Source organism: Mytilus trossulus, chromosome 10 (genome assembly GCF_036588685.1).
Source record: "Mytilus trossulus isolate FHL-02 chromosome 10, PNRI_Mtr1.1.1.hap1, whole genome shotgun sequence".
Lineage (NCBI taxonomy): Eukaryota > Metazoa > Mollusca > Bivalvia > Mytilida > Mytilidae > Mytilus > Mytilus trossulus.
Genome location: NC_086382.1, coordinates 10279152 through 10351240, shown reverse-complemented (window position 1 = coordinate 10351240; position 72089 = coordinate 10279152). Strand labels below are relative to the sequence as shown.

The 72089-nt window shown below is 32.6% G+C and overlaps 2 protein-coding genes across 2 annotated transcripts; both read right to left on the bottom strand.

Moving 5' to 3' along the window:
* Positions 1–19513: 19513 nt before the first annotated feature.
* On the bottom strand, positions 19514–21323 carry LOC134686026 (neuropeptide CCHamide-2 receptor-like). Its single transcript, XM_063545728.1, has one exon. It carries the CDS (start codon positions 21311–21313, stop codon positions 20321–20323), a length of 993 nt encoding a protein of 330 aa, XP_063401798.1. The 5' UTR covers positions 21314–21323; the 3' UTR covers positions 19514–20320.
* A 34103-nt stretch (positions 21324–55426) lies between these two features.
* On the bottom strand, positions 55427–66339 carry LOC134686835 (zinc finger protein 568-like). Its single transcript, XM_063546640.1, has 5 exons — positions 66228–66339; positions 60267–60448; positions 58983–59130; positions 58059–58229; positions 55427–57378 (listed from the first exon to the last, which is right to left on the bottom strand). The coding sequence occupies exons 1-5, from the start codon at positions 66250–66252 to the stop codon at positions 55781–55783; spliced, it is 2124 nt and encodes a 707-aa protein (XP_063402710.1). The 5' UTR covers positions 66253–66339; the 3' UTR covers positions 55427–55780.
* Between the last annotated feature and the right edge of the window lie 5750 nt (positions 66340–72089).

The window sequence follows — 72089 nt, the reverse complement described above, 5'->3', positions numbered from 1 at the left end:
TTAAAGTGTTCAAAAAGTGTCCAAAATCTTTTCGTCAGATGAACCTGAAATTTGAGGCCAAAATCGGCCCTTACCGGACCCCTACTCCTTTCATTAAAAGGTTTTGCGTTGTGAAAAAACTCATCAAAGATACCAGGACTAAATTTTATATATATACGCCAGACGCGTGTTTCGTCTACAAAAGACTCATCAGTGACGCTCGAGTCCAAAAAAGTTAAAAAGGCCAGATAAAGTACGAAGTTGAGGAGAATGTACGTACCATACGTTTATATAACAAAACTTTGCACGTAGTAAAGGGATTGGTGAATTCAATATAATTTGTTTAACAATAAGCAAGCATCTACTGATCGACAATAACACTTAACCATCCTTAAAACTTTTCACAATAACGGTCCCGGGAAAAACCTTACAAAACATAACCCATTTTACTTAATAATTATAATCGACAACAAATGGTTAACTTTGTCTAAATAAATGAATATTGTTACAGTATTAAATTAGAATATGTATTTATAACTATCAATTTAGTTATGTTTTCTTTTATACAAATATGAAAATATGGTAGCCTTGCCTACGACATAACTATACATGAGTTGAAATGACGAAGACGAAGATAAAAGCAACTACTGGTTCCGTATGACCTTCAGTGAGAAAAACCGAAACCGTATAGTCAGCTGTACACGGAAAATGTGAAAAATTCGAGCGAGAAAACTAAGTAAACGTCCTAATTTATACAATACAATATACCAAGAAAATATATATGATATACATGAACTTACACAATACACCAAACTCCTACATGTTTTAAGACTCCATATTTTAACTTGAGTCACTCTGATTAACATAGGTTTTTCTCTAACAAAAATGAATATCTTTTTTGTTACTACGAGCAAAATCATAATCAATGATAAAATCAACATGCCTTGCCTTCATCATAATTATTTAACTTGAAGTATTTCATTGACCGAACTCTACATCATTGACTTCATCGCGATCGCACCTTGTGCAACACATCTGAAACATATGCATTCGTTCGTAAACACATTTGCGAAGGAGTAAATCTTGTAAAATAATTAAAAAATACTTGCTAAACCTGTCACGATTACATTATTCTGCATGTCTAACAAATCATGAACAGACTAATAACCAAATCAGAAATTAATATACCAATCCAATCATTAGTTCGAAACTATCCTTTTTTACGTTTATCAAATATTTATTTTATTTGAAAAATATGATAATTAAAATGAATAAGGATTTTAAGATACAAGTTACAAACATAGGAATTATGTAAATGGGATAAATATTTTATAAATAAAAGATCAACGATAAAAATGGTTTATCGCTTTATTAAACTACATGTTCGTATTACCACTCCAAATGAGTTCAAAGTTTTTTTTAATTTGCTTGCTTCAAAATGTTGGTAGCATTTTTTGTGCAATTTCGTGAACTTTTCCGAATCATTCATCCATGATAAAGAAATCAATGAATTTATTTTAAATGGTATTACTTGCCTCTCAATTCAATGATAAAATGTTTTTTGTTGAAGTGAAAGAAATATTTCTCGCTCCTTAAAACAGAAACTTTGTAGATCGAATGAAATTAAATATACATCTTTTTCTCACCAATTTTAAGGTATTGCTAAGCATTCATAACTTCCTGGAAGATTCATTAGGGGGAGGGGCAGGGGAATACACAGAAAATATTTCGCTGACTCGCTTCATCTGTCTTTCTTTACATTAATTGGTTCTACAACAATGACAACAATTATTCACAGTTCTTCGTTTGTAGGAATAGAACACATGTGTTATTTTGAAATGTATAAATAACAGGAATAAAGTCACCCTTTGAAAAATATCGAACATAAAATCAAAAGCACCTTTTATAGGCTGAACGCTTTTCTTTGGGAAACGAATTAAGGGGAAGATGTAAAACTGAATGTTCTTAAAATCTCCAACATGTCTCACTTAGTTGTTGGGTTGATGTCAATGTCGTATACTCGGTTTTTGCTCGTTGCGCACTTTATTTAGAAATTTAGTTTAAACATATTTTACTTGCAAAAGTAGCAAAATGGATTTGACACAAGTTATAACAATATAAGTGACGTCCTCTCCCTATATAAATATAAACAAAAGTACATTAGATAATGGCGAAAAAAATGTAGGAATGCACGTAACAGCATTTAGAAATGAATTGTTTTACAAGACAACAGGATGATGATGATGGCTGGCTGCAAGACGTCCAGAGGCAAACTAATATGACGAGGACTTGTTAATGCAATATGAATGTTAACCATGCATGGTACCGACACGCTGACCTGGATTTTTAAGCCCCACCTACGATAGTAGAGGGGCAATATGTTTTCTGATCTGTGGCTTCGTTTGTTCGTCCGTTCGTCCGTCGTACCGTTCGTCCGTCCGTCCGTCCGTCCGTTCGTTCGTCCCGCTTCAGGTTAAAGTTTTTTGTCAAGTTAGTTTTTGATGAAGCTGATCATGAAGTCCAATCAACTTGAAACTTAGTACACATGTTGCTTATGATATGATCTTTTTAATTTTAAAGCCAAATTAGATTTCTGACCCCAATTTCACAGTCCACTGAACATAGAAATTGAAAATGGGAGTTTCAGGTTAAAGTTTTTGGTCAAGGTAGTTTTTGATGAAATTGAAGTTCAATCAACTTAAAACTTAGTACACATGTTCCCTATAGTATAATCTTTATAATTTTAATGCCAATTAGATTTTTACCCAATTTCACGGTCCATGGAACATGGAAAATGATAGTGCGAGTTGGGCATCCGTGTACTTTGGACACATTATTTTGACTACGACACAACCAGTATTTGCTCTTATTACTTATTTTTCCCGTGATTAGTGAAAAGCAGCTTACTGAGAGCCATTTTTTTAAGTCTTTCGTCATGGAGAAAAAGGGATAGCTACTTACTATTTAAACAAAACATGCGAGTATCACTTGTAACACTGACAAAATACTTAGTTGTTTAATGCATGACAACCTGCCTCATCCCAAAATAGTATTACAAATATTATCATCAAAAAAATAAAGTTAAACAACAAATGGTGGTTTCTGCATCAGTGCTGTAAATTATTCTTTTTGTAAAAAGTGCAATAAGGATGTACGCACATGAAGTTCTTCTTTGTTGGAGATCAACAGCGTTATCGTTTTTCTGGTAATTAAGGTGCTGTTTGAGTAATTAGTTTCAGTCTTATAAATACTTACAGATGTAAAATCATACCTGATGTACATTTCACTAACCTACAGGTGTTAATTAGAGGATTCTTACCTCTTGGCAGTTACTATTCATTAAGCCTGCTGATAGATGTCGTTTTATATAGATCTCTGAGAAACTAGACATTATGCAGGATCTACCATTCATTTGCACTCTTTAATCAGTCATGAGTGATTTTTTTAACTGACGGGATGTAGTTATTGAACTTAACATAAAACGAAAATGTTTTCGATTGAACTTAGAAGAATGGATTCATATTTGGTGGCCCGTAATTATGAACAAATTGAGTTGTTGTGTATTCGGTCACGAAAAAAATTAAAAACAGAACTATATAGGTCAGCAAACGGGTTTATTCTAAAGACTTGTGTCTAAAACAGATGCCAAGCACTAAATGAATATCGCTCAGAGTTGTAAATAAATAAAATAAATATCATACTTTCAAAATTGTGTCACCATCAGCAGTCCAATTCCTTTATGATAAAAATCATAGAAAACTATAACGACCTTTCTCCATCCCCACCCCTCCAAAAAGGCCTCTGGTAAGGAACAATAGCATATGTAAAGATGGTTGCTGGGATAAGTCAGCACTGCATAATGCAAGGTTAAAGAATGGTCATGTTTATTGAAAGTAATTGAAGCTCAATCATTGAATTTCTACTGAATGAGGCATTATTCAATAATCACTATTATGGGCCTTCTACTAAATTTTAGTTAGTTAGGTTTTTGAGTAATGTCATGTCCAGTGCAGTAATACAAGATCGTGTGCGAAGGCAAACATTTTCTACAGAAAGAAATTAACAAACAATTGCACGAAAAGATGCTGTTGAAAAGGATACCCTAAAAGGTTCTGTTTTTTTATGAAATTCAAAGAGGCCAGTATTATGAGTTATAATCTGAAGCTACATGCATGTGTAAATTAGCATTTTGTCCGACACCATAATCATGCAGAATCATACGGCCACTATAACCTATGTGTTTACTAAAAGTTTGATACGGATCATGATATCCGTGTCTTTGTTGCAAGAGTCTGAAAGCTTAAACAAACCAATCGGACTTTCGATCATCGAAAGAAGAATATAGCACAAATAATGATCTGTGTATATTATTTGTATTGGTATAAAAATTGTAATCAATAAATTCTAGCACAACTAAATATTGCTGCTTCACTCATATACATGTACATTTACGATCCTACTACAGTCTGCCGATATCTATTATATTTTAACAGTGCACAAGGTCTGTTTTCTTCTGACTATTACCAGACGTTTTTACAATAAATCCAATGGGCGTGTACTGAAAGATATTTAAGTCATGGTACATGATTTTTTGATAGGTGTCGTTTGCTTTGAGTGAATGAGAGTACTCTCAAGTCTGTACTATGTAGGTATTGATTGTGTTGTTGTAAGCCTTTTTGTGTGTGCGTGTGCTTTGTTTCGATCTTTTCGACTGATAATTATTGGTTGTTCTTATATTGTGTTGTTGCAATACTTCCCAAGATGGGATTAAGGTTGAAGGCAACTAATATGTTCAAACCCACCATCACCTCATTATGTATGTGCCTGTCCAAAGCCAGGAACCTTTAATTCATAGGATGTCGTTTGTTGCTGTACAATGTACATCATATTTGTTTTTCGTATGTTTGTATTGTTAATATATCATGCCGCTAGCTTTCTTGTTTGAAGGCTTTTCGTGTGTCATCTCGGAGCCTATTGTAGCTGTAGGTTTGTTCAAGCCTAAGTTGCTTACCTTTGACGTCATTTAGTCTCTAGTGGGTATTTATCTCATTAGCAGTCATACCACATCTTCCTGTCTTTTTATTTTATTTCGTAGTATACACGTCATTGAGGTAATTAGAAAATGAAACTTAAACACTCATACTTAATAAATTCCAATTCCGTGCACTGGCGTAGAATCAACTGATTTTATTCAATTTGGTTCTTGAAATGACTGCTTTAATAGAATTAATGTTGTTTTGGTATTTGTGTGGAATTTTTATTACTTTTTTCATTTCAGAATATTTGCTCTTTTCAAACTTTAGTTCATTTATTATTGCAACTTCTTTCGTTTGTATTAACAATTAATTTATCTAATTAGTTGTAAAATTATGATAATCGCAACTGAAAATGTCATATAAAATATCTACAGTAGTATAAAAATTACCTAACTGTTCACGTTTATGAGTAGCTTTGCCATTCTTCAAACATTTTAAAGAATGAAAAATATTGTGCCTTTACTCTAACCATTCCGGCCCTCGTCGAATGCGATGTTAGTGTAGCCATAGTACAGCAACATGATGACAATACTAACGGGTGCCACATCTGGAGTAGGATCTGCTTATATTTTCTGGACATAGTCCTAAGTTTTGGGTGGGGTTCGTGTTGCTCAATCTTTAGTTTTTTGTGTTGTGTTTGGTGTATATAGTCTTTTGACCTTTTTTTTTTGGCATGGGTTGTCAGTTTACTTTCGACTTATGACCATGACTGTTCAGGTAAGGATAGGTTGGTACTTATGAAATGTTTAACCTGCTGCATTTCTTGCACCTGTCCTTAGTCAGGAACTTGATGTTCAATAGTTGTCGTTTGTTGATGTGGTTCATACGTTTTCGTTTTTTTTTTATATAGATTCCACATTTGAATTTTCTTTTTTGAATGGTTTTACAGTTGTCATTTTTGGCGTCCTTCATAGTTCGGTATGAGTTAAGGCTACATCTTGAAGACCCTAATCTTGGACTTGGAGTGTGAGTTGATTCATTGGCATTCATACCACATCTTCTTATATCTATTTTAACAAATAAAAAGTTATAAAATTATTTCCTAATTCTTAGTACCTAAATATTATGAATTTGGAAATTTTATTTTAAACTTTACATAATTTTAACACATCTAAACTGTTCATCTTTACTTCTTAATTATATGTATATGTTACAGTAAATAGGCGAAATTGGGAATTACATGTACATGGAGTTACTAAAATTTAGGAATTACATGTAATCCCCACTGTACTCAGTAAATAAAAGTAATTCCTGAAACGGTCCAGTTATTACCAGTAATTACTAAATTCAAAATGAATTGTTACACCTATTTACTAACTGTTAAAACAATGTTTTAATATGGTTAGCTGATCAAAAGTTATGGTAATTCTAGCTATAGAAGATCAGTGAGTACTCTTGTGATCATCCTTAAATGTACCTTTTTGTTATGAGAGCATATAATTTAGCTACGAGATATGAAATAAATTAAATAAGATTTTTATGTTTGTTAAATCATTAATGAAAATTATATAGTGAAATTATAATTCACTTTTAGCAGTAAATCTGGTTCTATTTCACTAAAATAAGCTGAGAAACATGGTTGATGAGTTGTGCCCTTCCAAGTGAATAATTGGACCTCATTGACTACATATTCATGTGACCTTCAAATCAACCCCTAGCTGGAGATAGGATACCGATGTTTTCAGGTTTGAAATTGTGAGCGTTTCGCGGAACTTAGTTTCCGGCCTAATTTATCTGCTAGTTGCAGGCTCAACAAAAATGGGAAAAAAATATTAAAATTTTCCTCCAGATACTAGTTTTTTATCTGTGCTGTAAGAAGCTTCTGTTCAAATTTGGTTAAGATCCAGGATGGTTTATGAAATCTAATAAATGTTTAACAAGAATGTGTTCATAATACACGGATGCCCCATCTGCACTATCATTTTCTATGTTCAATGGACCGTGAAAATGAGGAAAAAAAACCTGATGTTTGGGATTAAAAATAAGAATGACCATCTCATAAGGAACATGTGTACTAAGTTTCAAGTGGATTGGACTTCAACTTCACCAAAAACTACCTCGACGGAAAACTTTAACCTGAAGCGGGACGATCTGACGTACGAACGGACGAACAAAGAAACGGACGGACGGATGGATGGACTGACCCTCAGACCAGAAAACATAAAGCCCATAAATGGGGCATAAAAATATAACTTTCACCGCGGAGTGTATGTAATGTTAACTGGGGAAAAGACGATGTACATTTTTAAAGAATATACGAAAAGGGATTTTTTTAACAGACTTTACTTCTGGATATTATCTTATGATCATAAACAAGCTTCTGCCCAAGTTTGGTAGAAATCCAGGATATTTTGAGAAAGTTATCAAACTTCTAAAAACTTTAACCACAGTGTGAATGCAATGTTAACTGGAATAAAAACAAAGTCCATTTATAAGTTAAATACGGAAAAACTTGATTTTTTTTTACAAAAATTAACTTCTTGAATATTATCTTATGATCATAAACTAGCTTCTATTCACGTTTGGTAGAAATACAGGATATTTTTAAAAAAGATATCAACATTTAAAGAACTTTAAACACAGAGTGAATATTTGTGGACGATGCTGACGACAGAATTGATACTAAATTTTGTCGTTTAAAGTTTGAGTTTGGAAGTCTTGAAAAACTCTTTAAAGAGAGAAACGCAAACATATGAAATGTGATTCTTATCACCTTCAAATTGTAAAACAAAAAAATTGTGAAAATATCAGCTTCATCGCAACAGTCTGACAAAAGAAGTCGTAAATAAACCTATTATATAAAGAGAATTTGACATATGTCATTGGGCAAGTTTATATGCAAAGAATGCTTGATGAAGGTTTCAATATAAAGAAATTATAAGATTTTAAAAAACATCAAGATTATTAAACCAAATTTGGCATTATCGAATGTTTATTATCAAAAAGAGCTGGCAAAGTTGCTTATAAACTTCTCAATCATAAATGTATTTCACAATTTTGGATTGATATTATTGTCTTGCATGCTGCAAATGATTTTTAGGGAGATTCAAAACTAAAGATGTGCCTTATAATCATTAATCCTTAATTAAGTAAGCCCTAAAATACCTGCACTTTTACTTTCTTATTTGGTATCTTGAATTATATCTTTAATTTTGAAACAAAAATATCAAGTTAGTAAAAAGCTGTAAAAATGACCAAAAAAATCAGTGAATACCAGTAATCACTGAAACAACTAGTAAATACATGTAATTACTAAATCGGCTAGTAATTACATGTATTTAGTGAAATGTTTAGTAATTACGTGTAATTCCTAATTTCACCTACTAGTATTTACTGTAACATTAAAAACGCAAAACAATTCAAAAAATGAAAACTAACGGTCTAACTTATAGCATATAGTTTACGCAAAACAAGTGCAACCTGTGTCAAAGCAAGTATTTAGGGAAATGGTCTAAGCTTATAAACAAATAGCTATAAGAAACAATCCGTATGTGAAAAAAATAATAGTTTATGAACAAATATCTCGCCAAGATTTTCATACAATATAGATATTTGTGTTCATCTTAGAATCTAATAGTAGACTAGATAATTTTATCATTGTTTTAACCAAATAAGAAGTGGTATGAGTGCCAGTTAGACAACTCTTCATCCAAGTCACAATTATGGGTGAAAGTATGGCCGTTGGCTCGCACCGAAATTACAAGATATAAAGGGCCCAAAATGACTAGTATAAAACAATTCAAACGGGAAACCAACTGTCTAATACGTGCATTTGGCTTGCAACTTTTCTCTGAAAAAGAGATTACTTCTAAGTCATTGATTTTGCAATACTGCAGTTTGATGCGTCTTCTAATTTTTCTGTTACTAGTTTGCGATTGGTCAGGTTTATAATTGTTTTTCTGATCCTTATGTGACGCTTTCAATTTCAATAGAAATTGTTATTAAAATTTTGTAAAAAATAATGTTGAGTGTCCCTTGGCTAATATTTTAATGAAGCTCAACCAACAACTTAGAGTAATTATTTTCCATTGCAATCATTTCTTTAATTGTTATCATGAGCATTTCCATAGAAACAGCCTTATTTGTTGCATTTTGGTACATTTTGTGCATGCGGTACTGATATTTGATTTTGTTATGGAAATTTTAAGTCATGATAAAATACAAAGAACGTAATTATTTAAACAGTTTATTTGTCCACCAAACAGTAAATTTAAACAACATTACGCTAATTAAGTATATCATTTAAACATTTATTCATTTCAAACACATCTATGGAACATTACTTTTTAATCTGGAACCCTGTTCTATGTCATCAGTGTTCTTATGGTCTTCCTTGATAACATGGACTCATATAAGAGCACATTTTTTTCACCAAAGACCACCGTATTTGTCTTGACTTTGAACGAACATTTTGAAACAAATAAATATTTTTGATTTTTGATTTTTGAGATTTTATTTTAACTAAGTACACATAACGCGAACAGAGCATGTTTTTACACTAGTAATTTTGTGGCCCTTTATAGATAATTGCTGTTCGGTGTGTGCCAAGACTACGTGTTGAAGCCCGTACTTTGACCTACAATGGTTTACTTTTATAAATTGTGACTTGGATGGAGAGTTGTCTCATTGGCACTCATACCACATCTTATCTTATATCTTTGTAGACCAAGGGGAAATACAAAAACACTTTGTGTTAATTAAGGGAAAACGGTCAACACCACGGCTTAAACAACAGACCAGGACACACAGCACACAAAATCTAAGGATTGAGCAACTTGAACTCTTCATAGTCACGTGGTTGAATTCTCGGAATCAGTTCCTTGTCCAGTAGTGACACCCATCATGTTGATTCTTTTATATACAACTTGAGCACACCCTTGATATCGCGGGTCCGTGACTGAATTATATAACTATATGCGCAAGTCTTATTTTAGTATTAGTATTGTCATCTGATAAAGTCATGCCGATTTTAAGATACACAGTTTTCTCTGCTTTCAAATCTTTCTATTTGAACCCGTCGAACTGGAACTTATCAATTATTGGTGATATTAATTATTTGGAAACGTGACAAAATGTCCTTGAATGGGGTATATTTTAATCAACAGATTTGTCCTATATTAGTTATAAATAAAGTTGAATTCCTTGATTCGCTGTTTAACGTCATACCCGCTGACAAATTGAAAACTGTACCTATACGCCTTATTTTTAGTCCAGATTTTTAGCATTCGTATTGTTAACCTCTTAGAAAGTCTTACTGATTAAAATACTACAATAGGTAAGAATTTGACAATTTAGTAGTGTAAACCCTGTGATTATGACCCGTGTATATAGCATATTAATCCTGAATACACCGTTTGGTGGTGCGCCTGTCAGATGCGGAACGTACAGATAAGGTAATAGGTAACAGGTGAATATACTATTGGTATCGGTATCGGACTCGACCCGGAACTTCTTAATTATTGGCAATATTAATTACGTGGAAAACAAAAGAACCTGGAGTGATGTAATTTTTAATCTACACCTTTGTACTATATTAGTTGTATATAAAGTTGAATTCTTTGATTCGTCGATTTTACGTGATGACGGCTGACAAATTGGACCTCGTCTTTTTAGTATTATAGATGAGTTGTAAGGTGCCCAAGACATACTCCTATTATGCCATATGAGAAGAAACTGTTTAAAATAAACTCATATTCCAAGAATGTTTGTTTCATGACAACAAAGTCATTATTGTAGCTTTACCATTTAAAGCGTGTTTATATGATTGTTCTGCTAAGCCTGTCTAAGTTGTGTTCTCTCGAATGTGTATAAAACGTTATGCCTTCCAACCTTTTGATTCTTAGCGTTTCCGGATAAAGGTTATTCCAGAAACACATATTGTCTGTACGGATTACATTTCATTAGTAACAGGCAAAGCCGCTATGTTGATAAAACTGCATATAGTACACTAAAGTGAAATGTGAAATGTAAAAAAAAAATGTTACTTAAGTTTAAATTCATTTTTTTAGATTTTTAGCATATGTGATCATTTGTTTTGAAGTCTGATTGAATATTTATCCTTCCAATATTTAGATTTCAAAATTGCGCATATGATGACTCTTTAGCAGGGAAACCTCTTTGCTAATAGAAGTCAACAGCAGCGAACGTTTTTTCCGAGAAAAAAACAAGTTAATTAAAAAAATATATAGTTTTACCCACAAAATTGTATACTACAAGTTTCAGGTTTGAGTGGGCTTGTTTTAATTAAAGATTTGAATTAAAACTTCAGATATACATTTTGTTAATCGTGCATTTCTATAAACTTACGTGTGCTTCTTGTAATTGAAAAAGTTTGGCATACACTTCAAAAATGTGTTATGTAGGAGGCCGTGTTATACGAAAATAAAATCAATTTTATTGTCATTAAAGTTAAACTTACAGTGTGTTTGTGGCAATACAAATTAAAAACAAACAATAAACAACAAAAATAGCAAATACCATACATTTTTAATTTATAGTTGCACGTAACAGCTGTATTTTTTTTTCTTCTAAAAACTGTCGGTGATTTACATACATGTTAAAATAGATTGATTTGTCCTCACTAAAAAGATGGTGTTGTTTTTTGTTGTTTTTTTTTGGTTATTTTGCATTTATTAAGCAGTTTTCAATTATTTGTATTTTGTATATTTTCTCATTTCATTTTATTTGCAATGTCAGTGTTAAAATTTGTACTTATTGTTTACTGAAGAATATATAAATAGAGTTATGTGTACTATTTGGTACATTATAATACACCAACGTCAACGTTGTACTTGCCATGAGTAAACAACAGGCTCCCGGTTATGGAGCACTTGATGCGGTGCGTGTTGCTCAGTCTTAGTTTTTCTATTCATTTTTTTCTCCATTTTTGTTAAGGATGTTTGCTCCTCCATTGTTTTATTTTTTGCCAGATTTTCGTAATCCTCTGGTTTTATCCATTTATTGTCATTAAAAATATTTGCCTACTAACCCTTACTTTTCTTTTCATAATTATATTACATACATTTTAACAAGCCTTATTTCAAAATTTTATAAAATTCTTGTTATTTTTTCATAGGTTTTGAAACAAATAGGTGCCAATGTTAAATGTATGAAAAATCTAGAGAGAACTATTTCCCGCCAAATTTTCAATGGCTTATAATTTGAAAACGAGCACATGGACCCTCCATTTTTTTCTACCTTTATCAATTCATAATAGTCTTTTTAAAAGCTTGTTATTTTTTAACAGAGTAGCGAACATCCTTAATATGTCTATATGTTGTTTTTTATCATTAATATGTGTATGGATTTTATTTTTCATTTCCATTTTTTGTTTTATTTCCAACTACGGTATCGTTTCAACCTTAAAGGTTCTTCTGTAGAAAAGAAAAGGAAATGAAACAAAGATTCTATTTAAAGGTAAAACGGTGTTAAATGCCACTAAAATTTGCTAAAAGTTTACAGTGTGAATACGGTATTAACATCAGCCGTGGTTACTTGTTACAGATTAAATGAGAATTTGGCCATTAAATGAGAATTTGGCCATTAAATGAGAAATTGGCCCATTCGCATATGGTCCGAGTAATTCACATCAGTTACTAGTATTTATTGAAAATAGGTTTTCTAATAAAAAAAAATCTAGAATTTATTAATATATGAGTTAATCGACAGAATTGGATTTGCTTAACGTCCGTGGCAAATAGTTCATGCATATCGTTGGATTGCCTATTTGAATGCTTTTACATATTAAGGCATTTTGGGGACCCTTTTAGCTTGTTGTTCGGTGTGAACACAGTCTTCGTGTTGAAGGCCGTACTGTGACCTATAAGGCTTTACTTTTTTATAAATTGTGACTTGAATGGATAGTTGTTTCATTGGCACTCATGTCACAGCTTCTTATATCTATATCCCCAGTTATTAAAATTATGTATAGCAAATGCAAATAGCACGTCGAATGCTTAGGGCATTAACTAAAAGTGAAGATTTTAAAAGTATGCCAGGCAATATTCTGGAGGTTCTCTTCCTGTTTTGGAAATTAGAAATTTCAAAAGTATTCAACAACATAAAGGCCTAAGAACCATTCAAGGAAAGGGGAAGATTGTGCAAACTAAATACTTCAGTTAGATGTGACAAACGTAATGTTAAATGATGCGCGTTTTAAAAATGCCTGGGCCCGTACGCATAAAGCTACTTAAGTTAAGATTTTCCTTAGTAAACACTTAAGTTAAGGAAACTCCGCCCTTTTTATCTAAGTGGTATGCATAAAAAATCTTAAACTAAGTATTCCCTAAGTAAAATCTTATTTCTTTTAAGCCACGCCCACAAAACTTAAGTGGTATGCATAAAACTCCTTATACTAAGGAAACGCATAAGATAACACTTAGGTCTAAGGTACCTATAGAGCTACCTTAAATTTTCAAAAATAGTTAAAAATCAGTCGAAAGTAAGCATTTTTGACAGAACATTAATAGGTTACCTACAATCTAATTGATTAATAACTATATCAGTAATAAAATACTAATTATTCGTTTATTTATTGCTAAATATTAACGATCATCGTGATTTCAGTCTTCAAATCACGTATAATCAACAAATCAAGAGATAACAGTGGGTAGTTGTATATTCTATTTCCCAATCTCGTTGTATCCCAAAAGTACTCAGTTTTTACACTCATGTAATTCATGGTACTATTTTTCTTTTGTTTGCATTGTACGTGCACGGTTTTTTTTAATTGTTAAAATACACCGCGCGGTATCAAATGTAATAACCCTTAGTTAAAACCGAATTAAGGAATGAAGAGAAAGCATGCAAAACCACATTTTATATATGTGCGTGTGTTTTTTTGGTGGTTTTTTTTTCGGGGGGAAGGGGGGGGGGGGGGGGGTCATTTGAATTTTCAATTTAGTTTTATGATAAAAAGATGTAGGGCAAAGCCTATTTTTTTAACTTACAGGGACAAAATCGATAAGTTTTAAAACCTACACAGCGTTGGATTTCTCAGTTATCAAAGCGGTGAAAAGGTGGGGATATGGGCCTCCATTTTGTTGAAACAATTATGTTGATTGTTTAAAATCACTGTTACGGCAGCTAAAAGTCCCCACTGCTACACCCCATGAAATTCGACGTTTACATTGTATATAAGGAATGCATGTATGATACCTTACTCGTATCAAATTGTTTTTTCATATTTCTTTATATTCAGTGAGATATATTGCGGTTTCGAAAATATTGCTAAGTACGTTAAGATGTGGAGAATAAAGTTACTGTAATAATTTGCCAAGTTATAGTAAAGATTGTAGGACTTTTGAAAAATGCCCTAGTTTGTATATGGATTTCTGGAGAAAAAAAATCTACCCTCCCCCTTTTTTTTGTTGTAAAAGGGAAGTGATAAAAATGTTAATTTCACATCAAAATAGATTTTTAAACCATAAGCTAATGTAAGCAAGGGGTCTTGAAAGAGAGATGGCAGCGCATAATAAGCTGGACGATCAGTAAACATCTTATTGAAAAAAGTGTTTTGTAAAATTATTTGTTAGCACATGCTTACAATGCTACACTCAGTCTTGTGCTACGCCACTGACACGTTGATCGTGTTTTGTTACAGTTCAAAACATATTGGTGTCTCCAGAAAATATTACACCCATGAAAGATAATTAAAGATTAAGTAGAGGAAAGTTTTGGATTACCGAAATATTTTTCTTCCAATGCTCATCCGTCAAAACATCAACCTTAAAAGGCGTTTTCTTATTTTCGCCAATTGTGGCGGGAACACTGCGTTATATTGCATTGTTTTACATACCAATATCAATTTAACCCCAGCTCTTTAAAATAAAAGCATGCATTGATCATTAAATTAAAATAATCATAACAAACTTTTACACGGATGAGTACATTTGATGAGCTAATATATCATACGGTAACTAGAGAAAGGTTCCGATTTAAGTATTAGTTAAGTGAAGACTTAAGTAAATTCATGCATACCACTTAAAAATTTTACTTAACTAAGGAAATTCTTAGTGAAATCTAAGTTTAAGGAATAATTAAGTTAAGAAGTTTTATGCATACGGCCCCAGCTGGTGTCCTAAATACAAGTAGAATTTTTGCTGTGATAAAAAAAAATGTAGAGGGAACCTTAAATATTAAATTAAATTAGTGTTGACGTTTTAAATGTCATTTCCAATTAAACCACCAATATCATAAATATCTTAATTCATTATTAGTATAGTCTATAATTGTATTTTGAAAATCAAGTCAAACTATTAGTTTTAAACTTAATTCAAACGCAGAAATTATACCGAATGTCATTTGTCTTACTGAAAATACTTTAAATGAGAAAGTTATAACATAAAGCAAAAACAAATTCAATGAATCCAATTAGAGGAAAATATTTCAACTTGATCAAATAAAGAAAGTATAATAACGAACTGAGCCACGTTTTGCATGCACCTGTCCAAAGTCGGGAGCATATCGTTTAGTGGTTGTCTTTGGTTTAGGTCTGTCATTTTTTTTTTTTTTGTAAATGTTCTGTTACAAATGAGGCCGTTAGTTTTCTCAATTGAATTGTTTCGTATTTTACAAGACAGGTCCTTTTATAGCCGACTATACGGTATGGTTTTGTCTCATTGTTAATAGCCGTATTGCTGCCAACAAATTTTCGCGTTCACTTCATTTGAACTTTGGAGGAAATATATACTTGTCTCATTGGCAACCCTAACACGTCTCCTTATTTTTATATTGATCTTTTAAGTATTTTTAATATATAACTGTCATGCGTGCCCTTGCATAAGCTTAGATGTTTGGGTAGCCATGAAATCAGGTCCAATCCACATTTTTCATAAAATGTCCTGTACCAAGTCAGAAATATGGCAGTTGTTATCTAATAGTCCGTTGCTATGTATGTTTGTGTTAGTTTTTGTAGAAGTTCAGTTTTTCCGTTGTTCCGGATTTTTTTTCTCTTAAAGTTAATGTGTTTCACTCAGTTTTGGTTTGTTAGGACACAGGGCCGCTCTAAGTTTTAAAGTTTGACTCGGACGGTTTTGAAATGTTCTCTTTAAAGCCATTTACTTTTTTTAGTTTCATTATGAAAAATATAAGAGGCAAACTATAACAACTGAACGTTCAAACTCATAAGTCGAAAACAAACTGACAACATCATGGCTAAAAAAAAGACCAACAGACAAACACCAGCATACAGAACACAAAATAGAACAATAAATACTGAGCAACATGTTCTCCGGAAGGGTAAGCAGTTCCTGCTCCATATATTTCAACCGTCACATATTTGAGGCATTTTCAAATTTTGATATCGATAGTACCAAGTGAAGGTTATTCGATAAAACACGTACTATATTGTCCGCCCGGATATGATTTTAAAGTCATAAGAAACGAGTGACCGGTGAAAAATTATGATCTTCCAATTCTTGAACCAATGCATACACTAATCATAAACTTAGTCTTCTGTGCACGAATTTGTCATTTTTTTCTTGTAAATTTCGTATAATCGTCAATTTTTTTTTCAATCGGTCAGTGTTGTTGTGAAAATATGGCAGGTAATTAAAGTTCGTGTTTTGAAGCCGAAGTTTAACGATGGTCACCTGTTTGTCAACAATCGACAAAAAATAAACAAAAAAGCATGGAAAGAGAGCACGTGTTTACCATGTGTATTCAGATAATAGTTTATTTTAAGGACATCCATGCGTATTGTGATCACCGGAGTTTTACGAGATGTGTTACACTGAGGTCACTTTGCATACGGAAAATATGTCGGGGGAATTGGTTGCTGGAAGCAAGCAATTAAAATAAAGTCAACTTCTTCTAAAAATTAATAAATTATAGAATTTTCTTCAGAAAAAAGTATATGTACATAAGTTTTATAATGAAAACTATCCATTGAGTCATAAAAAACATATGCATTATTTTTTTTGATTTGAGGTTTCTTATGACTTTAACATATTGAAGTTTGTTTCCCTCGATTATAGGAAAGAATGCTGTTACATGTATATTATTCCGATAGCAAATATATGCGCACATGTATATTACTCCGATAGCAAATATATGCGCACAGTTATTTCAAGTTTATTCTTATGTAGAAGAGAGACGGATATAATACCAAAGGAATAAAAACCCATAAGTAAAAACAAACTGACAATACCTTCAAGTTGGCAAAGCGCAAAGAAAAAAAATGTACCAATTTAAAGAAAAACAAAAATATTCAAAACACAACATACATCTACAAAACTCAAGACTGAGCAATAAGAACCCTGCCAAAAACCAGTGTGATCTCAGGTTCTCCGTTCGGTTAAGTAAATCCTGCCCCACGTTTGACACTCATCGTGTTAACCATGTATGCGTAAGTACCAATTATAAATTTACAAGATGTAGACGAATATTGTTTAAAGTAATCAATTGAATTACTTGGTATAATTTGAACAGTTTAATAAATCAATCATATTGAATTATTTTTATTGTTTTCTGTGTTTTTTTCTTGTTTTTTTTACGGTGGCAGAATGCGGCCATGAAAGATTTTTTTTTATGTCGTTCCCTCAAGGTACTATGTCGTTCCCTCAAGATGCTATGTCGTTCCCACAAGATAGCTATCTCGTTCCCTCAAGATACTATGTCGTTCCCACAAAGTAGTTATCTCGTTCCCTCAACATAGCAATATCAATACAAAGATGATATGTCGTTCCCTCAAGATACTATGTCGTTCCCTCAAGATATTATGTTGTTCCCTCAAGATCCTATGTCGTTCCCACAAGATAGTTATCTCGTTCCCTCAAGATGATATGTCGTTCCCTCAAGATATCATATCGTTCCCTCAAGATATTATGTCGTTCCCTCAAGATACTATGTTTTCCCCTCAAGATGATATGTCGTTCCCTCAAGATGCTATGTTGTTCCCTCAAGATAGTTATCTCCTTCTCTCAACATAGCAATAGCAATACAATTTTAAAACTTTGTTGAGGGAACCACATAGTATCTTGAGGGAACGACATAACATCTTGAGGGAACAACGTAGTATCTTGCGGGAACGACATATCATCTTGAGGGAACGACAAAGTATCTTGAGGGAACGACATATTATCTTGAGGGAACGACATAGTATCTTGAGGGAACGACATATCATCTTGAGGGAACGTGATAACTATCTTGAGGGAACGAGATAACTATCTTGTGGGAACGACATAGTATCTTGAGGGAATGAGATAACTATCTTGAGGGAACGACATTTCATCTTGAGGGACCGACAAAGTATCTTGAGGGAACGACATATTATCTTGATGGAACGACATAGTATCTTGAGGGAACGACATATCATCTTGAGGGAACGTGATAACTATCTTGAGGGAACGAGATAACTATCTTGTGGGAACGACATAGTATCTTGAGGGCATGAGATAACTATCTTGTGGGAACGACATAGTATCTTGAGGGAACGACATAGCATCTTGAGGGAACGAGATAGCTATCTTGTGGGAACGACATAGTATCTTGAGGGAACGACATAGTACCTTGAGGGAACGACATAATTTTTTTTTCTTTCATGGCCGCATTCTGCCACCGTATTTTTTCTCATTTTTACAGTTCGCAAAATTTCAATCTTATATCAGATAACTTTTGTTTTTCCGATTCCACAAAACGCAATATACTGTAACAGTTATTTATGTGACTGTATTTGTGTGGTTTTCTTTAGGGGGAATGTACGTGTGTATAATTCCAGTTACCAGTTACCTCTTTATTTTGTGTTCCTTTGATTCCTTGTGCATTTTTGTGTTTTTGTTTGTCGTTGTGAATCTGTCGCCTGATACAAATAAGACTTCAACAACTATTATTTAATTTAGATATGTGATGCCAATTTTCTTTTACACCATTTCCTAAGTCAGCTATATGTTTACATCCCATCTCCTTTGTTCCACCAGGGGTGACCTGAGCCGGATCATCCCTACCAGATCACCCCAGCTTGAGTTTTTTGTTTTGCATGCTTTCTTTTGTTTTGTAACATTTTGGTGGGAATGCCTAATCAACAATAAAACTTAGAAATATTTATTAAGAAAAGACACTTTTAAAATTACGATAGAAAACAATCCATTGTCTATATGGTGATTCGAATTCAAGACATTTAGCATATCAACACACGATACCAGGTCGACTGGATACAAACTCTCAATAATTAAACCATATTTACCAGAAGAACATATGTTCATAAATGGGGCGAGTAAGCAAATTTCCTAATGAATTAAGCATTGCAAATTCACTGATGAACAAACGTGTTTTATTTTTTTTTTTCGCATTAAAATTAAATGAACACGGTACGTCCATTGAGCTATGTGCACAAGTAACAAGTTGAATGTACAATAATTGGCTACAAAGCAAACTGATACCCTTTTTCCGAATTGAAAACTAACAAATATTTGGCGTTGCTCTCTAATACTGTAATTCTAGGTCTGTAATGGTAAATTCAAATTTAGAAGAATAAAAAAACCACACTAAATTATTGCTTGCTTTTAATCACAGAAATACACTCGAAATGTTACATAATGATTCAAAATAACTGTCAATTACCAACTTAGTTACACAATCTTCTTACTTGTGTAACGTCTTCAAAACGGTGGATAATTGAAAGTTGTAAAAACATACAATTTTTAACGTAACTTTTAATAATCGGTATCATTTCTGCCAATAAAGATAGTTTCCAATTACTTTGATCGCTTTCACGGACATCAGAGATTTCAACTTAATTAGATAACATGTTCATTTGATGAAGGAAATCAATTTCACAAGTCCAATGTATTTGACGTGTTTCCAAAACTACGGCAAATGTTTTCTGTAAATTTAAGTTAAATTAATTTATTTTTCAAATTGGGTTTTATATTTCTAATTGGTTCTTATCAACATCAATTTTATGCACAGCAGCTCATAAAATTCTACAGTTAATTTATCACTCTATAATGTAAGGCATTCTAGGTTCTGCAAGGTGTATTACACAAAATGTTGCAATAGGCTGGCCCAGACCATAAAAAACCCATCCAATGACGTGAGTTTCATATTAAGTTACAAACAATGAAATTGTCCAAACATTTAAAGATTACACCCAAAAGAAGCCTTTATTTATTAATTGGATCTTTCTTTACTAGTTTTAACAGTGACAATTCGATTTATTCGAACAATTTTGTGTCCAGCAACGAATCAGAATGTTATTTAGGTTTTATCCTTTGGTTCAATCGTACTTTTTACGAACCATAGAACGAAAAAATAAATAATTCACTATCTTTCTACTTGGTTGATCCAACTTTTGTGTTCCGTTTTTTTCATATATTATCTGAATTCGATTTGACAATGGTCATAGACGCGCTCCCGCGCCGGAACTCGTTCGTTCGATACCGAGTTCTTCTACAACAGCGGAATAAGTAGAACGTGTAGTACTTCCGGAACTGTCTACTTAGGCAAAAGAGGGCGTACGGGTTTACACATGAATATGCATACATCAAACATATACTCATAATCTTGAATATCATCCAAAAGTCAGTTATGCCACCGTCATCCCAAGCAAACCACATGACGTAAATATGCCTTGGCAACCAACAAAACACAAACATAGCAACTAAAGAAAGAACGAATTTAGCAACTTTAATTCTGTCTCTGACTTGGCGCTGTTGTTGTCGATTCATAGACGATCCGACTGTTGTCTCACAAGGCATCTCCCGACTACTTTTCACCAAGATCTTTGCCATGGAAACATAAAAACATCCTATAACTAATAATGGAATGACGAAAAGTAGAAGAAATCTCGATATGCCTCGAGCTTGTAAATACTTCCTTCCATGAATGCTCGGTGGCACTTCAAAACAAATTGCCACGCCGGGTCCTTCTATTAAAGTGTAACTCCAAGCATCTGATATAGCAATAAGTGCCGAAGTAATCCAAATGACTGCAACTATAATGGCGATTTTCAAACTCGGTTTCCCTTTGTGTTTATTCATAGGATGCACTATTGCAACGTATCTGTCCCAACTGAGGGCAGTGAGTGTAAATATAGAAACTCCTAGACACAATGATTGTAGATAAGCGTTCATTTTACATACGAACTCATTAAACGGGTACTTCTGACTTCCAAAAACAATCGTGAAGAAAGGTGCCGAAAATATCAGTAACAATAAATCTCCAACTGAAAGATTTACTATCAAAGCATTCGGAACAGTTCGCAATGCCTTTTCCCGTAAGACGATGTAGACCAGCGATCCATTCCCTGCAACACCAATCAACATGATCCATATAAAAACAATAGGAACAATTACTGTCATGAGCTGTTGGTCAACGACAGTGTCCATTGGCTGGTAGTAAGAAAAGTTTGTAGAATTGTGATAATAATAGTCAAATTGAGTACTTACTTGGTATAGCGCGTTTGAATTGTTATTCAGTTTCATTTTAATGTCATCAACTTTTTTTTTATAGATTTATTCAAAGTGTCACAACATTTTCTATTTCAAATACATATATAACAATGAAGAACGAATTGTCACTTTTTCTTAAATTATTCTCCGAGACTAAATTATTGAAAAGACTTTTCCTTTGCGATCTGGATAACAGCATGTACTTCCAAACAGCAGAAGAAATTTGTGAGGTAACAAATGAGAATCACAGACTTTTTGTTTGTTGAAATATTCAGTACATCACAATATTCCTCTAATATGAGCACGTGGTATCGATATTTATGTCTTCGTTAAAAAATATTACTTTCTTTCATCTTCAAATATTATTGAACCACGTTTAATTCTATTCAGTGTCAAAAACAATATCCGTCCGTTTCCTTTAAAAATCCGTTTTTTTCTTGTATCATCGCATTTCAATTTATAATCTATGTAAAGAAGCGAACAATGTCTTTGTTGACTTGGTGTTTATTTATCCTTTAATGTCATATAATGTAGCTTTCTCCTATGCAACAGAAGATTTAATGATTACTTTGATAGTTTTTCCAAGCTCAAACAGCGTACGTAGTAATTATGTTTGAACTGTTCTATTGGTTGCAGAGTTGGTAATTAGCCGAATTGTAACTTATTTCTTGAAAGATACATACACGTCCTGTGGAAATCGACAAAAGATTCTAGATGTTTCCGTCTTAGTAAATTATTGTATATCGTGCTTGTCAAATAGAAAATAATTACTGATCCACAAAAGTAAGATGAGATGAAAGAATTCTAAACAAAAGATATTATCTTAAATAATCGGGGGAAAATATGCTTCACCGAAAAGATGAATAAATAAGAAGAAAAAAATGTATGTGTAATTTAAGCCACAATGTCTCTTGTTCTAGCTGTATAAAAAAAGAAAAAAGAAAAATGTATGAGTAATGTTTATGTGTATATGTCTTTTTTTTTGGCTGTATTAATATATAACGTGTACTTATTTTAATTAATAAACTATATTGTGATTTATGGAAACCATTCGCTTGTTACTATGACCATAGACATCGAACATCAAAAACATGAGAGAAAAACTAAAAACAACTAAAAACAAAGTGTTTAAAGTTCAGGTTTATTTTAATTAAATATAACAGGAAAACTTATCATAAAATTACTTTTGTGAAAAAAGAACCGTTGCATCGGATATTTCCCTTTGATTTCAAAATTTTGATTTTATGAGTTTTACTTTTAAATTATGTTTGTTCCTTCATAGCCGTAGAGACAACCGACTTCTTCTAAGCTAGAAATTATTAATTTCGTCTTTTGATTAAAAACAATTTTGTTAATTTCAATTAAGAACATGATATGTGGCGTTTTTTTCTTTAACATTAATTTATATCTATTTGATAAGATGTACAATGTTTTCGCGTAGATAAATGAGAGCTTGCTAAACGGTGTCATGTTTTAATTCTTTTAGCGATGGAAATTCAAATAAGGAATACTAGACCACTTTCGAATTTGTGAACAATTCATCACCGGTAAAACTCGTCAATTATGCACACCTTTATGACGTCATTTACCATAATAATAATAGAGGGGATGCATTCATCAAGCGTCTTAGTGGTCGTCATTTTGCATGCAGGATAAACTGAAATAACATTAGTTCCTTATGATAGCAGTTTAATTTAATTTAATTTGATGAACAAATTGTGCAATCATTTTCACCACCACTCTCTCAACAAAGGACGGAAGTGACGGCGCCCCTAAACGCACGAATGATATTCACTTAAACCAAAGTTTTTGACATGTTTGAAACGAACTCAAAAGTTGTCTGTTACACTACTATAGGATTATTGAATACAGTCACCATTGGTGAAATGAGACAAACAAATACACAAATAACAAATTGTCATATTTGATATATATGTCTCACTTTTTGTATTCTAAAGTTTGGCAATATACATGAATGGCTTTATTTTTCTTAAGTAGGGCATATGTTATATCACAACGCCTATTATTGCTAGTTTATGGCAATATTGTTTAGTATTTATTCGAAATTGTAGAGGAAAATACATCCTTAACTGAAAGCGCTTGATAACATATTGATTAGATGTAATTCAATCAATTTTAAAATGGTTAAATTATTTTTTCCGATTCACTACTTTTTAAATTTTAGAAGTGTTTGTCACTGTTTAAATTTGACCCTGAATTACACTGTGAATGTAACAAACACAGAAAAGCTGGAGATCTGTTTAAAATATTTTGGTCTGGAACCCCAACTTTATGAACGTTATTTAAGAAAAAAATATTTATGATTTCCAAGGATTTGCATGGTAAAATAACGACAAACGAGATCACGGCAAATCTCAAAAGATCTATATCAAACTATCCCAGATATTCAAATCCGACTTGAGTAATTTAATGAAAGTTAAAGGTAATTTATATATTTTCAAGGACATGTACACATTCTGAAAAAGATGGTTTAATATTTTTAACCCTTATGTTAAAGACTGAATACCAGTAAAACAGTAAGAGATTTCAAAACAACGATATCATAAAAAAAGAGGGCAGTAAACAATCAAAATATTTATATTAAATACAATTATACAATCACGTCTATATCTACAACTTTATCATATATTTATATTATTCATGAGAATGACACTGATCGATATCAAATATGACTAGATGATTGTTCCTTTTATAAAATTTCATAAAATCCTTGTTTTTTCCTTATTATTAGTTTAAAATAAATACAATGTATAATAAAATAACTAGAGGCTCTCAAGAGCATGTGTCGCTCACCTTGGTGTATGTGCATATTAAACAAAGGACACAGATAAATTCATAACAAAATTGTGTTTTGATGATGGTGATGTGTTTATAGATCTTACTTTACCGAACATTCTTGTTGCTACAATTATCTCAATCTGTATGAACTTGTAATCTGTAACAAATTATTCAACCTATGCCAACATTTTTTCACACAATTTTATACCTAAATTTCAAAATGTTGGCATAGGTTGAATGAACCCTGTAGTAAATGAAAAATCATCACCGTAATAACCGTGATACTTCTATTGTTTGCGATATGTTTGACCCGATTGAACCTAAGAATCAAATAAAAAATGTTATCTGGAAAGAAGAGCATCATCGACGAGTCTAGAGAAATGGACATTTAGTTTAACGATTTCCTAATGGTTTGGGTTTTTCTTTCTATATGAACTAATAGAAATTATAACATTATAAGCACAACTTTCCGGAGTTTAAGAGAAATTTAATTAAGTGGCGACATTTGAGATAATTGACTACTGGTTTAAAAAATGTTATCTGGAAAGAAGAGCATCATCGACGAGTCTAGAGAAATGGACATTAAATGTAATTAAGAGAACAAAAACATATCTGGATTTCTTCACAATTCCATTGACAATTTATTTGTTTTCATCAACAACAACGTAAACACAAACAAAAGGAAATGTCATGTTATTGTATAATGTTGTTTGTATGCTAATAAAAGAATACTGTGCACTTCACACTCAACGAGAGGCGGTAGATACCAGAGGGACTAGGCCCGTTACGTTTAAACATGTTAGTCGAAAAGTAAATAAAAGGTTATGTTTTATCAGTCTCGTATATGTTTTCATAGGGGACGACTAGCCACTTAATATTATTTTCACTTTCATTAATGTATTTCGTTTTTCAGATTATTCAGTTTTTATCTAGGAAAAAATATTCATTTTCGTCTCTCACCTAAGGCCAGTATAATAATTTTTGAGCCACACATGCATGACCCTTCAAGCAGAAATCATATGGTCTCCCCTTTAATCATCCCCACCCCCTTAAAAAAATGTTTGAACTAAGATTATGAAACCGACTTTTATTTTTGAATGAAATGGGTTTTAAAAGTTGACATGACTGCTCATTCATAAAACATAATTTCAGAACTGTCAAACTAAACAGAGTTTACAAGCGACTGTTTGTACAAATTATTAGAATTATTGGAATGCATGCATCAATCATTCTGGCTTAACCCACATTTTTTATTCGAATCTATTTAACAAATTCATCTATTAAGAAATTATATAAAGATTGATGTTTAACTAAGTAGATGTGATATGATTCCCAATGAGACAATTTTATGAATAGTTATTGGTCACATATCCTTCTTTATCAATGATTTATTGATCAATTGCTTGGTATTAAACGCCACCTTCAATACTATTGCCAATTTCGAGGCCGTTTGGTTGACAATCGGGGTATATTCTTTTAAAAACTAGATACCCAAATAATGACTGTGGCCAAGTTTAATAAAATTTGTACTAGAAGATTTTTGTAATAGTTAACCGACAACGGACGACGAACGCCATTAAATAAGAAAAGCTTATTATATATGACATTACCTTTCGACCAATTAAACTGAAACCTATGTATCTAGTACTGGCAAATATATCCTATTAACTTATTTTTTTTAACAGAACGACAGTTTACACTAACAGAATAATTCAATATATCAAAAACCAAATGCAGCGGTCCTCTGAGAAATCATTGACGACTTTATCTTTGATTTTCTGTCAGGTTGACATGTGTAATGAACTTTTTATTGACATCTATAATTTCTTTTAGGAGCTTAGTAATTCTGAATGAATTTTATATCCGTTAATGTTATTGATACGAACTTAAGCTGGGAAAAGTTTAATGAGTTGAAAAGAAGAAAAAATTGAATCTGTCTCAAAATGCTTTTATCAACAGAGCGAAATCGTTAGTTTGAAAAATCAAATTGTCTAATATAAATGTGTCCCATGCATTTGTCAAAGGATTTTTATCATGGCTATTCATATCTGTTGATATGTTCGACAAATTTACATTAATTTGTGTACTTGAAAAATCCTTAAAATTGTTTTTAAACGGTTTAAAATGATAAACGGCGCTTTAAAACTCGGATACCCAATAACATTTCATTAGAACATTACAAATGCAACTGGAATAGTGCTGAATGTGTGAACTAAGTTTCACGAGCTTCTGTCCGATTTATGTTTTTGAATGGTTCAGTCCACCATTGTTACGTTTGAAAATGTCTGTACCAAGTCAACAATATGACAGTTGTTGTCCATTCGTTTGATGTGTTTTATCATTTGATTTTGCCATTTGGTCAGTGACTTTTCGTTTGAATTTTCCTCGGAGTTCAGTATTTTTGTGAGTTCACTTTTTTGTGTAAGACAAGCTCTAAAAAGATCTATTAGTACTACTCTTTAACATAACTTTATACATTATGCAGTCTACGTATTGCTTTGATTTGTTCAGGAATGAAAAGCAATAGTAACCGTAGTTTACCATTGTTAAAAACTAGATTAGTTTGAATATAGAAAAAAGTGAAAAGTACTACTAAATGCCCAGCTCCTTTAGATGCGAGACCTTCCCGTCACTTGTTTGGTCGAAGTGGTAAGCGTTTGTTTAAATGCATGCCCCAATCGCATTCTGAATATTACAGGAATATTAAAGCATGGTTTAAATGCTCTCTTGGATTTTGCGGTTTTCTTGCTTAAATGAAAAATAAAATGATTTGTTTTTTGTAAAGAAATGATATTACGTATGTCTTCTTTCAGGAACCCCAACCAAAACTTAGGCTGATCTCGGGTGCTCCGGATGTGTAGGCAGATCCTGCTCCACATGTGGCACCCGTCGTGTTGCTTATGTTATTACAAATCATGTAAATAGAATAATTCGGTAGGTCAAACTCATGAAAAGGGAATGATATTGTAGTTAGAACATAAGGAACATATCTTCGCTGGGCTTCTTAAATGTATTGATTAAATATATGTATTTTTATGTTGACAAAAACACTTTCAAGCATCGTATTTCTTTATAAAATCAAATTAAGTTGAAAGTCAAATCACAAACATTATGAACTCCGTGGAAAATTCAAACCGGAAAGTCCTTAATAAAATGGCAAAATTTAAAGTCCACATTAAACGAATGGATTACAACTGTCATATTCATGACTTGGTACAACAATTCTTATGTAGACTTTAAAGCATTAACTTTTTATACTTAGTTTAAATAAATACATATACAACATTTATCGTTTTAATAAAAGAAAAAATATAAACTTTTTTGTATGAGGCTGAGAAACTGGGGAAGGGCGAGGTTCTATCGATATAGAGTTTATATTTTTATGACATTGACCTAGAATATTATTTTTATACTTAAGAATTGAATGCTTCTTTTTGTAAATTTATGGGGTTGTAAAAGCATTGACCGAAGTACATTTTGTATGAAGCGCGGAAGCGCTTCATTCTAAAAATGTACGCACGGTCCACGCTTTTACAACCCTATAAATTTACAAAAAGAAGCATTCAATACTTATAACTACATTTTTTAGCTAGGATTACAAAAACACGATTTTCATGAAGCTAAATTTTTAAATTCACCTGTGCACTTTATTGTGGGACCTCGTGTCATCATGAATGAAATGTTATTGTATCATGCAACTGCTTACGGAATAACATGTGATGTGCAATTAGCCAATCAGAATAACGTATTATAATGAAACATACATCTAATGTAATTATTGTAACTTAAACTTATACATTGATAGCTTTTGAAATCGTAATACAAATGTAAAACTTATTGTCATCCCTTAATGAAACCCTGATTGTGGAGAAAGAGTTCCATGATGAAATTGACATTATACAAAATATAGCTATGTTACTATATTTAGGAAATAAACACAACCATACCAATAATAAAATTGAGAATGGAAATGGGGAATGTGTCAAAGAGACAACTACAAATAGCTCTTAAAGATGAAGTTAGATTTAGTATTAATATATGGGACCACAATAACAAGACAAATGTAACTCTTAATTATGGAGTTAGTTTTAGTATAAACATAAGGCACCAACATAACAAGACACATGGAGCTCTTATATATATATTGAGTAACTTACAAGGAAGCTATTAAACCAAGTGTTCCAAATGATGAAGTTGAAATCATCCCTTCGTAAATTTTACGGACGCCATCATGAGTTGGTTGACCGTTATGGAATAACTGTTTCACAAATGATATCGGATATGTTCCTTACGTCGTAACTACAATCCCCTTCCCTTTCATGAATGTGACCTACCGAATTAGACTATTTACCGGATTTGTAATCACATAAGCAACACGACAGGTGCCACATGTGGAGCAGGATCTGCTTACCCTTCCGGAGCACATGAGATCACCCTTAGTTTTTGGTGGGGTTCGTGTTGTTTATTCTTTAGTTTTCTATGTTGTGTCATGTGTAATATTGTTTTTCTGTTTGTCTTTTTTCATTTTTAGCCATGGCATTGTCCGTTTGTTTTAGATTTATGAGTTTGACTGTCCCTTTGATATCTTTCGTCCCTCTTTTATGGTATAAAGAAGTGGAACCATCATTACAAAATACATGTAGCTCTTATTGGTGGAGTTCGTTTAAGTATAAACATGAAGGACCACCATAACAAGATACATGTAGCTCTTATAGATGGAGTTAGATTTAGTATCAACATGTCGGACCACCATAACAAGATACATGTAGCTCTTATACATAGTGTTAGTTTTAATATAAACACGTTTGACCACCATAACAAGATACAAGTAGCTCTTATAGATGGAGTTAGTTTAAAATAAACATATAGAACCACAATAACAAGACAAATGTAGCTGTTATTGATGGAGTTAGTTTAAGTTTGAACAGCATAAATATTTTTGATAGCTTGCCTAATATAGAAACTGCTAGAACATTCAAGTTTTACTGACGTATCCCTTAATACTTATTATAATTATGATATATATGTTTTACTTCAAAAATAAATGTTCAAAATTGAATTACACACCGTCATTAGTGGGCTGCGTTTTAATGATACAACTACTGTTTTCTAATATGCAAGAGTCATTTAAGAATCATTTTCAATTACCAAAGTCGTAACAGCATTCAAAGTACCAATACATTACGGAGTATAATCAGTCGTGTACTAATTGTATGTGTATACAGTAATTTGTGTGGCGTCTTTTCAATTATTTGGACATAAATGGTTCCATTTGTACTGCTGTAGTCACGATGAATAAAGATTAAATGATATTGAATATGCATATTTGTATGCACAAGAAAGATATTCATAAGCATTTAAGAACTAAGAATTTTAAACTCTTTTTAACCACACATACGTTGTTTATCCAATCTTAAATTAAAGTTGTCTATATTGAAAAAAAGTCACGATCAGAGTTGTAACTGATTATCATTCCATTTGGCTCGGAGGTATATTAATGCTGGGTGGTGGCTCTTTTTATTCGTCCGTCCGTCCAACCGGTCTTGTAGTCGCACACAGTCACGACCACATTTTTAAAGCGCTTTCTCGCTTACATTTCTTTATCAATTAGTTGCTTAAGCTATTTGTGATAGAGATAGAAAAACAGTCCTGATATGGAACGAATTATTGTTTACGTCCTTTTAAAATGTTAAATATGGGTCAAATTACATGTTTTGTCCCCTTTCAATGGTTTTAATTTAATAAACAATGTCTTGGATATGTTTAAAAACTATATCAGTTCAGCAAATTGAATGCAAAAAGTAAAATCACAAATTGAATGAACTCCGGGAAAAATTCAAAATGGAAAGTCTCCAATCAAATGGGGAAAATGACAAAACGCATCAAACAAATGGACAACAACTGTCATATTCATGATTTGGTATGTTTCAAACGTAGAAAATGGTGGATTGAACCTTTCAAAAAAAGTGAAACGGACAGAATCTCAAGAAATTAGGTACACATATTCAATACTAGCCCAGTTGCAAGTGTAATGTTCTGCTGATGTTATTGGATATGCGAGTTTTAAAGTGTCATTTATTATTTCAAACCGTTTACTGACAATTTTAAGGATTTTTCAAGTACAACAATTAATGTAATTTTATCGAAGATAGAAACAGATATAGCCATGATAAAAATCTTTTGACCAATGCATGATACATACATATTTTAGACGATTTTATTTTTCAAACTAACGGTTTCGCTCTTTTAATAATTACATTAGATGTAAGTTTCATTATAATACGTTATTCTGATTGGCTAACATGTTATTCCGTAAACAAATGCATCAGACAATAACATTTATCATGCATGATGACACGAGGTCCCACAAAAAAGTGCACAGGTGAATTAAATAAAACTGGATAAAAATCGTGTTTTCATGATTTTAGCTAAAAAAAAATGTAATTATAAGTATTGAATACTTCTTTTTGAAACTTTATAGGGTTGTAAAAGCGTTGACCGTGCGTACATTTTTAGAATGAAGCGCTTCCGCGCTTCATACAAAATGTACTTCGGTCAACGCTTTTACCACCCAATAAATTTACAAAAAGAAGCATTCAATTCTTAAATAAAATCATTTTGAGACAGAATCATTTTTTTTCTTCTTTTTTGCTCATTAATCTTTTCCCAGCTTAAATTCGTATCAATAACGTTAACGGATATAAAATGCATTCATATAACTAAAATCTTAAAAGAAATTAGTGATGTCAATAAAAAATTTATTACACATGTCAACGTGTCAGAAAATCAAAGATAACGTCCTCGATGATTTCTGAGAGGACCGCAGCATTTATTGTTCGATACCCTTAATTATTCTGTTAGTGTTAACTGTCGTTGTGTTAAAAAAAAAAGAGTTGATATGCTTTTGGATTGAACCTGGTGTTATAGCGCTTAACCTCTCACTTGTAAGACAGGCCCATCAATTTCCATCTATAATACTAAAATTACGAGGTCGAATTTGTCAGCCGTCATCACGTAAAAACGACGAATCAAAGAATTCATTTGTATATATAACTAATATAGTACAAAGGTGTAGATTAAAAATTACACCACTCCAGGCCCTTTTGTTTTTCACGTAATTAATATTGCAAATAATTAAGAAGTTCCGGGTCGAGTCCGATACCGATATCAATAGTATATTCACCTGTTCCTGTTACCTATTACCTTATCTGTACGTTCCGCATCTGACAGGCGCACCAACAAACGGTGTATTCAGGATTAATATGCTATAAACACGGATCATTATCACAGGTTTGAAACTACTAAATTGTCAAATTGTTACCTATTGTAAATCTGGACTAAAAATAAGGCGTATAGGTACAGTTTTCAATTTGTTAGCGGGCATGGCTTAAAACAGCGAATCAAAGAATTCAACTACATTTATAACTTATAAAGGACAATGATGTTGATTAAAAAAATTGTTTTTATGTTAAAAAAATAATATTACCAAAAATTGATAAGGTTCAAACAGAAAGATTTGAAAGGTGAGAAAACTGTGTATCTTATAATCGGCATGACTTTATCAGATGACAATCCTAATACTTAAATAAGGCTTGCGCATAGTTGTATACTTTAATTCAGTCACGGACCCGCGATATCACGGGTGTGTTCTAGTTATATTGACAATGATGCATGAAAAAAATGTCATAAATAGGGGAACAAAAACAACACGGATCCCACCAAAAAATAGGGATGCAGCACTTTAAAATGCTACGGAAGGGGAAGAAGATCCTGCTCCAAAAGTAGTGTCCGTCGTGTTGTTAATGTTGTTACAGAGTTGTTAAATAGTCTAATTCGGTAGGTCACATTCGTAAAAAGGAATTTGATTGTAGTTACGACATAAGGAACATATCCGATTACATCTACATAACGAATATTCCGTAACGTTCAACCAACTTGTGATGACGTCCGTAATATTTACGAAGAAATAATTACAAATTCAACGTTTGGATTTCTTAGTTTAAAAGTGAATATGTATCAATTTGGAAGATGACACCATCTCTTTCGTTGTAAATTCTCGCTTTCAACCGACTCTCATAGTCAATATCTAGATATAAGTTCAATCAAAAGCCAAAACACATAAAAAATGGACAAAAAGAGATGCCATTCATAAATGAAAATTGATTTTTTTAAGAAATGCTACGCGCTCTATTATGTCTATGTGACTTAAGGTAATCAGTCATTTACAAAAACAGTGAAAGGTACGGTCATGTCATTTACATACAACTTGTATTGTACAGTAAAACTTCATTTACCTATAAGATACAAGTATATCACGTACTCATACAGTACATGGTACAGATATGCAATGTTCCAATTCAGTACATGGTACAGTCATGTAATTTACCATACAATGCATGACATAGTTACATGTTTGCCATTTTCCCATACATTACATGGAACAGGTCATGTATCCATACAGTGACTGTTACACTTGTTCACTCATAGATTGGATTGTTCAGTTATGTCGTTTACACGACCCGCGCAACATGTAGAGCAGGGTCTGCTTACACTTCCGGAGCACCTGAGATCACCCTAGTTTTTGGTGTGGTTCGTGTTGCTTATTCTTTAGGTTTCTATGTTGTGTCATGTGTACTATTATGTGTCTGTTTGTCTTTTTTATTTTTAACCATGGCGTTGTCAGTTTATTTTCGATTTATGAGTTTTACTGTCCCTCTGGTATCTTGCGTCCCTCTTTTACACGTATATAGGGACTTTGTAGTTATGCCATCACCCATACAGTGAACGGAACAGTGGTGTCATTTACCAATACACTACAAATTGCATGGCATTGGTATGTTATTTTATTATGCAGTGCTTAATACAGAAGTTACATGAAATAACCGAAATATTGTTTGGACTTTTGACTTGCTAAGCTTATAATCGTGAATACGATACATTAGAAAAGTGACACGTAAGTTTTGCCATTAAAGCTTGATTTCAGAACTCCTAAATGACGACCAATTTTCAAAGGCTGAATTCACGAGATTTCAATTTTGATTTTATGACTAAACTGTCCAAGTCCCAGTCCATCTGTGATCATGAGAAAACCACGTCATAGGACATTTGATAAAAAGATAATTGCTTTGTGACGTCATTCGCTTCAGGTAAAAACCACATTTTTAGTGATCATGTATTCGTCAAAATTACGCCAATATTGGTTTTGACCTTGTAATTGCTAAAAACCAGATTTTTGTATCTCTTTCCTTTTGGACAATCAATTTAGTCTTAGCTAAATTAATTACAATTGAGTGTATATCTATGACCAACCTCACTTTTGATAATACACGTAAAGGTTCGGATGTCAAAATAAAGATTCCACAACTACAATAACGGTGTTACGACATTTTTTTTTTTAATTCGAGACAGTTGAATTTTAATATTTAAATCGGAAAGCTTGCCGAGCTTTTTAAATAGTTAAAATTAAACTGTTGAGAATATTGAAATATCGTAATATACGAGTGATAGTGGTAGAATCTGTTTCTCTTATGATTCTTATCCTTCTTTTCACAGAATTGATGAAAGTTGTGTACATTTTATGTGACGTCATCAGACATGGTCGCCCTTTTCCATGATGTCACACAATAGAAAAATAAAAAAAAACAAGATAATTTAACGTCACAATAAAACTTCGACCAATCATTTGCCGATAACACATTTTTCACCAGTGAAGAAAAATATTTTTCTCACACCGCTCAAGAAATGTGAAAATTTCACAAAAAATAGAGAAAGAATCATAAAAGGGATGTTCTTTAAGAGCTAAAACTTAAATTCCAAAATGAGTAAATAGTGAACTTTATTTATTCTACCAATTTCAGTGACACAACTGTAACAGAAAACGATCCACAAACACCAATAAGGTAAACAGACGGACAAACACGTCACATGGCTAACATTCTGTACAAGATGCTTAGGAAATACAATTATATGTTTATTGCGTAGTTATTTGACAAAACTATCCTCGCACTTTAAGATCTATTTGATATGCAAATCCATGTTGGTTAACTTTGATTAGGTTACATCCAAATGTCAGTGGAAATAAATTCATACATCGATTTTTTATAAAAATAATATTTCTCTATAATCATAAAAAAGCAGTATTTAATTAACTCAATTTAGTCTTGACAAATATGGTACGAGGATACTAACAATCTTATTTACTACCATGTGACGTCATAGCAGACGACATAAGTGGGATTGCATCGTTTAGATGATTGATTATTGCTCCCATCATGCAAAAGAAAATTAAGATTGATATATGGTATCGCATTCAATAAATAAAAATGTTATAGAAAGGAACCATGTAGATAGCACAGCAATGACAACCTATATGTTTCAGTCGGCACAATCTGATACCTCGAAAATAATAGTACATTTACAAACGTTATCTTTTTTCCAGATATAAAAGTCTGCTGTTTAATGCAACGGATGTTTTGAAATTCGATAACGGAAGTCGGCCGAAACTTAAAAAAAGTATGAACATCATGTTAACCTTTCAGTGTTTTTACTATTTATTACTGAAAAAACACATACACACATTCACACTATGCCTTTGTAAACCAGGTTCGACCCGAATTAATTAATCCGGATTAAATTCCAAAAGTTAAACTGGGGCGAACCCGGATTAGTTATTTCATATTCTAGTGTGAACGCAAAGTGGAGTTAATTTGGGGTTGTTGCCATGATAGCGTTTTCTACCGTCTGTCATTGCCAATAGCAGAATAGCCATGGATGCCGAACAAGATAATTCTTCAAAAATAGAGGTCTAACCTGGAGTGATCAGGAGACGAAGGCTTTACTTTCAACGTGGGGAGAAAAAAAGATTCAGTCACAATTGTACAGTTCACAGCAACACCCATGCATTTTCTTCAATTATAAGAACAATCGGTGGCTTGGGGTAACTTCATACGGCCCCGGAATGTAGACAGAGAATTTATATTCTTAACGATTTTCGCTGGCGGTTTCCCTTTCGTTTGTTGTCACAGATGTTGTTTACAAGATGCTGCGCATGCGTGTCTATTTTGTAAAAAGGAAAACCCAAAGTGGGGTATTTCTTTCATTCTTTTCAAGTGTGAACTGGTGTAGAAGAGGAACCAAAGATACCAAAGGGACAGTCAAACTCATAAATCTAAAACAAACGGACAACGCCATGGCTAAAAGTGAAAAAGAAAAACAGAAAAACAATAGTACACATGACACAACATAGAAAATTAAAGAATAAACAACACGAATCCAACCAAAACAAGGGGTGATTGCAGGTGCTCCGGAATGGTAAGCAGATCCTTCTCCACATGCGGCACCCGTTGTGTTGCAACATATGTGATTACAAATCCGGTAAATAGTCTAATTCGGTAGGTCACATTAACGAATGGGAAGGGGATTGTAGTAACGACGAAAGGAACATATTCGATATCATTTGTGAAATGGTTATTCCATAACGGTCAACCAACTCGTGATGGCGTCCGTAAAATTTACAAAGGGATGATTTCAACTTTACCATTTGGAACTCTAGGTTTAATAGCTTCCTTGTGAGCAGCAATCCTCTATCAAGAAAATCATGATAGGAAATTCAAGCATGGGAATATCGTATCAATTGGGATATATATACCACGTATTCAGGTGCTGCTGGAATGATGCTACTTAGAAATGGAAAGTTCACAATTGGAAAGCTGAAATCATCTTTATGTCGTAAAGTTTTGTTTTCAACCGACCCTCATTGCCAATTTCTAGATGTAAGTCAAGATATGAAGCCGACTTTACTGTATCTGTAGTATCCTTTATCTCTAGTTCGATGGGATAGATGCGTTACATATAATCACCAAATTTTGAATTGCTTAATGAAAGAACATCATCTATATAGCGGAAAGTAGAGTTAAAGGATATTTATAACTTCTTATCTTTCTTCCTAAGAAGTTCCGGCATGAAGTCAGCCTCATAATAATAAAGAAACAAGTCGGCAAGTAGAGAGGCACAGTTTGTTCCCATTGGAATGTCGATACTCTGTTGAAAAACACGTCCTCCGAACGTTACAAATATGTTGTCAATCAAGAAATCAAGCATCTTGATAATATCAGTTTCAGAGAATATTTTGTCTGAATCAGAGTGATCCTTTACAAAATAGGATGTATCCCTCCCTAAGACAAGATACTTGTATCTACGTTGGTCATTCTTTTTTAATGAAGCAAAGCAATACCAACTCTTTCAATTTTTCTTTTAGTTTGGAATGTGGAATACTTGTGTAAAGAGATGTGTAAAGAGATACTGTTACAGGATGAAAGAGAGTTAGATTGTATGTACCCTAAAAGATCTTTGGAATTTTTAAGTATCCACATCTGATTCACGCCACCTTTAGAATAGGCAGTTTCACAATATCTTTGAAGCCTGTCTTTGATTGCTGATACAATAGATGTTAATAATTTAGAAAGATGTTTTGTGGAACACTTGGAAGACACAGCAATATACCGTTGTTTTAAGGACACTTATGTAGTTTAGTTATCCAATACAGTGATGGAAGATCCAGTTCTTCATCTTTGGTAGAAATTCCAAAGGAACATAGAACAGACCTATGATTATCCAGGATTTTCTTTTTGGTAAGTGTCGTGAGGGTATATGTTTAGTGTAATTAATTCGAATTATAAACCGGGTTCCACCCGATTTATATTCATAGTGTGAACACGGTAAAGTACATTTATCTTACCTACTATACATTTAAAGGAATATGATTGTTTAATAGCGACCTCGTGGAGACGGTGTATATTCAATATTAGGGTAGTAGGGAGGCGGTGCTTATTTCAATACACGGTTAGTAGTGGATTTACAACTTGGGCATTGTTTGCTTATTTAAAAGTTTGTTGGTAATAGATATTTGTTGTTAACATTTTTTTTTAGTGCAGACCAATTGAAGAAGGTTCTTAAAATTGAACACTTGAACACATTTTATACAGAAATAGGAAGATGTGTTATGATAGCAAATAAGACAACTTTAGTCTAAATTCAACAAATAAAGATAGTCGGTAAGATAAATTAGTCACATAGTGTGCTAGTGACCTAATATGATATATACATGGTAAGTAAATTCCATATGGGGTTCGAGCTTCGGTCTCACACCATATGGAATTTACTGACCCTGTATATGTCATATTAGGTCCCTAACACACTATGTAACTAATAATACGTTCTGGTTTGATATATAATTTGCCTTTCTATATTAAAAAAAATGTACATATACTAACTGTGTTTATTGAGCCTTTGAATGCAGACTGACTAGCTTTATTGAGTCTTCGAATGCTGGCTGATTCTTAAAGTTAAAACTAATCCCAAAAAATTGTCACGGTATCATATTGTATTCGAATAGAAAAAAGTATGTGTTTTTATTATGTAGTGTTACAGAATAATGATGATTTATCTGAATAATCAATAAGTATATTAAGTGAGTATGAGTGTGTTCTTTGGTATTGTCGATAATAACTAACTCGCTGTAGAATAGAAAGTCAAAGTTTAAAATTTGCTTTACTGACAGTTCACATGTAACTGTGGGGCAGGATTTGTTTACCCTTCCGCAGTACCTAAGGTTGTCTCCGGTGCATTGTAGATTTTGTGTCGCTCAGTTTTTAGCTTTCTAAATTGTGTTTTGAAGACTTTTGTTTGTGTTTTTGATTCGCATCACGGCACGGTGCGAAGCTAATAGTTTCAGTCAAAATACAGTCTTGAATAAATTACTTTAAATCACGTATATATTCTAATTGGATGCGGCTGAGGTACAGCAACGGCTATTGGCTCAAATGAGATAAAAACATTGCAGACTTTTCTCTGCCAGGATAAGACATCAACATGATCAAATGCCAAAAAAAATACTTTGTGTATTTCAGTTCCGATCTATGGTCATGCATTCATGTTTGTTTTATTATGCATACATTTCACAGATAAATTCAATATTGAAATACATTTGTATCAATTACTAATGCGTGTTTATTTGCTTTGATAAACAATATTCATCTACAATGTTTACAAAAATGCATCATCTGAAGTTTATAACTTCTGACAAACTATACACACCTCCAGACAGTTTAAAATGTTGATATACGGCATTGACTATTACTTTAGTATATTCTATCACTCTTGTAATGACATGAAATCTAGAAAATACATTAATATTTCTACTAGAATTAAATGAAGCATGTGAATATAACAAATTGTCGATTTCATTCCGATTGCACATCACTTTCTAGAAAATACATAAATAGTTTGTCTACGTGTGTTGGCTTCCCCTCATATTCTCTCTATTGTATGATGTTTCAAGAAAAAACACATGATTTTGATCTTACACACTCCTGTTGTTTTTTTCTTGGTTTGGTTGTTTTGTTTTGTGTTGTTCTTTTTTTTTTGGGGGGGGGAGGGGGTTGGTAACCATTAAATGAACTATAAATCATCTTATTTCTCAATATGTGTTGTATACTAAACATAAATTTATTTTTAACAACATTATTTTATTCTTAACTAAATGGCGAAAACTTCCAGTGTTTCGTGCACTCATTATCTTCGACAAGCTTTCGTAAACCCTTAGAAATCAAAATAGCAATTTAAATGTGTTTGCATGGTGCATATGCAGTTTATTTTTAGTGCTATAATTGCACTTAAATTTTGCAATAGCTAATCTAAGGTATTATAGAGGTACATGTTATGTTTCAACAGATATCACATATAAGACCAATGTTTAAAGAGATGGCTCAAAGTTCTTATATCTAATGGTACAAGGAAATGTATTAATGAGATGGATATGTTCATAAGAACTTAAATCAAAATTATTTAAAACGACGTAGGTGGTTTTTTTTTTTCTCTCCGTGAATATATTACTTCATCTCAATGTTTAGTGGAATGAGTGCCAATGAGACAACTCTCCATCCAGGTAACAATTTATAAAAGTAAACCATTATAGGTCAAGGTACGACTTTCAACACGGGGCCTTGGCTCACACCGAACAGTGAGCTATAAAGGGCAATAAAAAATTTACTAGACGTGAGAAACCATTTCAACTAATAAATCAACGGTGATCTATATATCAACAAGAAATGAGAACCACATAAACAGACGACAATCGCTGAACATCAGATTTAAGTATGATTGAAATCTTTCAACTGATTTTAGTGCATTGTTTGTTTATATATTGTGCTTTTACACCACTAAATGTCCGTTTAGGGATGGGGCGGTGGGGTTCTGTGGATGTTATTTTATTAATTTTGCATAGATCTTCATTTCGTCCAGGGTTGGTGTTGTCTTTTTGACATTGTTTTGCATCACCTTTTTTATTATGTATTTATTTTGAATCATATAAAATATATCAAATTTGTTCGTCCAGTGTATGTTTACTTGTTTTTGGTTTTATGTTTCTATATTGTTATGGTGCCTGTTAAAACGTGCAACCTCGCTTTATTTGATTGTACCTGTCCTACATGTAATTCAGGAGTCTGCTGATCAGTGGTTATCGTTCTATAATGTGTTTCATAATTTTTCTCGTTTCTCGTTTATTTTTTTATTAATAGTAGACGGCTGGTTTTCCTGTTTAAATTGTTTTACACTTGTCATTTGAGGCAGTTTATATCATGCTGATCGGTGTGAGCCGCCAATATCTCCGTGCGCGTGTGGAAAGCCGTACTCTAGATGTTTACTTTTTACATATTGTGACTTGGATTGAGAGTTGTCTCAATGGCACCCATAACACATCTTCTTACTTTTATGTTTATTCAATCAATTTATATACTGCATAGCAATGTCCAGCTAGGTTAGGCATTTGTATATTGCCTGAAGTTTCAGTTATACTACAAAATGCCGAAATTAAAAAAAAAATGACTGAAACAGATATAAATGTATAATTCGTTTTCCTACTACAAGTTGATTGTGTTGAATATCTACACCACAAGCATGATTTAAATGTAAGGTTAGAAAAGAATTTCATACAGCTAAATTGTTATAATTACCATTCCAGTCCCTATTCATGAATTTGACCTACCGAATAAACTATTTACCGGATTTGTAATAACATTAGCAAAGCAACGGGTACTACATGTGAAGCAGTATCTGCTTATCCTTCTGGAGCACTTGATATCACTCGAGTTTATGGTAGGGTTCGTATTCTTAGTCTTTAGTTTTCTATGTTGTGTCTTGTTTGCTATTATTAGTCTTTTTGTCTTTTTTCTTATTTAGCCATGGCTTTGATAGTTTATTTTCGATCTTTGAGTTTGACTGTCCCTTTGGTATATTACGTCCCTCTTTTATAATTAATCGCTTAGTACTCCTTTACAAAGGTTATGAATATCGTATATATAGGATACTTCGTTTTTGTTACGTTTTTCTATTGTGTCCCCGTTAAAAAGAGGGCTAAAACATTATTGGTGAAACACTTACAACGTTTACCTATACACATATGCTATATAGATCTGAGTTATATCTCTTTGCATGACACAAATCATGTTAAACAAATAGACATGAAAAAAAAAGATAATCGCATATTTTCGTAGAAACAGTGCGGCTCAAAAAAAGAGGGACAAAAGATATCAAAGGGATGTCAAATTCAACTTTACTTTAAAAGGGCGTATGACATTTGCGCCAATTTTTTTAATTGTCATTCTTTCCTTGGCGCCGATTTTAAATTTGCTTAAACTTGCATTTACAGTTTAACACAGGTGAGTTTACACTTGTACATATACTATACCTTGAAGGTACCCGACATACAGGTAAAATTTGGTTATATACGTTGTTCACTTATGTTTAAGTTAAGAAAGTCCCACGCCGTTACGTATGTTAAAATGCAAACTCTAAAAATGCCCGCATCAGTTCGTAAGCCAGATAAAGAAAAGATGGACTTCAATATTGACATTTACGACAAATATAGAAAAGACGAAATTACAAAAATTTTATATCTTAAATGTGCTGCCTATAAATACTCGACAAGAACAGATTATTGATTTAATATATTCAGCTTTTATGAATTTTAATGTTCGAAATATAGTTTAATTCGTTATTTTATTATAAACAGAGAATAAACAGAGTGCTTTTATTTTAGGTTTTACTTCTTGATTTCAAATTATCTGAGACAACGTGGGGCCAAATGACATACACATATAAAGTAAGAAGTATTTATTTGGCAAAAGTACAAAATTGTACGGCCACGGCTTGACAAAGAATGGGACTGCCGAGAAACATAATTGGCAAGTCCCTAGTATATATAATTAAACCTTATAGTCCATTCCTCATTCCTTATTTCCACATTCTAACATGACGTCCTTCAAACGCTTTGAGTACACACCCGTGGTAAAATATGAATATATTTCATGGGCTGTTCCCATTGTACCCCCACGTCATATGTTTTTTAATGAATGAGCGACTCGACGTCATAGAACAATGACGTCAGAATATAAGCAATTTACGGGAAAATACACGCTTGTGAAACGGAAAATCATCACAACAAGGAAACGTTAACAAATGATGCTAAAATGAGTTATATTAGCCGTTTTTGTATACATATGAGACATATAAGTACAATAATAATTAGATTAATCTAAAATTATCTAAGTATGTTATTATAAATAGTTTAAGCATCATCATTTATTCAGTTTGCTCCGTCATTTTACGTCAATTTAATAGTGCGTTAATATATAGGAACGGCAAATAATGCCATCACCTAGAGCGCTTCGATCCAAAATAATTGCCGTATTTGTCCTATTAGAATCGAAATAATTCATGGGGGCTTGAATATATCTAGATTTTACCACGGGTTGGCCCTTTATGCCGATATTTTACCCCTCGCTATCGCTCAGGGTAAAATATTTGTCATAAAGGGCCAACCCGTGGTAAAATCACGATATATTCAAGCCCCCATGAATTATTTCTTAATTATTGTCTATTCCTTATTCCTTATTTCCACATTATTGTCCATTCCTTATTCCTTATTTCCACATTATTCTTATTCCTTATTTCCACCTTATTGTTATTCCTTATAATGTCATTTCCTTATATATCAATATAATATCCTTATTAACATTATTGCTTCCAAAATATATCGGATGCTTGCCCTGGGAAACAGAAGCTCAGCGGATACATAATTCCATTATAAGAAGCATAATATATTTGTAGATGTTGTGTCGCTATTTTCGCCACATGGTCGAATTCAGTGGCTATACCAAGAGTTATTGGACACTTAGTTCGACCACCGCCACCAATGCGGTAGCGACACAACACATCCGCCGTGACCGTACTTTTAAATGACCATACATATATTTATATCTAAATTACCCTGTAATGAAATAAGAAAAACAATTGCCCACATGAGATAAAGTAACGCCGTCAGATGTGAATATACCGGGCGTATTATATATTTCAGGCTATTTTATGTAACAACCTCCCAATTGTATACATAGCTAAGCGGCAAAGGTGTACATTCTTTTGGCTGCTTAATTCGTGCTTATTGGTTTTTATCATATCTTTGATTCAAATTGAAACTGAATCCAGACAGAGAATAAGGGAACTTTAACCTTTGGTCTTTGCATTTCATACTTTTAACAATATGTTAGTTTAGTTTCTGTTATTTCTATACATGTACCATGGCAACATTGATCCGTTTTTGAGAATGAGATAACAATATTAGCAAAATTTTGCAACATGATCTTTCTTTACGGATAACAGTTAGCTGTTCTATAAACCCTTTTAATTTGTTTCAAGGGATATATAAGCAATAAATATAGTAACATGCAATAAAAGTGTCTTAAGTGTTTCTAAAAGTGGTGGCCAAATGATATCATAATTATACAATTTACGGAACGCTTCGAAAGCCACTACACCTGTACACTATGTATCTGATGTATCTACTTGAAACAAATCAAAAATACTAAAAAGGAACAATTTACAGACACTGTGTCCTATCGATGTATCTACTTGATACAAATCGAAATATATTTAATTAAAAAGACACAATTTACAGACACTGTGTCCCATCAAGGTATCTACGTGATACAAACTAAATTATCCTTAAAAGACACAATTTGCAGACACTGTGTCCTACCAATGTATCTACTTGATACAAACTAAATTTTCCTTAAAAGACACAATTTACAGACACTGTGTCCTATCAACATATCTACTTGATACAAACTAAATTATCCTTAAAATACACAATTTACAGACGCTGTGTCATATCAATGTATCTACTTGATACAAACTAAATTATCCTTAAAAGACACAATATGCAGACACTGTGTCCTATCAATGTATCTACTTGATACAAGCTAAATTTTCCTTAAAAGACACAATTACAGACACTGTGTCCTATCAATGTATCTACTTGATACAAACTAAATTATCCTTAAAGGACATAATTTACAGACGCTGTGTCATATCAATGTATCTACTTGATACAAACTAAATTATCCTTAAAATACACAATTTACAGACACTGAGTCCTATCAATGTATCTACTTGATACAAACTAAATTATCCTTAAAAGACACAATTTACAGACACTGTGTCCTATCAATGTATCTACTTGATACAAACTAAATAATCCATAAAAGACACACTTTACAGACACTGTGTCATATCAATGTATCTACTTGATACAAACTAAATTATCCTTAAAAGACACAATTACAGACACTGTGTCCTATCAATGTATCTACTTGATACAAACTAAATTATCCTTAAAGGACATAATTTACAGACACTGTGTCCTATCAATGTATCTACTTGATACAAACTAAATTATCCATAAAAGACACACTTTACAGACACTGTGTCATATCAATGTATCTACTTGATACAAACTAAATTATCCTTAAAAGACACAATTTACAAACGCTGTGTCATATCAATGTATCTATTTGATACAAACTAAATTATCCTTAAAAAACAATTTACAGACACTGAGTCCTTTCAATGTATCTACTTGATACAAACTAAATTATCCTTAAAAGACACAATTTACAGACACGGAGTCCTATCAATGTATCTACTTGATACAAACTAAATTATCCTGAAAAGACACAATTTACAGACACTGTGTCCTATCAATGTATCTACGTGATACAAACTAAATTATCCTTAAAAGACACAATTTACAGACACTGTGTACTATCAACATATCTACTTGATACAAACTAAATTATCCTTAAAAAACAATTTACAGACGCTGTGTCCTATCAATGTATCCACTTGATACAAACTAAATTATCCTTAAAAGACACAATTTACAGACGCTGTGTCCTATCAACATATCTACTTGATACAAACTAAATTATTCTTAAAAAACAATTTACAGACGCTGTGTCATATCAATGTATCTACTTGATACAAACTAAATTATCCTTAAAAAACAATTTACAGACACTGTGTCCTATCAACATATCTACTTGATACAAACTAAATTATCCTTAAAAAACAATTTACAGACGCTGTGTCATATCAACATATCTACTTGATACAAACTAAATTATTCTTAAAAGACACAATTTACAGACACTGTGTCCTATCAACATATCTACTTGATACAAACTAAATTATCCTTAAAAGACACAATTTACAGACGCTGTGTCATATCAATGTATCTACTTGATACAAACTAAATTATCCTTAAAAGACACAATTTACAGACGCTGTGTCATATCAATGTATCTACTTGATACAAACTAAATTATCCTTAAAAGACACAATTTACAGACACTGTGTCCTATCAACATATCTACTTGATACAAACTAAATTATTCTTAAAAGACACAATTTACAGACACTGTGTCCTATCAACATATCTACTTGATACAAACTAAATTATCCTTGAAATACACAATTTACAGACGCTGTGTCATATCAATGTATCTACTTGATACAAACTAAATTATCCTTAAAAAACAATTTACAGACACTGTGTCCTATCAACATATCTACTTGATACAAACTAAATTATCCTTAAAAGACACAATTTACAGACGCTGTGTCATATCAATGTATCTACTTGATACAAACTAAATTATCCTTAAAAGACACAATTTACAGACACTGAGTCCTATCAATGTATCTACTTGATACAAACTAAATTATCCTTAAAAGACACAATTTACAGACACGGAGTCCTATCAATGTATCTACTTGATACAAACTAAATTATCCTGAAAAGACACAATTTACAGACACTGTGTCCTATCAATGTATCTACGTGATACAAACTAAATTATCCTTAAAAGACACAATTTACAGACACTGTGTACTATCAACATATCTACTTGATACAAACTAAATTATCCTTAAAAAACAATTTACAGACGCTGTGTCCTATCAATGTATCCACTTGATACAAACTAAATTATCCTTAAAAGACACAATTTACAGACGCTGTGTCCTATCAACATATCTACTTGATACAAACTAAATTATTCTTAAAAAACAATTTACAGACGCTGTGTCATATCAATGTATCTACTTGATACAAACTAAATTATCCTTAAAAAACAATTTACAGACACTGTGTCCTATCAACATATCTACTTGATACAAACTAAATTATCCTTAAAAAACAATTTACAGACGCTGTGTCATATCAACATATCTACTTGATACAAACTAAATTATTCTTAAAAGACACAATTTACAGACACTGTGTCCTATCAACATATCTACTTGATACAAACTAAATTATCCTTAAAAGACACAATTTACAGACGCTGTGTCATATCAATGTATCTACTTGATACAAACTAAATTATCCTTAAAAGACACAATTTACAGACGCTGTGTCATATCAATGTATCTACTTGATACAAACTAAATTATCCTTAAAAGACACAATTTACAGACGCTGTGTCATATCAATGTATCTACTTGATACAAACTAAATTATCCTTAAAAGACACAATTTACAGACACTGTGTCCTATCAACATATCTACTTGATACAAACTAAATTATCCTTAAAAGACACAATTTACAGACGCTGTGTCATATCAATGTATCTACTTGATACAAACTAAATTATCCTTAAAAGACACAATTTACAGACACTGAGTCCTATCAATGTATCTACTTGATACAAACTAAATTATCCTTAAAAGACACAATTTACAGACACTGTGTCCTATCAACATATCTTCTTGATACAAACTAAATTATCCTTAAAAGACACAATTTACAGACGCTGTGTCATATCAATGTATCTACTTGATACAAACTAAATTATCCTTAAAAGACACAATTTGCAGACACTGTGTCCTATCAATGTATCTACTTGATACAAACTAAATTATCCTTGAAATACACAATTTACAGACACTGAGTCCTATCAATGTATCTACTCGATACAAACTAAATTTTCCTTTTAAAAAAGACACAATTTACAGACACTGTGTCATAACATTGTATCTACTCGATACAAACTAAATTATCCTAAAATGACACAATTTACAGACACTGTGTAAATATTCGTCCTGATAGATATGCCTGAAATATTTGCCACTGGACGTTAATCAACCAACAATCAATCAATCCTATTAAAATATCTACTTGGTACAGAGAAAATTTATGGTCTAATAAATTATCTGAATTAATGAAATATTGGAATACCCTTTAACAAGCATTGTGATAGTAATTTTAAACAGAAACTAGAAGATTTCTACAAAAATAAAATTAAATCTGAACTATCTAAGATAAAAGATGGACTGTGGTTAACTTTTTATTTTATCACTAAATTAAGAATAAGTGCACACTCATTAGCAATAGAAACTAATAGGTATGCAAGACCAACAATACCCTCTAATGAGAGATTTTGTAAATTTTGCGCAGTAAAAATTGAAAATGAGATTCATTTCTTGAGTGAATGTCCGCAATATAAGAAATTTAGGTCTAAGTATAAAATTAATGATATTAATTCAAATAATTTGGATGAAAATTCTTCCAAAATGTTAAATCCTATGTCTGAAAAGGATAAAAATATATGTGTATGTATATTGAAGAAGCTCTTCATATGAGAGACCACCGTACCGTTTCATCAGAGAATAATCTTTTACATAATTCGTGCATATACACATAATTCTTATATTGAGGGACCCTACAATTTATGGCAGGATGAGGACCATTGCATCTCAAACATTTATGAATGTATCGACATTGTGGTAACATACATGCACCTATGTTATTGAACTCGTAAAACATTTCCTGTTACTGTTAACCATATTAACCCCATAACTAGGTGCATTTGGCTGCACTGTATGAATATATAACATCCAAAGTCCTTGGTCAACTGTAGCCCATGACATATCTGAATTTCTATATAGTTTTCTTTAAACGAAACTGTTGATTATGGTCCTTCGAACCTGGCCCAATATTGAACGACTTGCACCCAACTTAACCGAATACATACATGTTAAAATATATTATGCATCTTCTAAATGTACACCAACATAAATACTTATGTAAATAAGGAAAGCATCTATCCATGTGTAAAAATCATTAACTTTTCACGTGGTTTAGTTTGGATAATCAGCTGTTCATTTGTATCTACAGTTAGAAAATTTGATTGCTCTGTGATTGAATTTGTATTAAAGCAATATACCTAAACCTACATATTCACCTTAAATATTTTGGTCTGAGTTTTTGTGAAACATTTAAACATAGATTAACATTTACACTAGTTATTGGCAAAATATTAGAACTTTGTGTTATACCTGTATCATACAGTACTCAGTAGCTGAAGAGTGAATAAGGGCATTGACAATCTGAACAACTTAATTTTTTAAGTTCTGGAGTCATCATACATGTAGCTGAAACTTGCGTGGAAGGATGCTGTCCAACGACAGTGCTAGATCTGTTTCTCAACGTTGTCGGTTACGTCCCTCGTTTGTATCTTTGGCTGCATTTATAACTTTTAGAGGGCCTTTGTGACATACGTACTGTTTTCCCCATTTCCATAAGATCTTTGGTTTTTAAAACTGAAAAATTACTACAATAATATCAGTGAAACGACCGTTGAAAAGCTAAAATAGATATACAACTCGTCTAAACATCAACCCAACAATGTTAGATCTGTAAATTTGCTTTCGCAAATTATAAAGATATATTTTGATTTTTATAAACTTCATACATTTATTCATTATTGGTTTCTCTTTAAATTGCTTGCTGTGTAGCAGATGAAACATTTCATATAACGATAGTTTTAAAATCGCAGACGTCCATGCGACACTTGTCTTTAAAACCATGTGCGCAGTTTTTATCTGAAATTACGGGTCTCTTAAAATATTTTTGGAAATATAACTCATGATTTCCACTGAATTAAACCAACAATTAAAATTTACAATGAAATATTTAGAAACTCTTTACAGAAGAAACAACAAAATATATAAAATCTTTAACACTATTTTATACTGGATCAAAACCATGTGCTTTTCTATCTTTCAAACTTTCCGAACCTTTTCAGTAAAATAATATTTTTTGAAAGACATTCATTTCATATACCAAATCAAAGAAATAAAATTCAATATTCAACTAAATTTGTTATAATTTGAATAACTTTTGAAACAAACATTAGTTCATTCATACGGAACCCAATTTTTTGCGTCTTCCCTCTGCTGTATCGTACGTGTTAAAGAAAGAATGATGACGTCACAGTTATCAAGGTTAAAATAATTAACGTGACTCATAATACATAACAAGTTCCACCACGTGTGCAAAGCGGGACAACTCCCAAAACGTAAGCCCACTTTCCTCCGATAACTGGATTTATTCTTCATAGGAATAAATCTTATTATGTTAAATTGACTTATACTGCTCGACATCCTACCTCGACCTCCTCATGGTCAGCACAGGACAACCGTCATATACATGTTATGATTGCCAATTCATATCATTTGTACAACTGTCTAACGGAAGAGGTCAGTTATGATAGATTACAAATAACATTCAACTGTAATTTACCTGTCAAAAAATCGGCACAAATGAAAATGCAGATCGGCGCAAATGCAAAACCAGGGAATTAATTTATTGAGTGAATTCATATGTATAGGTAGTAAGCTAGTTGTTCATCTCATTGTTACAGTGAACAGTTTTTGTTTCTTAGGTTAAAACTTTGTGATCATTGACTGTGGCGTAACCTTAATGTATAAAACTCGCACAATAATAACAGTTCCACTGAAAGGTGCCCTCAGATATTAACCTTAGCAGAAACTGTTAAAAAGGTGTCTCTACGCAACAAAATGTAGTTTATTGTTTCGGTTGAAAGTGAAAATAGGTTACTAAGTCGGTAAACACTTATTTGGTGTAGCAATACAATATGAATATAAGTTTTCTGTGGGTTTTTAAGGCTCCTTATATATAATAGATACAGAAGTAAAACAAAGATATTTTATGCAAACAAGCAATGATTTACTTTAAACCATTAATTGGTTTAAAATAAAAATGAGTTATAATAAAAACTATTAATTCTTATGTATTAAGATAAGATATAGTAAGATATTGGAACATTTTTTATTCTTCGGAAAATGAATTGCATAATTATCTACTAGTATTGCATTGTCAGGATATATTGATGTAAAATTTAAACGCACGCTAATGTTTTTATTGGTGGTCACCCTACACAGATATTGGCTCTGGTTACCTCTGATCACCTTATAAACCTATAGACTTTTGATACCTTTTGTTACCTTATGAATATAATGACTTTAATATCCTCTGGTCACCTTACACATATATTGGCTTTGGCTGCCTCTTGTCACCCTTCACAGATTTTGGCATTAGATACCTCTGGTCACCCTACACAGATTTTTGATTTGGTTACATCTGGTCACCTTATACATATATTGGATTGGTTACCTCTAGATCTGGTTATCTACTCAAATATTGGCTTTGACAAAATCTGGTCACCGTACTTAGACTCTGGTTTTTGACAACTCTAGTAACCTTATAAAGATATAGACCCTGATACCTCTGTTCATCTTACACACATATTGACTTTGGTCACCTCATAAAGCTATACACTTGTGATAACTCGTGTAACGTTATAAATATGTTGACTTTACTTACCTATGGTCACCTTACACAAAGTTTTGCTTTGGTAATTGCCTCTTATCACCCTAAAGAGATTTTTGCTATGGTAACCTCTTGTCACCCTACCAAGAAATTTGCCTTGGTTAATTTTTGTCACCTTACACAGATTCTGACATTGGTTACCTATGGTCACCCCAGTGTACACAAATATGGGCTTTGATGACCCTTGGTCACCCTATATATAATTTGGCTTGATATCTTCTGATCACCTTATCAAAATATCGACCCGATGTATCTCTGGTCGCCTTACACACATATGTGCTTTAGTTACTTGTGGTCACCTTATAAAGCCATACACTTTTAATACCTCTCGTAACCTTATAAAAATGTTGACTTTGGTTACCTTTGGTCACCTTCCACATAAAAGAGGGATAAAAGATACCAAAGGGACAGTCAAACTCATAAATCTATAACAAACTGACAACGCCATGGCTAAAAATGAAAAAGACAAACAGAAAAACAATAGTACACATGACACAACATAGAAAACTAAAGAATAAACAACACGAACCCCACCAAAAACTAGGGGTGATCGCGGAAGGGTAAGCAGATCCTGCTCCACATGCGGCACCCGTCATAATTTTGCTTTGGTAACCTTTGATAACCCTAAAGAGATATTGGCATTGGTGACCTCTGGTTACCTTACAGAGAAGTCGTATTTAGCTAACTCTGGTCGCCTTATATTTTGATCTGAGCGTCACTGATGAGTCTTATGTAGACGAAACGCGCGTCTGGCGTATAAAATTATAATCCTGGTAATTTTGATAACTAATTATACATACATTGGCTTGGTAACCTCTGGTCCCTTACAAAGATGAAGACCCTGGTTGTCTCTGGTCATCTTTAACCGATATTGGCTGTGATAACTTTCGTCATCTTACACAGATATAAGCTCTGATGTTCTCTTAACTTACACCGATATTGGTTATGGTTACATCATGTACCTCTGTGCAACTCATAAGGCTATAAACTTTGGTTTCCTATGGTCACCCTGCACAGAAATTGATTTTAGTTACCTATGGTCACCTAAGACACATATAAACTTTGTTTAATCCTGTCATCTTTCACATTTAAATGGCTTTGGTCACATCTGATCATCCCAGATAGATACTGGCTTTCGTAACCTTTGTTAACCCTAATAAAATATTGGGTTTGCATACCTCTAATACCCTTCTTAGATATTATAGATGATGGCAACATCTGGTTATTCTATACAGATATAGGCTTTGAATACCTCTGGTCCCTTTACACAGATATTGACTTTGGTCATCTCTGGTCACATTACTTAGATATTGGATCTAGTTACCTTTCGCCACATTATGAAGCTAATGAATTTTCGGGATTCTGTTCCTTATTCCTGTACATATATTAGCTCTGGTTACGTCTGGTCACCTAACACAAATATTAGCTCTGGTAACGTCTGGTCACCTAACACAAATATTAGCTTTTGTTACATCTGGTCATCTTACACATATTTTGGCTTTGGTTATTTCTGGTCACCTAACACCGATATTGACTTTGATTACTTCCGGTTACCTCACACAAATATTGGCTTTGGTTATTTCTGGTCACCTAACACAAATATTAGCTCTGGTTACGTCTGGTCACCTAACACAAATATTAGCTTTGGTTACATCTGGTCATCTTACACAAATATTGGCTTTGGTTATTTCTGGTCACCTAACACAAATATTGGCTTTGATTACTTCTTGTCACCTTACACATGTATTTGCTTTGGTTACAATTATTTTGTACGTCTGGTCACCTTACACATATATTTGCTGTGGTAACGTCTGGCCACCTTACACATATATTTGCTTTGGTTACGTGTGGTCACCATACACATATATTTGCTTTGGTTTTGTCTGGTCACCTTACACATATATTTGCTTTAATTACGTCTGGTCACCTTACACATATATTTGCTTTGGTTACTTCTGGTCACCTTACACATATATTGGCTTTGGTTTTGTCTGGTTACCTTACACATATAATTGCTTTGGTTTTGTCTGGTCATCTTACACATATATTGGCTTTGGTTACGTCTTGTCACCTTACACATACATTGGCTTTGGTTACGTCTGGTCACCTTACACATATATTGGCTTTGGTAACGTCTGGTCTCCTTACACATACATTGGCTCTGGTTACGACTGCAGGTAACCTTACACATATATTGGCTTTGGTTACTCCTGGTCACCCTGCTTTGATATTAATGATTGTTACTTCTTGTAACTCTATTTATATATCAATGGTGGTGGTTACCTCTAGGCATCCTATGCGGATATCGGCTTTGACTGCATTTTCTGACCTTTTAAAGAAATTGACTCTGGTTACGTCACCTTATAAAGCTATACACTTTTGATACCTCTTGTAGTCTTATAAATATATTGATATCGGTTATTTCTGGTCACCTTACACATATTTTAACTTTATTTACCTCTTGTCACCCTTCTTAAATACTTATGATAATGGATATTGCTAGTTACCATACTTATATATTAATGATGATAGTAACCTCTGGTCGCCCTATACAGATATTGAATTTTGATACCTCTTGTAAGTTTATAAAGATTGACTATGGTTAACTTTGATCATCTTCCACATATATTGGCGTTGCTTATCTCTAGTCACCCAACACAGATATAAGCTTTGGTTTTATCTGACCACCTTACACCAAACTTGGCTATTGTAACATCCGGTCAATTGATAAAATCAGGCTGTTCACCCTATACAGATATTGAATTTTGATACCTCTTAAGTTAAATTTTTAAGTTTATAAAGATTGACCAGTAATAACAATGTCGGATTCATTTTCATAAATTTCCTGTTTACAAAACTTTGAATGTTCGAAAAAATGATTTTCTTATCCCAGGCATAGATAACCTTAGTCGTAATGGCACATTTTTTTTGTTGGAATTTTGGATCCTCAATGCTCTTCAAATTTGAACTTGTTTGGCTTTAAAATATTTTGATATGAGCGTCACTGATGAGTTTTATGTAGACAAAACGCGCGTCTGGTGTACTAAATTATAATCCTGGTACATTTGATAACTATCTACCATATGTAGTTATCCTATTTCTCATAAAAGGAGAAAAATAGACCATTACAAACAATCTTAACTATTGTTTCAGGTAGTCACTGAACCATGAAAATGAGGTCAAGGACATTGGACATGTGACAAGACAAAAACTTCATAACATGATGCATCTATAAACAAAGTATGAAGCATCCCAGTATTTACGTTCTTAATTATAAAGATTTTAATAAATTAGCTATTTTAGAAACTGCTGTAGCCAGATGTCGAGCTTTTAAACGTTGCAGGCTTGAAAAAAAAAACCCACATCAATGATTATATTATTCAAATAACCATTTACCTTGAATTTGAGCACAACTTATCACTGAAAACATTTTTAAATGGTACTAGTCTGTTGTCCATCTATGATTTAATGTTTTAAAGGAGGCAATATTTTTTTGCATCAATATATTTTAATGGTTCTACAGTGATCACAAGTCTTAAATATTTTATTTGATACCAACATATAAACCAAATTTTTTACTTTTTGACATTTCACTTATGAGTAACATGAACAGACAGTACACCTCCATTAAAGGGAAACTTCGCCAAAAAATTAAAAAATGATATAATGTCCATTCTGTATAAAAAATCTCAAATTTATAGATATTAAAGTTTTATTCCACTAGATAAGAGATCACTATCGATTTTAAATTTTGAGTATCAATTCTCTGCGTTCCACCATTTTGTCATCTTCTACAATTAAAAATTGCGATATGTCTATAACCCACAAAGGACCAAAACTACAGTAACCGATGTAGTCGTAATTGCGTGTCGATATCTTGTAAATAGTACAGTTGTTTTATCTGACTAACTAACTTTATACGGAAAATGTTTGGTTTTTTTAAATAACCATAGTCTGTTATTTTTAAACTGTTAATATTGAAATTAATTAAAAAGTCAATATTCAAATCATAAATAAGTGCTCTGTGAGAATTGTTTTCGAAAATGTAATTTGTTCATACCGGTAATTCTTTAAAGTAATAAACTTTATTTAAATAAATTCCGATCATCCCTCATCTGATCCCCTTCATGGCTAAAGGTATTACTCCCAAAGATTTTGTGAGGGGTGTGAGGTGACACGTCCAGGTATTCAAGCGATTTCCTGTTGGGCTTGCAAGTTCATGCATCATTTCACTTCTGTAGGTATTAATCAATGATGTACACGGCCGATAACTTATAACTTTCCATTTTGAACTATCAGGTGTATATTATATAATATACATCTCTGTCTTGCGTGTCCCCAAGTGATTTAATATACTAGTCATAACTTAAGTTTTTATGCTTGTTTATAAATAACATTTCTGGTGTAAAGAATATTATTTATAAAAATATAAATAATACATAAAAATAAAATTTGAAGAAATAAAAATTTATTTACATATTTTTTCCAAGGGTTAATTTGGGAAAATGTAATATAAATTCGTTGTCAAAAGTAATGGACAGATTGGAACATACCAGAAATATTGACTTTAAAAATGTTGACTTTATTTGAACTCTCCCATGTCTTGTCATGCTTGTGGAGATTTGTATCATTGGCAATCATACCACATCTACTTATTTTAAAGAAGGACATAGTGGCTTCTGTAAACCGTGTTTACCATGTTCATGATGTTCACCCCACAAACAATTCACATAAAATTCTAACGTAACATTCAAAAACTTTATATTGTAAGTTCAAAATGTTTTTGAAGATAAATATAACATTTTTAATAATTATTATTTTCACCATACTGTAGAATAAACAGCTGTTTTATATCAAGCAAATTAAGATTGTCCCAATTACAAAACCAGATAAATATGTACATGTATCACTATCAGTAACAATTGTGTAACACTGGTTAATAAATTAAAGAATAGAACCTTCTTCAATCTCATTTAACCAAATGTTTTGAAAATACAATCAGATGTCATGCATGTGTGGACATAAAAACGAGATATTTTTTTCCAATTTTCTGATTTAACTGTGTCTAAAGCATTGTAAAGTAAGTGTTTTGAACGTGTAGATAATAAAACGAAGTAATAGCTATAAACTCATCTTCAATGTTCCTTATACTTTACTTGGAGTCAATGATATACATATAGATGTCTGCAAGTGATGACGTTGCAGGTCTATTAGTTACGTGAAATGGCAGTAAAACATTAACCAAATACATGAAATAAGAGTATAAAAATAGTTGAACTGAACTTAAGTTTACTAAAACCCATTTATATATTTATATAAACAACACTTCCTTATTTCTATTTTTTCTTATATTTAACATGTTTAATAAACATGATAAAGTATATATTTGTCAAGCACTATTAGAATAAAAATCTTTTAAGATAAATACATTCAATAATTCAAACATTAGAGCATATATCTGGATGCGAGTACATATTTAAGCATGGTATTATCTATTCATTGTGCAAGTATTATGCATAGCATTTGTCCCAGCTAAAAGACTGCCATAAAGATGATGATAAAAATTTCTCCTTTCGTCAGGATTTTCAAAATTCATGACTTCGTTAACAGCCTCCATGGTCTCATTTCTTTCCATAATATTATCTTTTTCAAAAGCTGCTCTTTTATTTAATTGGTTAATCTGTTTATTTATTTTCCCAGTACGATTTTTTTCCAAATTTGCTGAATCTGCAATTTTATTGATTTGTTCACTTTTCTTCATTATATTCATTTTTTCTAACTTTGCTTGTTTTGAAATTTCATTTATTTTGTCATTGCATTTGAAAGTCCTCATGTCCAGTTTTTCTGAATTTCTTTTTTCATTAATCATGTTAATTTGTTCATTATGAATAATTAGTGGCACTTGTGTAAAATTTTTTCCTCCACCAATTTCCTCAAATATTTTAATGGTGGTGTCCACTTTTTCCAAATTTCCTTTTTCCGATAATTCATCACTTTTTACATTTCCTTTCATTAGCAGCCCTTTAGTAAGGTTTTCCTCTCTAATCAATTCTTCAACTTTCTCATTTTCATTTGTGTCCCCTTTTTCAAAATTTTGATTCTCATACATTTCCTTTATACTTTCAATCATTTCTGTTTCAAAATCTTCCGCGTCATTGATCTGTTCATCATCCATCTTCACATCATGTTTTTCCCTTTCATGTCTATTCAAACCAGTTTTGTATACAAAACCCTTCCCACATAACTTGCAGTAGTGTAGTTGTCCATCGTGTGTTTTCTTGTGTGACCTTAAATTACTCATATCACTGTATACTTTACCACATACATTGCACATGAATGGTTTTTCACCGCTATGACAGCGTTCGTGTATATGCAAACGGTCACTTCGACTGAATGCTTTACCACAAGTTCCACACAAATATGGCTTGACACCGGTGTGTATTCTCTCATGATTATGTAAACATCCAGATCGACTAAACGTTTTATCACAATACTTACAAGCGAAAGGTCGCTCATTTCGGTGATTCCGTTCATGAATAAGAAATTCACTGTGTTGGTTGTACTGTTTACCACACACGGTACACATATAAGCTTTGTCATTGGAGTGGATTTTTCTATGAGCACTTAGATTACCAGACGAGCTAAAGGATTTATCACATTCTCTACACTTATAAGGTTTTATCCCTTTGTGTCGGTTCTCATGGATTCTTATTGATGTACTATTCTTGAAATTTTTTCGACATATACTACAAGAATAAGATTTTTGCTGTGTTAGTTTATGTTTAAGCCTCTGACTTTCATCTGTGGTATTTTTAGATGAACCAATTTCTGACGAATCATCGTCTTTATGTTCTAGAAGGTGTTTTTGTAATTTGTCAAGTTCTGTGAAGCCAGCATTACATGTTACACAACTGTAAGACTCATGCACTTTCTTATGTCTCTTCACATTACTTAACTTACTAAATTCTTTGTTACATATGTCGCAAGCATAACATTTCTTTCTATTTGTCTGTTTGTTGGTATTAAATTTCTGTAGTTTTGTTTTCACTATATTCAGTACCCCATCAACAAGATCATTTTTTTTACCTGTAAATACCAAAAATAAATGTGTCAGACAGAAGAATCTTTGGGAGTTAACTTCTTTATATAACAAAATGAACTTGGATGTGTCTCTTCACATCTTGTTTGAAAAGAATACTATGTTGTAATGTTTGAATTGTTATAGCCTTTTTGTGCTGATGCCGCCATACAGAAATTATCAATCAATCTTTCAATGACTATCAAATTTTGTTAGCAATATATAGCTCACAGTAGCCCAGAAGGAAGGAATAATAATTCAAACTTAATGAAAGAAAGACAGATTTAGAAGGATTTATCTGTTTTTGTAACAGGATAACTTCATCAATACTTCATTAAAACTTTACATTTAATAATAAAGGAGACAAATTGATGTGTTCTTAATAAGCCACTAATCTAAATAGAAAAAGTTCAAACATTTTCACATACATGTGAAATGACTACGTCTTATCATGCTTATAGTTTTAAAAGTACTGAATATTTTATCTGTTACAATGATCCTTGAAGTGATCAACTGAAAATTGTAAATTGTGAATTATGGATTGTGAATTGTGTATTGTTATTTGTGCATTATAAATTTCAAATTGTGAATCACAATTTGTGAATTATAAATTTTTAAAAATGAAGTGTGAATTATGAATTGAAAATTGTATAAATTGTAAATTGCATGCAACAATGAGTGAACCTACTTTTGAAGTCCACATTATGTTCCTCATCTATTTCAGTTGTACTACCAGAATGATTGTCTCTGTGAGAACTCCCATTAGACACATTAGAATCCTCCCCATCACAATCTTTTGTTTTGATAAACATTACTGGTCCATCAGTCTTGTTAGGTGATATTTCATTGTCTGAAGCCACTAAAATCATACATTGTTTATATAAAATATATATTCCAACACTTATTAGAACATGTATTACATGTATTATGTACATGATCTTTATTAACAATACACATACATATGTTTTGATGGCATATTTGTCCAATTTCTGTATTGTATCTTCTATATTTGGTGACCTAGATACATGATTTAATTTAAACTAAAAAATCAATACAATTTCTGAAAGATCAACATGAGGTTGCCCTGCATTAGATATAACAATACTTGTCCATACCAATTTCAAGCAAATTATGTCCTCTCGCAGGCCTTCACATTTTTTAGAACCAGTTTGGCCACAACATAACAATTTCAAGTTTATTTACAATTTACACAGTGCTTATACATGTATGTTAAAATTGAGAATGGAAATGGAAAATGTGTCAAAGAGACAACAACCCGACCATAGAAAAAACAACAGCAGAAGGTCACCAACAGGTCTTCAATGCAGCATGAAAATCCCACACCCGGAGTCCTTCAGCTGGCCCATAAACAAATATATTCTAGTTCAGCGATAATGAACGCCATACTGATTTCCAAATTGTACATAAGAAACTAAAATTAAAATAATACAAGACTAACAGAGGCTCCTGACTTGGGAGTATGTTTAAATGAACATATGTTCCCATAGTTTAGGATTTTATTCATTTAAGATTGAAAAATACTGGCAACGTTTAGATGTCTATGAAGTGTCCTATATTTTGAATATAGTGGAACCTTTATTTACCAACTTACTACAGAAATCCTTGAATTTTTGTAAACATTTAGGATTTTTGTCCAAGAAATTCTGTCCACCAATTGATGCTTCACATCTTGTTGTCTCCCTTTGTTTGTTTACCGACATAATGACTGTTTCTCTCCCCAAATCCTGCAATCTCTTACACTGTTAAAGATAAATAAACAAATGTAGTTAATTATGATGATGGATTTTTGTTTAATCCAGTGGCAAATATTACAAAAAGGATAAAAACAAAAATTAGTCCAACTTAGATTGTCTTTTTATAAAATACATGTACAATGGTATGCAAGCATCAAATCAATTATTAAACATTACCTAATTTCTTTAAACATCTGTAACTCAAGAGAAATATTAAAAAACAATTCATTTGTTCTATATTAAGCCATGTCAGCCATCTTACATTTTTTTAGTATCTGGCAAGGGAGGTCATCGGACATATTTTATAAACTAGATACCCAATTTGTGATTCTGGCCAAGTTTTGTTAAATTTGGCCCAGTTGTTTCAGAGGAGAAGTTTTTGTAAAAGTTGATGATGACCAATCACAATGAAGACAAGGACCAGGGACCCTAATATATGGGAAATGCTCATATGGTTCTTTTTTCCAGGTGAGATAAAAAGGAAGGATAGGAAAAAAGACAGTAAAAAAATATGCATGTGTGTGTGTGTGGATTACTTGATTCATATTATACACCTTATTGATCATGTTAATAAACTAGGAGACTTTTGGTCTCTTTTTATGGTATAATGAAATATTGAGGTGTAAAAAACATCTGCATTCAAAATTATAAAACTAAAGAAATCTGGTTGATGTTGCCTACCCCTGCACTGCAGGATTGAGTATGTTGGTACAACCTTGTATGGGACTTTTTATTTTTGTCAGAAGCCTAAGTTTCATATTTTAGACAAGAAAACAGTGTAAGACTTGGTAAAAGTCTTTTAAACAAATAAAATTTGATGGGATTTGTGTCATTAATATTTTAGGGGTAGGCTGCTTTTTATGTGCATAGGAAACTTAGACAACATCAAACAATTCAAATTCTATTTTTGGTCTGGTCTTTGAGGGTAGGAATATTGTAGTTTAATAGTTGCATCATTGGACTCAAGGCAAAAAAGAGATCATTGATAAGTCTGTGAGGAAAAGAAAAAACATCAATTATGTAATAAAATCGAGAATGGAAATGGGGAATGTGTTAAAAAGACAACAATGCGACCATAGAGCAGACAACAGCCAAAGGCCACAATGGGTCTTCAATGTGCCTTTATCATGTTTATTTCCTACCATTTTACTAGCAGCTTTCCATATGTCCTCTTCAGTCTCAAAAGACACTAGTTCATGTCTATTGTAACCACTTCCTTTAGTAAGCACTTGTAATTGTTGTCCTTGATGGTTTTCTTTCTTTGAAGCAAACAATGGTGTCACACTGGCTTGTTCAATATTTCGTACTGGTTGTTTTGTTTCATCTATAAAATAAATGGATAACATTATAAGTAAAAATACATGTAACACTGCACATGTACATGCACTGAAGGATAATAAAAGTGATGCTAACCAAAGGAGTAGGGGCAATAAGGCCCTTATTTGGCCCAAAAATTACTGCAAATTTAAAAGTTATCATACATATTTTAAAATTACTGAAAAGTATCTTTAGGTAAAAGGTATTCAGAAAAACAAAACAATTTTGAACATTGAACAAGGTAACATGGTAACAAATCATGACTTTATTTGCATATTTTGTAAAATTTCGTGATTTTCCTTGTTTTTCATCAATTTTTTAAGTATATTTTAGATTGAAAAAGTATGTGCGCACCCAAGAAACAACTTTATATTTGGTGAGATTTTGTCATAAGTTATAATAAAGCTTCTGTCAAATTATTTTGATGTTTCTTGGCTGTGCACAATGTTTCCACATCAGAAATAATGATAAAAAACATCATAAATTCTGTATTTTTCATCGTTTTTGTGAAAACAGTTCATATTATGAGTAATTGTGATGTCATCACATAAGAACCTGAATGTTTTTTATTTATATTTCTTGACCCTATGCATTTCTAAACATAATGTACCAATTTGAAAAAGTTATCAAGCATTTTATTTTCGTGGGCCAAAACCAGGCCTTAACATGCTTAATGCCCCTACTCCTTTGTACTTGATCTAAGTTCTCTGGTAATAAGTAATTGTGTATAAGTTTTGTAATATCTAATTGAGGCAGTAAGAGAAGAAAATGAAAAATTCAGCAATTCTTCAATTTGTAAAGGGCATTAATTATTCTAGGTTCAGGTGACATCCCCAAAATTCAAACTTGATCTGTGTTTTGTGCAAGTAAGAATTGTGTATATATATAAGTTGTGCAACTTTAAGTTGATCATGAGACAAAGTAAAGTTGGAGAACAGAACGAAAACTTTACCATTTTTTTTCCATGATTTGTAAAGTCATGAAAGTGGCATTACTCAATTTAATCTAGAACTGTTGAAGTGATGCCGCCAAAAATCAAACTTGATTTGTGTTTTGTGGCAAGATGCATTGTGTTAATGTTTCATAGTATTTGGTTGAAGTTGGTGAATTTTAGGACAATGATGATCATACATACTGACAAACAGACAGACAAGAGTATAACTTAATGCCCCCTCTGTTAAAGCAGGGTCATAAACTAGAATGTGTCCATAGTACACGGATGCCCCACTCACACTATCATTTTATATGTTCAGTGGACCGTGAAAATTGGGGTCAAAACTTTAATTTGGAATTAAAATTAGAAAAATCATATCATAGGGAACTACTAAGTTTCAAGTTGATGTAACTTTAACTTCATCAAAAACTACCTTAACCAAAAACTTTAACCTGAACTTCGCACTATCATTTTCTATGTTCAGTGGACCATGAAATTTGGGTCAAAACTATAATTTGGCATTACAATTAGAAAGATCATAACATGGGGAACATGTGTACTAAGTTTCAAGTTGATTGGACTTCAACTTCTTCAAAAACTACCTTGACCAAAAACTTGAACCTGAAGCGAACGGACGCACAGACGAAGGAACGGACGCTCAGACGAAGGAATGGACCCACAGACCAGAAAACATAATGCCCCTCTACTATCATAGGTGGGACATAAAAACAGGAAAATAAACAATCAGACAACCAACATTTCATTAAACAAAGAAAATAAGTCTTAGAAACATGAACCCCACCAAAATCAAAAATTTTGAACTTACAACTGGGTAACAGGAATGACTGAATAACACTGTTATTATGGGAATAACACTTGTAATGACCGAATAACACTTCAAATTTTAATATTGACACATGTTGATGACTTTTAAACATTGATTATTAAATATTAGAATATTATAAATAACATAATAATGATTTACAAAAAGCAGGTAAGTTAATAAAGATCATTATAAAAATTGGTGTGTTCATTCAACATGACGACCATTGAGTTCCTCAATGGGAAGAATAAAACAAAGATTGTATATTCTAAAGCTAAGGGAAAAGCTATGAAAATAAACTAGTATTAACATAATTAAATATTGTACTATAACGACAAAGAATTGTTTAATAATTAATTTTCAGAAAGGTTTTGAAAAGTTAACAAATACATCAAAGCAATGCAATTACCAATTCATTTTCTTAATGATTAACTCAATATTGAATGAAAACGTAATTAAAATAATTAAAAATTTTGACCGGCATTTTGCATTTGCTCCGATGTGCAGTACATTTGTGCTAATTTTTTTCTTTTATTTGTGTCGATTTTTTTTACAGGTAAATTACAGGAGAATAGATATTTATATATAAGAAGATGAGGTATGAGTGCAAAAAATCACCAAAACTAGCTTTTTGTGAGGATGAAGTTATAAAAAAAACTTTTGATATTGCAATCAGGGGTGTAGCTACCCGGAGGCATGACAGTACTTGCATCCACCTCGTTTTCACAAAAAAAAAACCAGAAGAGAGAGAGATGAGTTGGTCAATCGGAAATGAGACTGTTGGTGTCTTTTCCGTCTATCCCAGATATGATTTTGACAACCTAGTAACAAGTGTTGATGAAGATGTTCATACAGAAAAAAGATTGTAGCTCCGCGTGCACATTCATTTGGCATGCAAAAAAGAAATTGCAAAATAAAAATTTATAAATTGAATGTTAAAGGAAACACCTATGTTGTCACTGGTTTAATTGATAGAATATTATTAAATCAATGGTTTCAAAATATAATTTTTTTGAGATTATGACAAAATAGGAAGGTTACTTGTATCTTTCACAAGATTTGAATTTGTAATACTCAGTCTAAGATATGTAGTTTTGGAGCACATTTTACAGTGTACATTTCATCAGTTTGGAATGAGATGTACCAATCGGCATTAGAATTATCAGATCCTTTCAATATCGTTGAAAATTTGTCGAGGCGATGTGGTTGACAGACTACTGGAGTCAACCATCCTGCAACCATGCCAAAACAGTATTGGAAAGTCTCATTATTTTTTGCGTTCATAGACCATATGATAAGGCAATTGGAGAGTGGTGTCGCGTCAAGTAATCAGAAAATCACTTCTTTGCGCTGTATCTGCTTCATAGTGTTGTAGGAAATATCACAAACGAACAAATCCCAATATTGTCAAAGATATACGAAACTGACCTGGCATGTAATTTTGACGAAATAAATTGGGAGGTCGCACGATGCCGAACACATACGTTGGTTTATAACATCTTGCGAGTACTACCATGCCATGATGGCCCTGAGATCTACCAGTCACGGTACTACATGTACGTATGTAATTATAAACAAATTTACGATAAACAATGAACAACGAAAGTTACATAGCATTATACTGCCCAGAACCGAAGAGCAGATTTTGGACAATTTTGAGTAAATTCTGTATAACAAATATGTGTTGTTTATGTATTACTACATTTGTATATTCAGAAGATTTATTAATAGTTTTACATTCATAAATTTGTATCTATATTTATATCTCCTCTTTTAACCTTCCTATGACTGAACAAGAGGCTGTCACAACGACAGCAAACCGGATTTATTAGCATTTATTTGTGTCCTGGCAATATCACAAGAACCATTACTGATGATTGGTGAAAGTGAAAATTGTCAATATCAAATTTGACCTCTATTTTGTCATCAGTATCAACATATTAAAATTTGAAAAGCTTAGATTGAATGGTTTGTGAGTAAATGCAACAACGTGAATGGAAACACCTTTTTACGATCTTTCAAGAACCATAACTCCTGAACGGTAAAAGTCAAAATCGTCATTATTGAACTTGACCTCTATTTTGTCATCAGTAACAACATATTAAAATTTGAAAAGCTTTGGTTGAATGGTTCATGAGAAAATGCACGGACACGACTGGAAACACCATTTTTCAATCTTTCAAGAACCATAACTCCTGAACGGTAAAAGTCAAAATCGTCATTATTGAACTTGACCTCCATTTTGTCACCAGTAACAACATATTAAAATTTGGGAAGCTTTGGTAGAACAGTTCATGCGTAAATGCACGGACACGACTGGAAAAGCCATTTTTCAATCTTTCTAGAACCATAACTCCTGAACGGTAAAAGTCAAAATCGTCATTATTGAACTTGACCTCCATTTTGTCACCAGTAACAACATATTAAAATTTGGAAAGCTTTGGTAGAACTGTTCATGCGTAAATGCACGGACACGACTGGAAACGCCATTTTTCAATCTTTCAAGAACAATTACTCCTGAACAGTAAAAGTCAAAATGGCCATTATTGAACTTGACCTTCATTTAGTTGTCAGTAACAACATATTAAAATTTTAATGCATGGACAACATTTGATTGCCGCCCGACCGACCGCCCGCCCTGCCGCCCGCTGGCCGAGCATCCCCAATTTAATAACCCACATTTTTGTCACAAAAATCCGGTTAATAAAACATATAAAAAACCCATTTTTCTGCATAATAGGGTTCCAAAAATAGTTGCTTCCACATCGTTTCTTTCTAGCTACGCCCCTGGTAATATACAATGTAATCATCAGTTATCTGAAGTAATCATGATGACTTTGAAAAGTAATCTACATGTACAAATGTAATGTACAGTGGAGTACCCGGTGTCCGCGCGGCCGTTGATACCGCGCATTAGCTGATTTCGTCATATCAAAACAGTAGCACTAATAAAATCGTTCTTGTTATTGTTTTAGCCTTCCGAAGGGATGAATAAGAATAAAATTGATAAGTTCAAGAGTTCAATAATAACTGTAATCCCGTGATTTACAATATTGGGCCAATTTCCATTAAAAAAATTACATCATCAGATAAAATTTGTTTTATTTTAGTCAAATTTAAATCAGATTGAAATATTTTTTGCTCTGCATCCTTGGCAGTGTGCTTGGTTCAAATTCAGCTTTATTTCGTAGTAAAAAATCTTTCCATTATTCATAATAAGCTAGTTTTGGAAGGCATGCGCGAAATCACCGGACATTGGAGGAACTCTCAGAACAGGGGTTTCCCTAATTTTGGAAACACATTACACAAAATCTTGAGAGTGAAAGCATACAAACAGAAGATTTTATGAAATAAAAGTATGTTATGAATGTGTTAACCCAATATTATCCAATTATTGGTTATATCAGTTGAATGAAGTGAAATCATATGTCTTACATTTGTAGGTGCGCGGATACAACGGACTGCACCGTAATCGATTACATATAAAATAGGGTGTAATTGTAATGTAATCAATTACATTTTATTAGCAAAGTAATTTAATCTTTTACTGTACATTTTAAAGCAATCAACCCCATCTCTGTTACAAGTGTTATTCGGATAATAACAGTGTTATATTGGGTCATTTGAGATACCGCTTACAACTTGATAAAAGCCTTAACATTCTAAACAGAAGTTTGAAGCTGGCAGGTCAGTTAACCTCTAGTAGTCTGATGGTATCTATGTATACTTGTCATTTTGTTTATTTTCTTTAGTTACATCTTCTGACATCAGACTGAATTTTCATGTGTGTATTGTTATGCGTTAACTTTTCTGCATTGGCTAGAGGTTAAAGGGGAAGGTTGAGATCTCATAAACATGTTTAACCTTGTCGCATTTATGGTCTACGCATGGACATTTCATCTGTTCATTACATAAAAAAAGTTTTAAAAAAATTAGACTGTCATGGCTGTTAGTGTAAGTGTAATAAACAGGATTATAATGAACTGACAATGACTGATGTATGTAAGTAAACTATTGACAACTCAATACCCTGATTCAGGCAGGTACTATCCATTTCAAAGGATCTGCATAATGATAATCAATGTAATCTCAATATCATCTTGGAAGCAGCAGATTTTTTTTCAAAACCGGAAAGTGAAAGGATATTGTATGTACTGGTAAATGCCTCCGATATCCGAAGAACCCCTCGAAAGCTGCGAGGGTACAGTGGCATCCATGTACACTCCCTATCGGGATTAATGGAGATGTGTCACTAACGTATGTTTATACGACAATTATTTTTAAAGGACAATTCAATCCCCACCCAACACAAAGGGAGTGCTAGGACACCGGGAAGTCTGTTATTATGGTGGAGGAAGCCGAAGTACTCGGAGAGAACCACCGGGCCACTCGGTGGAAACAGACAAACCAGAGAGATATCAGACGATTGATCTCCAGGTCAAAGTAGGGGACTTTGAGCAACCGAGGCCCCCAAAGTACCCAAGCTAGTTTAAACTCCGGTCTGGGTACCAGAGATGTGTGTGAGAGGGTGAAAATTACCCTTCAGATGTACTGATATTTTTAGCACCCCGAGTGAGAATCGAACTCGGGACCTTCAGCACTGTAGCCATCGGTCTTAACCACTAGACCACGAACTCACATAAATATTACAATATTTAAACCAATTCCGGAAAAAGTAAAAACCGATTCCGAAGCAAGTTTTTTTAATATTCGGCAGTGCTTATTTTACCGGAGTTGGCGCTCTTTGTCCTCTTTGCCGGCTCCAGCATAATAGAAATTTATATGATCTGATATAATATTTTGACATTGGCAGTCTTAATGCAGTTTTTTTTTTTTATATCAATTACGAATTGAAGTAAAAGAGGGACGAAAGACACCAAAGGGACAGTCAAACTCGTAAATCTAAAACAAACTGACAACGCCATGGCTAAAAATGAAAAAGACAAACAGAAAAACAATAGTACACATGACACAACATAGAAAACTAAAGAATAAACAACACGAACCCCACCAAAAACTAGGGGTGATCTCAGGTGCTCCGGAAGGGTAAGCAGATCCTGCTCCACATGCGGCACCCGTCGTGTTGCTTATGTGATTACAAATCCGGTTAATAGTCTAATTCGGTAGGTCAAATTCATAACATATTCTTTAAAAAAAAAAAATCTTAAAAGATCATTCCTCTTAATTTGAATGAAAGAAAAATGTTTTCACAAGCATCTCACACAGGTGCGTAGATGTTGATTTGCATAGTACAACAATCTTGAAAATTTTCTTCTTGATTAACATTAAAACAAAAATTTATACAAATAATTCACTATTTTGCCGAAGGCGGTAAATTGGCACCTAATATTTGTTGTTTTATAGTGATCACAGAATATACATGTACATAACACGATGTTGACGAGAAAAAAAATGAAAAGAACACGTTTAATAATTTCTTGCGTCCGAAGCGCCTTTCTCGACATTGTGATTGAATATGATAGACAGATTGTGGTTTGACAAAACATGTACATTTCATTTATTGTGAGATATTTTTAGCGTCAATTGAAATCATTCGAGCAGTTGATGTTTTATAACATTAATATTGTATAATATGAAACTCGTTGTGGTTGCAATCCAGGTTTTTTAAAGTTTTTTTTATATTTTAACACTAGACATTGTACTTTTTCAACAATTTTTGCAGACAAAGAGACTTAATAATTATCATTATTATTCACACAAATGATACAGAACATTTAAAAATTATATTGATTACATGTAAATATTTCTAGTTGTACAACATTACAATATTCAAAAAATTCAATTGACATTGCAAAGTACTTCATAGGTACAATGTACCACCTTCATTTTTTTTAAAGGAGTGGTAAATTGATTCACTGTTTGTTTGAAGAAGCATAGGTGTTCAAGAACTTGTTTATATGGCACCTTTTAGAAATATATTTTTTTTGTTTTCATTAAAAGGTGCTTTTTTCGATTGCACGATGAATAAGTTAACATATTTCAAATTTTACCAAAACAAATAAACCATTTATATTCAAAAGTATGTTGCTATCAATTATTTTTTACTGACAGGAATCATTATGGTATCTCATTCTCGATAGCTTTCCGGGGCTTCGTCTCTTTCGAACCCACTTTCAGCGTGACATTTTTGCAGCAGGTGCTTTAATATTGAGCGGTTGGCACCCCTAATATCCCTTGCCAAGGTTCAGGCGTACACATAAAAATGACCCAACTACGCCACTGAATATCAACAAAACAAATTATCCTATAATCAGCCAACTTTTAAAAATGACAGGTATACAAATCTTTTTTTGGTTTAGTATTTCTGGTAAAATAAATTTCTCCAGTTATCCTATGTTGAACAAGCGGTAGTATGAATATTGCTTATAGCGTAATAGATCAACATCCTTTACGTTGGTCCGCATTTTAACTATGTCGATTACTTTTAAGCATTTAAGATATTGATTCAAATTTTAACAACTCAAGTTTCAAGTGTTGGGTGTGAATTTATGGATAAAAACAATAAACAAGAGTGCACACACTGAAATGGATAGCTAAACAAAGGCCAATGAACCATGAAAATGAGGTCAAGGCCAGACGAACCATGCCAGGCAGACATTTACAGCTAACAATTCTTCCATACAACAAATAAAGTTGACCTATTTAATAGTGAAAGATTTAAGTAATTTATGGTATCGAAATCCCTGACACAATAACTTCTCAGTGATGCATTGATTACGTTCGTTTAAAAATCTATGACACCAGAAAACACACGGGCATACCGAACGAGTAGGGATATATGCACCGTATGATGGAACCAAAGGCACATCGCCGTCTAAAATTGAAAAATTAACAATAGTAAATGAAAAATCGTCTCTTTTGTCGTAAATTTTAGTATGTAGTTTCTTGTTTGAAATTGAAATGTCTAAAAATGGAAAAGGGCAACTGCTGCTGTTTATTTTAGATTTAGTTGAAGTAAGTTCTTTTGGGTCAGTTTCAGAAGTATATTTAGAGAAGTTTGGATTTTTTAACGAAAAAAACATCTTCCAGATAATGGTAGGTATTGTTGAATGTATCAACTAAATATAACAATGATGGGTCTTTACTGAGTTTGGTTATAAACTGAGATTCATAGCAATATAGAAATAGATCTGATATTAAAGGGGTACAATTAGTGCCCATAGGAATAATTACGACCTGACGATACACTTTTGTATGAAATCATTTTATGAGGTACATTAGCTCTAATAAATCTTCTGTATGTACGTGTTGGTTTGTCTGTGGCTGAATGTAAGTTATGGTTTGATATTATTTTCGTAGTAAAAGTTGATGTTTTCAGCATCAGGTTTGCCTAAGATGACCAATCAAAGTGCCCAAGATTAAATTCCCCTCTTAACCATATATTTGCGGTTGTTGAAACATTAAGTCTATTCAGAAAGAGTGTAAATTGTTCTAAAGATATCTTTATCTAATGGGGTTCGATAGTAGCTACAAACACGGGTTTGTTTTTGTGCCAGAGATGTTTGTTTCTGCTTTTTTATCTTTCTTCAAACCACTGTATGTTATCTGTTCTGTCAAAATTTGCATTTTTGTTAACTGTTTGATATGAACACAGGATTTTTGTTATCCGTTACTTGATACTTAAAGATAATGAAGTATACACTATTTACATTATTTATCTCTGTAATAAACGGTTATTTACAAGAACTTGCAAGATTCTGAGTAAGCACACTATATTTGCTGTTAATCTCTTATTTTATAGTGCTCAACGCATTTGGTGTAGCATAGTTACCTACACAGCATTGGTGAAACTCTCTTCTGAAATCTTTATCGGAAACGGGAAATGTTTCAAAGAAACAACAATCCGACCAACGAGCAGGGATACATCTTGGTGTATAACTGTTGCTACAGTAGATAAAGGCAACACTCGTATACCGCTGTTCGAAAGTCATAAATCGTATAGCTGTCTTTTATAATTAAAACGAAACTGCTTAATTCAAAGCAGAAATTCGAGTTTCGGTAGTTGAATATATGTTAGCTTTCTTGATTGACAACATATTTGTTACGTTCGGAGGACGTGTTTTTCAACAGACTGTCGGCATTCCAATGGGAATAAACTGTGCACCTCTACTTGCCGACTTGTTTCTTTATTATTATAAGGCTGACTTCATGCAGGAACTTCTAAGGAAGAAAGATAAGAAGTTAGCAATATCCTTTAACTTTATTTTCCGCTATATAGATGATATTCTTTCACTAAACAATTCAAAATTTGGTGACTATGTAGAACGCATCTATCCCATCGAACTAGAGATAAAGGATACTACATATACAGGTAAGTTGGCTTCATATTTTTACTTACATCTAGAAATTGACAATGAGGGTCGGTTGAAAACAAAACTTCACGACGAAAGAGATGATTTCAGCTTTCCAATTGTGAACTTTCCATTTCTAAGTAGCAACATTCCAGCAGCACCTGCATACGGGGTATATCTCTTCCAATTGATACGATATTCCCGTGCTTGCATTTCCTTTCATGAATTTCTTGATAGAGGGTTACTGCTTACAAGGAAGCTTTTAGACCAAGAGTTTCAAATGGTGAAGTTGAAATCATCCCTTCGTAATTTTTTCGGACGCCATCACGAGTTTGTTGACCGTTATGGTATAACCGTTTCACAAATGATATCGGATATGTTTCTTACGTCGTAACTACAATCTCATTCCCTTTCATGAATGTGACCTACCGAATTAGACTATTTACCGGATTTGTAATCACATAAGGAACACGACGGGTGCCACATGTGGAGCAGGATCTGCTTACCCAATTGAGATCACCCCTATTTTTTGGTATGGGTCGTGTTGTTTATTCTTTAGTTTTCTATGTTGTGGCATGTGTACTATTGTTTTTCTGTTTGTCTTTTTCATTTTTAGCCATGGCGTTGTCAGTTTTTTTTAGATTTATGAGTTTGGCTTTGGTATCTTTCGCCCCCCCCCCCCCCCCCTTTTTGAAGTATTTGAATATTTGTGAAGGAAGATTAATTTGCATATTTTAGCGTTTCTTGATGCATGAAGGTCTATTTATGAAAATATATTTATTCAAATAAGAACAATGTATTTTATCAGATTTCTCCTATTTACATGTATCTTAACGAAAGGAGATGAACAAACAGAAAAATCGGACACCAAGAATAAATCGAAAAGGGCCATATGCTTATGAAACCAGACAAAACTAAGCGCTTGACTATACAAACCAAAGCAAAGAATGAAAAAAACGTGTTCCAGGTACTTTTAAAAGAAGAACGGGGAGCAAACGTGTTTACACAGCATTTTGAATGACATAAAGACATTTCCATGTTTTATTGTATCAATACCTATTTGATTATCCTACCTCAGAGTGTTTATAAGTTCTTTGAAATGTTATTATGAAGTATGTTGAGGTTTCTTAAAAATATGTCTAAAGGATTATATCTAATCTTTGATAGTTTACAGTTTTCTCGAAGAAGAATTATTTTTTATATCGACATATAGTTAAAATGATATATAATTAAAAAATGAACTTCAACTCTGTTATCTTAAACGTCGAAAGACATTATTTTTTCTTATCAAAATGTATATGCAGACATAATAGTTTGATCGGTCTGTTAAATGCACTATATGAAATAATTAAATAATATCTAAACATGCTTAATATGTCCATTCTATTTTAGTTTCTTTTATGATTTTCAGGTTAATTGATTTAAAGGTACACCCTTATATAAAGACACCACGGTGTAATACTATGAGTACACTGATAGAGTGGGCGGTCATACAAACAATATTGTTTCTCACACTATGAATATATTGTATAATTTTCTAATTGATATTCACACAGTTGGTCTAATAATAGATGTTAGT

Excerpts from the sequence above, each read along its gene's own strand:
- LOC134686026 (XM_063545728.1), bottom strand. The coding sequence starts at position 21,313 with ATGACAGTAATTGTTCCTATTGTTTTTATATGGATCATGTTGATTGGT.
- LOC134686835 (XM_063546640.1), bottom strand. The coding sequence starts at position 66,252 with ATGGATAGTACCTGCCTGAATCAGG. Across the intron at positions 60,449-66,227 it reads TAGTACCTGCCTGAATCAGG|ATGAAACAAAACAACCAGTA; the intron begins GTATTGAGTTGT and ends TTTATTTTATAG. Across the intron at positions 58,230-58,982 it reads AAAATTCAAGGATTTCTGTA|TGGCTTCAGACAATGAAATA; the intron begins GTAAGTTGGTAA and ends GTATGATTTTAG.